General features: G+C 42.4%; 1 protein-coding gene across 1 annotated transcript; it reads left to right on the top strand.

Annotated features, from left to right (window-relative positions):
* CLRN1 (clarin 1) lies at positions 19,638-67,185 on the top strand. Its single transcript, XM_003358614.4, has 3 exons — positions 19,638-24,455; positions 49,012-49,191; positions 64,562-67,185. Exons 1-3 carry the CDS (start codon positions 24,203-24,205, stop codon positions 64,825-64,827), a joined length of 699 nt encoding a protein of 232 aa, XP_003358662.2. The 5' UTR covers positions 19,638-24,202; the 3' UTR covers positions 64,828-67,185.

Genomic DNA, 72,089 nt, shown 5'->3' with positions numbered 1-72,089 from the left:
GTGGACCTTTGTTAATGTATTAGGTGAGATCCTATGTCCCTTACATGGATAATCCTACTACGTACTCAGGATTTGCCGCAGAACTAACCAAATTGAAGCTTTAGGGCCTTTTACCTGCACAGACATCTTTGAAGGTCCTCAGAGGGATCCTAATGATTTTATAGTCATATTTTTAGGAAATTTGTAAGTGGAAGATATGTTCACCTTAATTAATTACAATGATTGCCTCTTTCTACTCAGAATCCCTAGGCATTTCCATAGTGTAGTGGTTATCACACTCACCTATCACTCAGAATCCCCTACCACTGTGTTTCCCCTTTTGTCAGGGGGCATTAAGTATCTATGGGAATTTTTGGAATCTGACTAATGCAAAGTTAAATTGGGATTACACTTAATTTGGGTGGGATGGAACATTTTTTGTTTTTAATCATTCCACTCTAGGGATGGCTTCTAGGAATGTTCCTTCAGTCCAGCTAATGATTCATCATGAACCAAAGTTTAGGGCCAGGGATCATGGCCTGAGATGAACATGACCTACAGCACCTGAGAGTGGATATGTGGGTGTGGAGGAGAAGCAAGATTTGAAAGAGACAGAGTCAGAAGCTAGTCTCTGGAAAATTCTTCCAGACATCAGATATGAATTCTCATTGAGGCCAGATTAAATGGACAGTATCTCTTGGCAAGCATATACTATATGATTCATTGCATACAAATTATAACATCATTGTAATTTCCCTCCCATTTTTGATAGGAATCATGTGAAATAATAGAATTCCTGTGCTTGCGCACATAAACCAGTATCATAACTGATTACACGTAAGTTATTACAAATTCTCTATCTTACTGTGTATTTTGTAAGTCACATAAGTAAAACTAGAGAAATATATATATATATTCTAAAATAATGTAACAATAGGTAATATTTACAGAGCCTCTATGATGTGTCTGGAACTGTATTAGACACTTTCCAAGATTAGAGGTGAGACGTGAGTACTTTTCCAGGAAGCATGATTAAAGAAGGACTTTCTAGAATAAAGCCCCAGGGACTGGACCTCAGTGGCCAGGCCCCGGGCTATAGACACACATAGAGGTCCTAAGGATCAGCAAGGCCAAAGTGTGGTACAGAAAGAGCTATAAATTAAAACATGAGACCCTTTAAAATATTGTACAGTGGATAAGCGTATTTTGAGAATTCAGTTAGTATATGAAATATTTGCATGTCTGTTCTAAATTTTTTTTTTTTTGCTTTTTAGGGCCTCACCCTTGGCATATGGAAGTTCCCAGGCTAGGGGGTCTAATCGGAGCTGTAGCTGCCAGCCTTTACCACAGCCACAGCAACGAGAGATCCGAGCCGCATCTGGGAGCTACACCACAGCTCACACCGTATCCCTGACCCACTGAGAGAGGCCAGGGATTGAACCCATATCCTCATGGATAATAGTTGGATTGGTTTCCACTGCACCACAATAGGAACTCCTCTAAAAAGTATTTTAAACACACATAGAATACTCAATAGTCATCAAGATCAAACGAAATCAGCCACCATCCCTTGTAAAATAATTACATGTAGTAAATACTAATAAATATTTGTAGGTATATAGATATAGAAATAGATATATGAAAAATACATGTGTAAATAACACTAATACGTGCAGACCCTAAGGAGACACTTGGGCTGGGACAATGAGCACTTCAGCAGAAATTAGTGGAATATATCACAGGATAGAGGTTTGAAATTACAATGAAGTTGATGTTTTTTTAATTTTAAACTGAATTTTTTTAGATCTCTGAGTTTGAGAACTAAGATGCATATCCGCTATCTAAGTTTAACTCTGAAAACTGAATCAAAGGAATTATATAGCTTAGCCTCACCTCCTTTAGGATCTGGGTTAACTGACAAAAAGAACATTGGCTTTGAGCCAAAAACAAGGCTTCAAATCCCAGTTCTGTTTATTAGCCAAGTGACCTTGGAAAATGTATCAAATCCCCCTGAGTCTCAGTTTCCTTCACAGTAAAATGGGCGCCCTTGTGGGAATTTGCTGCGGTAGTGCCTTTAGAACACCTAGCTTGCTACTAGGTAACAGGCACTCAATATTGGTTCCCTTTTAAAAAGAAAGAAAATCTAAACACATTTTCTGAAGGAAAGTGTTGCAGAAGCACCAATTACATAGTCCTGTTCCAACACCTAGCTAGTATGTTTTATGAAGAAACCCAAGTGTAATTAAAAAGAAAAAAAAATTTGACTCACCCAACGTTTTCCCCCTGCTTTTCTAAAACTGGAAACCAAGGAGGTAACGTGTATGCATCTGTGCACCCACACCCTTCTGAAGATGAAATTTACATAAAAGCCTTCTCCGTCTGTTTATCCAGGCCTCCTTGGCTTTGAGGCAGATATATCTGCTTCAATTAGAACCTAATCCTGCTCACCTCATACTAAAACCAGTGAGAAAGAAAAACAATAGTCCATTTAATTAAATTATGCTAAAGCCGGAATTCAATCCATTGGTGTATTAAGAAGGAAGATTTTGAATATTGATTACTGTTCCCTGTGTAAGAACTCCCATACTGCTCCAGATTCTCTCCCTCATAAAGAATGATGTTCCCCACCACCACCCACTACCCTGGAAGTTTTTATTTTATATAAAAAATTAAATAGGTCCAGTTCTAGACAAAAAAAAGAAGAATATGGTTTTCCTTCTCCCTTCTTTTACTGTCTGTTTCTGGTTTCTGGGACCTTCTGTCCTTACCCAACAATGCGATGCCAGGTAGCCACTGACCTCCCAGCACCCATTTTCATTCCTTGGGCAGCACCCTGGGCTATTAGGGTCTCTTTCCTCTGGGCCTGCCCTCTTTGTTCTGCCAACTATCTTTAAAGGGGGGCTTGGCTCTGCCTGGGATCAACTCTGAGCTACACTATGCATCGCCCATTTTTGTCTGCCTAGAAGTTACACAAAGGGTTGTGTATAGGAGTTCCCTTGGTGGCTCAGTGGGTAACAAACCTGACTAGGATCCATGAGGATGTGGGTTCGATCCCTGGCCTTGCTCAGTGGGTTAAGGATCTGACGTTGCTATGAGCTGTGGTGTAGGTTACAGATACGGCTCAGATCTGGTGTTGCTGTGGCTATGATGTAAGCCAGCAACTGCAGCTCCAATTCCACACCTAGCCTGGGAACCTCCATATGCCAGGGGTGCAGCCCTAAAAAGAAAAAAAAGAGGGGGGTTGTGTATAGAAATCTGAGTTAACTGATGACCTGGTTCTCATCTATTCGGGATGATTTTGGGCCCCATTTAGAATCTGTTCCTCGACTCAGCTCTGAATTAGGTGTACAATAAACTTCTAACTCCTACCCCATACCACTCTGTGTGAAGGGGCAAGAGCCTGTCCCTTGCAGTAACTGGCTTAAGGAGAAAGAATTAGGTAAACAGACTGGATTCAGGAGTAGGGATTAGGGCAGTTACTCGCAAACCTGATTGTACTATGGAATGACTTAGGGAGCTTTTAAATATATTGAAGTCCTAGCCCCATTTCACCTGATTTAATTGATCTGGTTGGGACTTAGGTTGGGTATTTTATTTTTATGTATTAAAAAACATAAAATTTCCCTTAAAACCATTTTTAAGTGTAGAAGTTCAGCAATGTTAGGTATATTCACATGACATTGTTATTAGAGAGACACCAGTTCTTTTTCGTCCTGCAAATCTGAACACTATACTCATTAACCAACAACTCCTCTTTCTCCCCTCCCTCCAGACCCTGGTCCCCACCATACTACTTCCTGTCTCTATGAATTTGACTACTTTAGATACAGAATTTAAGTGGAATCATGTAGACATTTTGTGACTGGCATATTTCACTTAATATAACATCCCTAAGTTTCATGCATGTTTTCGCATGGTTTCCTTTTTTCTTTCTTAAGCCCAAATAATATCTCGTTGTATGTTTATAAAACATCTTATCAATTCATCTTTTTGTCTTTTTTTTTTTTTTCCTTCTTAGGGTCACACCTGCAGCATATAGAAGTTCCCAGGCTAGGAGCAGAATCAGAGCTGTAGCTGCCAGGCTACGTCACAGCTACAGCAACACAGGATTCAAGCCACATCTGCAACCTACACCGCAGTTCACAGCAATGCTGGATCCTTAACCCACTAAGCAAGGCCAGGGATTAAACCTGCATCTTCAGAGTCACTATGTTGGATTCTTAACCTGGTGAGCCACAATGGGAATTCACCATTCATCTTTTCACGGACATTTGGTTTGCTTCCACCCCTTGGCTACTGTGAATAATGCCGCTTGTGAACGTGGGCATGCAAAAATCTCTTCAAGACCCTGATTTGGATTATTTTGGATATATATCCATAAGTGGGATTGCTAGATCATACTATAGTTCTTTTTTTTTTTCTTTTCGTCTTTTGACCTTTTAGGGCCACACCCGCGGCATATGGAGGTTCCATATGGACCCTAGAGGTCCAATTGGAGCTGTAGCTGCCTGCCTAAGCCAGAGCCACAGCAACACCAGATCCGAGCTGCATCCGAGACCTACACCACAGCTCACGGCAACGCCGGATCCTTATCCACTGAGCGAGGCCAGGGATCAAACCCACAACCTCATGGTTCCTAGTCAGATTCGTTTCTGCTGCGCCATGATGGGAACTCCCTATGGTTCTACTTTTAATTTTGAGAAACTTCCATGTTGCTCTCCATGGCAGCTGCATCATTTTACATTCCCATCAATAGTGTACAAAGATCCTAATTTCTTCATATCCTTGCTAATATTTGCTATTTTGGGGAATTTTGTTTGTTTTATAATAACCATCCTGATGGGTGTGAGGAATGATGATGATATCTCATTGTGATTTTCATTTGAATTTCTCAGATTAGTGATATTGAACATTTTTCATATGCCTATTGGCCATTTGTATATCATTTTTAGAGAACTATCTATTCAAATTCTTTAGGAAATTTTTAATAAGATTATTTGATTTTTCTGTCATTTTTGACTTATATGAGTCCTTTATATATTATGGATATTAATCCATGATCAAATACATGATTTTCAAATATTTTCTTCCATTCCCTAGATTGCTTTTTCACTCTGTTGATTTTTTTTCTTCTTTTTTTTTTTTTTTGGTCTTTTGTCTTTTGCCTTTTTAGGGCCACACCCTAAAAAGGTGTGGAGGTTCCCAGACTAGGGGTCTAATTGGAGCTGTAGCTGCTGGCCTACACCACAGCCACAGCAAAGCCAGATCCGAATCGCGTCTGTGACCTACACCGCAGCTCACAGCAACGTGGGATCCTTAACCCACTGAGCAAGGTGAGGGTTTGTTAACCACTGAGCCATGAAGGGAACTCCTTTTCCACTCTGTTGATTGTGTCCTTTGATGTATGAAAATTTTCAGTCTGAAGTATTCCCATTTGTCTATTTTTGCTTTTGCTCTCTGTGCTTTTGATGTCATATCCAAAAAGCTATTGACAAATTCAAAGTCCTTAAGGTTTTCCCCTATGTTTTCTTCTAGGAGTTTTACAGTTTTAGTTCTTACATTTAGGCCTCTACTCTATTTAGAGTTGAATTTTGTATGTGGTACTCTTCCCATCCTTCCCCTCCATTCCTTAGGCTCCTAGCACTAATCTATTCTGCCCATCAATACTGCTCTCAGGGAAAGATTTAATTAATTCATTCACACTAAGGCTTACATGACTCATATGTTTCTCTTGTTAGAATATCTACATTTCAAAAGAGGACAAAATATCCCAATAATGAATACAATTTCTAGTGATGGAATTTTTTAATATGAGAGTAGCTACTTATATAAATTGCCTTGGTTCACTGTACTGTCTTTGTAGCCTAACTCATTGCAGACAAATGAATTGTCTATGCCTATATAGATCCATGTGGATCATACAACACAATGATGTAGTACTTTATTTATTTTTTGCCTTTTTTGTCCTTTGTAGGGTCGTATCCACGGCATATGGAGGTTCCTAGGCTAGGGGTCCAATTGGAGTTGTTGCTGCCAGCCTACGCCAGAGCCACAACAACGCCCCATCGGAGCCGTGTCTGCAACCTACACTAGAGTTCATGGCAACGCCAGATCGTTAACCCACTGAGCAAGGCCAGGGATCAAACCCGCAACCTCATGGTTCCTAGTCGGATTCATTTCCGCTGCACTATGACAGGTACTCCAATATAGCGCTTTATTAATCATTATAGAATACAGCAATTTATAGTAGGCTCATAGTGTACTTTCCTCTTAGGCAGAAAAGTACAAAGTGCCCTCAAAATCATCAAGGAAACATCACCATCATCAGTACTTACTGAACACTTATTACATGTTCTGTATGCTAGACTTCATTCTAAGGACTTTACGTATGTTACCTGATCTAGTCCTCACCGACACTCTATAAGGTAACTACATTATGAATCACATATTGTGGCTGAGGAAATTAAGGTGCAGAGACTTAAGCAATGTGTTCAAAGTAGGGCAGTTGCTATTTGAAGAAAACACCAAACTATTGAGACACCAGGGTGGAGCTGGCCTCCTCCAGGACTCCTGTGAGGCCCCCAGGATTTACAACCTGGAATCTAATGAAATTGAGAATTTAAAAAATTATTATTTTAGAGTCACAGAATTCGAGAGTGTCCAACATGCCTTGAAAAATTGAAGAAAAACAAGATCCCACCCAAAAATCAGAAATAAAACTAGACGCAAAACTGGTACTTCTAGTCTGTGTTCTTTGCATTCACCCCTTCACTCATGGTCATTCAGTATAAACTTTCCATAGAAAATGTTCATTTACTGTATATGGAAAATGTTGGGGATACCAAAATATAAACATACAGGCACAATAAATAAATAAGCTCTTTGCTTGCAAAGAGACAATAGTGTTGGGGGAAAAGTCTGAAATCATTGCCATGAAGTTTGATGATGCACTGATCAGCCACCTAGGGAGCAGGAGCCAGATCTGACTGGAGGTGCCAGGAAAACTTCACAGGGAAAAAAGAGCAGAAGCTTTCAAAGGAGGCTAAGGCAGGGAAGGGCCATCCAGGAGAGGAAGCTACATAGGCCAGGAGACAGGCTGGGAGATAGCAGAAGTGTCTGGGGAGGTGCAGGGACCTTGTTGCTGTTAATAAGGCTGAAAAGATGGGCAGACAGGTGGTGAGAATTCTTATGCCAGGCTGAGGATTAACTTTTTTGTGGGATCATGGGTATTCTTGGTCACATTTGCAATGGGAAACAGATCAAAACTTTAAGTCTGGGATTAATATATATATATACTACTATATATAAAATAGGTAAACAATAAGGACCTACTGTATAACACAGAGAACTATACTCAATATTTTGTAATAACCTATAATGGAAAAGAATCTTAAAAAAATCATATATATACACACATATATGTATGTATATATGAGTCACTTTGGTATGCACTTGAAATTAACGCATTGTAAATTCAATACAAATCTGTGGAGAAGGGGTTAGAGCTGGGTAGGTGTAGTGGATAGGGGATTTCAAGGATGGAAGTGACCTGGCTAGATGTGCTCTTGGGGTAGGGGCAGGATGGGAATGCTTCTGAATAGCTGGAAGGAGAATGGATGGATTTACTGGGGGTCAGGTTGAGAGGCCATTGCATTATTCAGATGAGAGCACATGAGCTCTCATGAGGGCTGCAAAGATGGGGGTAGGGGTGCATTGAGTAATATTTAGGAAGTAAACTCACAGGGCTTGGTTACTGAGCATATCGGGTATAGGGAGTAAAAGGGAAAAAGTCAAGTCTGTATCTCTGGTTTCTGAGCTGGGAGATGGAGTAGAGAGTAAGGCCTCTCACTTCTTTTTTTGCACTCATGCATGCAAGCTGTAAAAAATTCAACCATGCAGACCCGGAAAAAGTAACAAGTAATAGTTCCCTTCTCCTTTCCTGTTTCACCTCCAGTGCCACCCTCCAAGGCCACTGTTAATGCTATCTTTGTGTATTCCTTCAGCTGTTTTTCTACACCCATGCTGAACTGTTAATTTTTTAAATACAAAGAATGATTCTGCTACAAAGACATCTTGCTAAACTGTTGAAGTTTCTAGAGAGAATGTCTGCAATCAACTCTGCCTATCACGGAGTTGGGCAAAGTTTCAGGAAGGGGGACAGTTTCAGCGATGATACTTCTTCTGGGAACCATATCACTGGGAGTTCATTTGGGCTAGTCATAGATTCACCACTTTTTACAGCACAGTCATTCAGAGGACCAAAAAATTGCCACACAATGTCCAAGTACAATGCACCAGTAATGAAACTGATAAACCTTATTTATCTACAATTCTCCTATAATATATCTCCAAAGTTAAATATAAAAATATAATTCTCTTTAGTATTCAGTGCCCTGGAAATGCCAACAGGATTGTTTGTATGTACATCAGCTTTCAATTGGAGAATTAGCTTTGGAAATTTTTCTTTCCCTGTGACCTAGATAATATTACTTCTACAAATTAAAAATAAGGAAAATGTCATAGGGATGTGAAGAGAAGATTTTGATGGCATACGCAACTGCAGTTGAATGGGATCTCACAAATACACACACAATACATTAAAGTTGCTCAAGTTTTCAGATGAAAAACAAAACCTACCTTTTTATGGAGCCAGAATAAATCATACTGAACACACTAAATTGTGCATGTTCCTACAGGGAATTCACTGGTTGGGAGCTGCTACCAAGAACTGAAATGGAATAAAATAGCCCCATTTAAGAACTCTAAATCTTTCTAAAGTTACATTTCAGAGAGAACCTATAACAAAATTACATTAGAATGGTAACTGAGCATACCAGAAGGTTGGGCAAGAAAAAATTTAATTCTCAATTTGTCTAAAATTTAAGTCTTATGTTTAATATTTTTAACTTGGTATAAAAATAGAAACTAATAGGTAGCAAGTGTTAATTCTTGGTTCATTGGTTTTCTTAAAATGTGCTTATTATTGTAATTGTTTCCAGTGAGGCATCTCCCCGGTTCAGAAAGTAATTATAAAATGAACAATAATTATTGTAATAAAGAATAGATAACATCCATTGAGCATTTGTTATGTGCCAGGTACTATTTTGAGATGTTTACATCATTCCATTCATCCTTACAATCCATTATATTCCCCCATTTGAGACATATAACCAATCCTGACTTCTAGTATTGTGTATTATGGACTAAAGGGCTGCTTAATCAGGGAGTCGTTTGGGGGTGACAAAACATTCAATGGTTTCAAAAATATTTGTGCAAGGAAATCCTGTCCAAATGAGATGTTTGAAGCAGCTTCATGGCTGAGAGTAAATTACCCAGGTTGGTTACAGCAATAAAGTGGAACTTAAGCTCTTGGTTCCAACCCCGGCAGACAGAGAGTCCAAACTCAGAAACATTACCCTTTGACATCTTAGAATAGAGGTTGCCAGGTTAGGGCATCCAACATGGATGCAGAGGAGAACTGTTTCCAGTTTTCAAATTAGGGAGAGGTTGTGTATGCCCTGGGGAGGTGCAGTGGGTAGCTGTGGATATGTGCCATGACAAAGGCACCCACATCATCAATGAGCTCTCACCCAGAGTTATGAAAAGTTGAATTTGTTGCTGTCAAAACAATCAGACAGACCAAACAACAAAAACAATCACATATATATGTTCCCGTTAGAATGCTCACAAAGACATTTTGTTAAATGAAAAAGCCAGATGTAGAAGAGTCTGCAGCATGGTATATTATCATTTGTTAGAAAGCAGGTGATGAGAGAGAATATATTTACATCTCTGCTAAGATGGTCAGTGAATATAATAGGAAAATTTCACAAGAAATTGCCTCAAGAGAGAGAGCCAGGGAGATTGAAGGTCAGGGATAGAAGGAGACTTAGTTTTCACCTGTTTACCATTTTTAAATTTTGTAAACCATGTATATACATTACTACTTCAGTTAGGTAGACAAATAATAGATGAGTGGATAAATAAGATATCGATGATCAGCAAAATTACTTGCCCCTTCATATCCATTTCTCCTTCATATCAGTTTCCCACTCTTCTCCACCCTGCCTGATACCCTGAGAGGCTGATCTTTGGTTTCCAATTAGGTTTGGCCAATGGAAGCACCAGTAGCAGATCAGAGGAGAGGAAAGGAGTGACGGGTCATCCTGCTCCCTGTGGAGTCATAGTGGACTCCAGAAGTTGACAGAAGGGCACAGTTGCTGTCAGGTGTCCCTCTCCACACAGCCTTCTCTATCCATAGATTCTGAGAACTGTGCCCTCTCCAGTCCCCTTCACTTCTCATAGCGACTACATCACCCCTTGTGATTTCCCTAACTCTGCCCACACCCTTATAAATTGTTCCTTTATTAAACTCTCCTGACTCGCTCATATTTGAGTGAGTCAAAGGTTCTGCTGGGACCCAAAGAGACAGATAAACGGAAAAATTGTAGACTAGAGAGATAGATAATAAGTAAATAGATAAATAGATGTGATAGAAGGAAGGGAGGGAGGAAGGAGGGGAGGGAGGGAAGAAGAAATGAGGGGAGGAAGGCAGGGAGACAGGTAGTCAGGAAAGAAGGAAGGGAGGGAGGGGGGGAATGATTCTCTTCCTGGGGGTAGACTCCCATTAACTAAGGTCACAAAAGACTGAAGAATAAATCAGAACATAGTTTCCTTATTTAAAGCTAAAACTAGAACTTCCAAAGGGACTGGTCACTCATCTGCTCTGTATAGCATCTTCTTCCCAGCAGAGGAATCCATGGTTAAAGCCAGATTACCCTCCCCCTCACCCCCCAGGAGCAGACAACATGCGTCAGAGCAGTGGCCGTTCACTGAGTCTCAAGTTTAAAGAGATAAGCTGTCATCATCTTTTTGTGCCTAACTCTGTTGCAGGAATGTCTTTGTATCAGGAACCCAACGTATCAGGTTTAAAGGCCAAAAACCTCCCTCTCCCAGCAGCTGAAGGCACGTCACTAACATTTTTTCTCTGATATTCTCTTTAATATTTTCTCTACTGATTTTCCTGATTGACTCATTTTCTCTTTAGACATGCTAATACCACTTATTCTGCAAAGATTTTAGACAGGCTCTGATGTCAGATTTTGCTTGTTCTTCTTACTTCTGATTTGGAGAAACGTTTTGCCTCTAAGGTTCAAGTTGCATACAAATGCACCCATTTATTCAGTTAGTGCTGTTTATTGTTGGTCCTACCTGTGTCAGGAGATATGTGCTCCATGCCCTGGAGACACAATGGAGAACAAGAAATGTTTCCTGTCCTTGTGGAACTCTCCTTCTAGTGGGAGAAACAGACAACAGTCAAGTGTGACCAATAAATAAATCAGACAATACAATTTTAGGTGGTAATATGAAAAAAACAAAAAAAAACAGAGCAATAGGATAGAGTGGCTGGTCAAGGGATGCTGTTTAGGTAGGGTGATCCAGGAAGGACCCTCTGAGAAGGTGATGTTTGGGCTAAGATCAGCATGGCAAGACAGGACCAGCACAGGGAAGAGCAAAGTCCCTGGGGCCCACACAAGCACTGAGTGTCCCAGGCCCAGAAAGCAGACAGGTGTTGAGCCCAAGGGAGAGAGTGATAAGAAGAGATGTTATGGGGTAGATGGGCTGGATCCCAGAGGAGCCTGGAAATCACAGTAGAGTCTAGATTATATCACAAGTGCAACGGGAAGTCACCAGAAAACATCCATCAGGACTGTGATGGAACCTGATTTACATTTAGTTGCACAAGGAAGAGAAGTTAGGATGTAACAGCAAGAGCTCAGGCAAGAGCCAATGGTGGTAAAGGCTGGGGTGACAGCAGGGGAGACAGCAACACATGGCAGGATCAGGATACATCTTGGAAGTAGAGGTGGAAGAACACACTGATAGATTGAGTGTTTCAGAGTAGAAGGTGGTGGCAAAAATCAAGAAAAGCTCTGGGTTCTGGCCAGAACTGAGGAGATACAGGGATACCATTAATAAGATGGGAAAGGATGGGGACTGGGGAGGAGGGAAGAGGAGTTCTGTTTTGGTTTGTTAAATGAATTTTCCAGTCACTATCATCTGATCATTTATCTTTCAGACTCGGCTCACATTCTTATTCTTGGAATTCTTGTTCCCTCCTATCATCATCACCCCCCAACTACTTCTCTGTAATACAAGGAACCAGAAAAAGCAAATAACTGGATTTTTTTCTTTCTTTTTTTTTTAAAAAAAATGATTTTTGTTTTCTCCATTATAGTTGGTTTATAGTGTTCTGTCAGTTTTCTACTGTGAAGCAAAGTGACCCAGCCCCCCATATATACACATTCTTTTTATCACATTATCCTCCATCATGCTCCATCACAAGTGAATAAATATAGTTCCCAGTGCTATACAGCAGGATCTCATTGCTTATTCACTCCAAACACAATAGTTTGCATCTATTAACCTCAGATACCCAGCCCATCCCACTCCCTCCCTGGATTTTTTTTTTTCTTTCCTTCCATTTCTATGAGGAAAAAAAAAAAAACGCATGACAAATGAACACAAAATACAACTTGCAGGATGTCATAGGGTCGATACTATTTCAGCATAATCTTCTGTACCATCTATACCCTCTGCTCTGCCTGATGGGAGCTGATGGTCCAAGTGGCCATGATGATGATCCTAGGATCCTGCAGGGTATTGGCATACTTCTGAATCATCACAGAAAGATGAGCGTATGTGCAGCATCAAGTTAGTGTTAGGTAGACACTGCCTTACCCATATGATGCTCTCAGCAGGATCCCAGAATGAACTAAAATGCTTCACAGAGATGATTTAATCTAGCAATTTTTCAAACAAGTGGAGGGTGACTCCCTCAAGAATTTCAGATGTGTGAGGAGTTCTTGCTGTGGAACATGGGTTGAGGATCCGGCGTTGTCTCTGAGGTAGCTCGGGATCCCCAGCCCAGGAACTTCCATATGCCCTGGGCGTGGCTGAAAAAGAAGGGAAGACACCAAAAAGAATTTCAGATGTGTGAGAGATTTCAAAATGTCTCATCACCCCTAAAGATACTAAAATGACCCCTTGAGAGGTTACCTTCTCCCTTGGCTGCTTCCCTTAACCTACTAGAAACCATCATCTGTGATGAAAGCTCTCCCCACTGACAGTGGATCTTACCTGCTTCCACATAGGCAGAAAAAAGGTTGAGGACTATCGGGGTCAAATTTACTCATGTGAGACAGGAAAAAAATAAAAGCCAAAAAGGAAAGTTACTTGTCCATGGTCACTGGATAAGTTAGTGTGAAAACCTCTAGTTCAACCCAGATCTCCTGACCATGCAGATTCTTCTAAATATATTTAATGTTTATAGAATACATTTTGAAAGAAGTATTTCCTGAAGTATAACTCTTTCAGAAGCAATAATTCCAGTTAAATAAAATACTGAATTGACTAGTATATTCCGTTTTTCTATTCTAAGAAAGAGGTTAATTCATGTTTATATGGAGAGCTATATGGTGAGTGGTGATATTTCGAGATATTTTAATTTTTTTTCCCTTTAGGGTATAATTTCAATATAGCTGAATTCTTGCTTTTTGGTTGTACAGTTCTAGAAATTTTGACAAATGTTTTCAGGCATGTAACTCTACTATAATCATCACCCAAAATTCCCTCCTGCCCATCAATAGCCAATATCCCCCACGCTCCCGCTCCTGACAATCACTGATATAATTTTTATCCCAGTAGTTTTGCCTTTTCCATATGTTATATAAGTGAAATCATACAATTGAGTCTGACTTCTTTCATTTGGTAAAAAGTAATTGATATTCATCTATTTCCTTGTATAGATCTTTATCCATTCACAGTTGGACATTTGGGTTGTTTCCCTTTGGGGGGAATTATGAATTAAACCATGATAAACATTTAATACAGGTTTTTATGTGGCCATATATTTCACTTCTCTTTGGTAAATGCCTGGAGTAGATTACTGGGGCATATGAAAATGTGCGTTTAATTTTTTAAGGAGCTGCTTCACTTTTCCCAAAAATGTCTGTGCCATTTTGCCTTCTTAGCAACATGCATTAGAGTTTTGTTTGCTCTGCATTGTTGCCAGGACTTGGTATTGTCAGTTGTTTTGTTTTTTAATTTAATTTTAGCCATTTTAACAAGAGGATTATGGTATTTCATTATGCTTTTATTTTGACTAATGATATTGAGCATCAAAGGGCTTACTTGCCACTCAAATCTCTTCTTTGATGAAGTATCTGTTAAAATATTTTGCCCACTTTTTTTTCCTTAGGATGTTTGTTTTCTTATCATTGAGTTCTTTATACAATTTGTATACAAGTCGTTTATCAGATACATAATTTTCATACATTTCTCTCGGTCTATGAGTTATCTTTTCATTTTTTAGAATGTCTTTCAAAGAGTAGACGTTTTTACCAACTTTTTAATTTTATGGTTTATACTCATTTGTCTAAGAAATCTTTACCTAACAAAGATTTTCTTCTAAAAGTTTTATATTTTGGAGTTCCCATTCGTGGCTCAGTGGTTAATGAACCCAAATGATATCCATGAGGATGCAGGTTCGATCCCTGGCCTCACTCAGTGGGTTAAGGATCTGGCAGTTCCATGAGCTGTGGTGTAGGTTGGGTCCCGCGTTGCTGTGGCTCTGGCTTAGGCTGGAGGCTGCAGCTCCCTCTGATGGGACCCCTAGCCTGGGAACCTCCACATGACATGGATGCAGCCCTAAAAAGAAAAAAAAAAAAGCTTTATATTTTAGGCTTTACGTTTAGATCTATAATACATTTCTAATTAATTTTTAATAGAATATGGTTCTCCTTTTAAAATTTCTTTAAATATTCTTTTTCATAATGAGAAAACATTTCTTGTGTCATCAACTTGAAAAAGTCATTGGTAGCCTAGCTTTCATGCCAATAGAAGTGAAGGTGGTTTTCCTTCATAAAGATCCCAGGTCCACTGAATTTACATCTATTCTCCATGTGCCCGGTGACTCAAAGCCCAGGCATTTTACATCATTTAAAGGCACAAGGTCATGTCTTATCTGACTTGCTGATGATTTTCAGCACATGACAAGTCAAAGAGTTCTGGCTCCTAGATATGGTAATTCCACAGGCTGTTTCCAGTCCAGCTTGGGTTTCCACACACTCACCACCCCTTTATCCATCTGTGGGTGCTCATCTTGAAAAGACCCTTTAAAGATAAGGCATTCATAGCCTTCTAGGTTGCTTCATCTACAATCTGCCATTATTTATTTTTTCAAATAGGGACTATGGACAGAGAAGTCAGAAAATTAATAAAGATCTTATATTCATTTAATTATGAATTTCCTGAAAAGGAATCTTTTTTTTTTTTTTTCCAGAGGCGTACCTGTGGCATATGGAGGTTCCCAGGCTAGGAACTGAATTGGAGCTACAGCTGCCATCCTATGCCACAGCCACAGCAATGCCAGATCCAAGTTGCATATGCAACCTGCACCACAGCTCATGGCAACACGGATCCTTAACCCACTGAGAGAGGCCAGGGATTGAACCTGCCACCTCATGGTTCCTAGTCAGATTCGTTTCCACTGCACCACGACGGGTACTCCTGGAAAGGAGCTCTTAACCTAGGTATTTGTCTTGGCCACCAGGTTTAAAGTGTTGTTTTGGGGGTTTTTTGATTTGTTTTTTTTTGGGGGGGGTTGGCTGCACTCACAACACATGGAAGTTTCTGGGTCAAGGATCAAACTTGAGCACAGCAGTGCCAATGAACCACAGCTGTGACAATGCTGAATCCTTAACCACTAGGCCACCAGGGAACTCCCTAAAGTGTTTAGTTTTTTGGGTTTGTTTGTTTTTTTCTTTTTAGGGCCGCACCCATGGTATATGGAAGTTCCCAGGCTGGGGTCGAATTCCGCCATAGCCACAGCAATGCTGGATTTTGAGCAAGGCCAGGGATCCAACCCACATCCTCATGGGTACTAGGCAGGTTTGCTATCCCTGAGCCACAACAAGAACACCCAAAGTGTTTAGTTTTAACAGTGTCATGTCCCAGTGACTATCCTATATTTACCATCCAAGAGAACAGTATTGTTTTGCAAAGGTGAATAAATATGCCCTTTAAGATCTCACAGATGGACAAAATATTTTTCTAATTAAGTCAAGGAAGAAAGGGATGGGGAGGCGGGGAAAAAAATGGTTATGGTAGAAGGAAAAATAATTGAACGATTAATTCATGTGGGATCCACCCTGAGGGTAGGCAGAAAGCATCAGATCTGAGTAGGGTATGTCTTGCTGCTTGCAGATTAGCTGAGGGACGTGGTAGTCTGGGAAGGCGAAGAAGAGGGAGGGACCCAGTATTCAAGAGAAGATGTAGAGGGAGACCGAGCTTGAGCTAGGGCTGAGAGTGGAAGTCACATCCCAGATCACCTTACCTAAGGGCACTGGTTTTTGTGGTTGTTAGCCATTTCTAAAATTTAAATATAGTTAATTGAAATAGAGTTAATTTACAATATTGTGTTAGTTTTAGGTGTACAGCAAAGTGATTTGGTTGTACATATATGTACATACATACACACACAAACGTATATATTTTTGGGATTCTTTTCCAAAGGTTATTACAAGATACTGAGTACAGTTTCCTGTGCTATTCAGTAGGTTTTTGTTCTTTATCTATTTTATATACAGTAGTGTGTATACGTTAAACTCCGAATTTATCTCTCCCTCAGCCCTTTGGGAACCCAAAGTCTGTGAGTCTGTTTCTGTTTTGTAAATAAGTTCATTAGTATCATTTTTTTTTTTTTTTAGATTTCACATTTCAGTGATATCACATAGTGTTTGTCTTTCTCTGTCTAACCCTAACTGCACTGCTGTCCAGGCCGTCTCAGGAACAGCTGGTGAGAACCCCCCCTCACTGTGAACGGCAGCCAGCACATGGCCAGCTGTAGACTCACAGCGGGGTTGCCTGTTTGTGCCTCAGGACTCAGTTCAGGCCCCCCGCCCCACTTTTGTTCCTCTCTTTGAAGTCAATCCTAGGAAGGTCAGAAGCTCAGGACTCTTTGGGTTCCTCCAGGATTGGAGGGTGGGGCCCTGGACACCCATGGGAGCAGTGAGAGCATGAAAAGGAAGTGCTTGTGCCTGATGAAGGAGGGGTCAGACAAGACCGGCCTGAGTGGAAGCTCCCATGAGCTAGGACAGGGTGGGACACAGGGGCCCTGTGACTGGCACTGATACACATGTGCTCACAAACCACACGTGGGGTCCAAGGCAGATACCATACACCCTTCACTGGGGGGACCCAGTCAGTGTCGCTGGGCACAACGCGCCGAGACCAGTTGGCGGGAAGAGCTAAAGGCAGGGCCTCCCAGGGGCTTTCTTCAGAAAGCAAACAAACAGGTAAAAGACTCAGAAAACTTTGGATACAGAGACCTACAGTGCACTTCTGGGAAATAGCAGGGTGATAGCTGATAAAAAAGTGGAGCAATCAGCTCTAGCAGTAGGGGGCACTTCCAGGCCTTCTCTGTGGGGTGAGACTGCTTCCTTCTCTTTCTGCAGAGTGGCTCCAAGGTGTTGACCTTGTGCCTCTCAACAGCACTTCTAAATTTCCAGGAAATGGATTCTGAGTGGTCCAGATGTCTATTTTTAATCAACACAGGCGAGAAAGGGTGGGTGACTTAGTACAAATGTATTGGCCTCAGAGCTGATATCTGTAGTTACTGAAGGGATTTCTCAAAGAAAGGGCTGAGGGCTCAGCTGACACCCCAAAGCTGTATGTGTTACACTGTAGTAGCACCTGCCATACTCATTTCACACGTTGGCTCCTGTTGAGTTCATTGTCTGGCTAATTGTCTTTTCTTGTGAAGCCCTGCCAAACCAGACGTCCCCAGCAATTACCTTTTCAAACCTGAAGACATCTCTTTGCTTTGGTCCCATCCTTAGAAAGTATTAAGACAATCTCGAGTGTCCAATGGTCATCTGTTATTTTTAGCTGTCTCTGCCCACAGTTAATGCTCAATCAAGGTTTGATATGAAGCTAACATTTTGGATGAGAGATAATCTAGGGTTTTATGCAAGTCACTGATAAAAATGGGTGAGTAAATTAGTCTAAAGAGCTTTCTAGCTAGCATAGCTCCGGAAGTTAACACTCCTTATTTCTAGAGATTGGACAAGCTATATCCACCTAATTGTACTATTATTCACCTCTCCACCTCAGGAATATTTTAGGAAACTTTGTGATCTACCTGGCTGAAAATTAAGCTATGCTAACTACCTGGCACATCTTAACAGAGAAGGGACAGGGAATCTAATAATTGTCCCAGTGGGTCTGAAAAAAAAAATGAGTTGCTACCTGAAGAGCACTTAAAATATAGCAGAAACAGAGTAAGCCCCTCCATGTAACATTTTTGTAAATATTGCTACTATTATTTTGATGCAAATCATCAAAGAAGTTGTCAGTATTTTAAGTGACACACACCCACACAAAGGAAAACATTTATACAATAATAATCGTTGGTAATGACAGACTCAAACTACTCCAAAGTTTACCATCTCAACATATCCAGGTTATAGCAACAAGGCAAATTTTACTATTTCCCTGTATTGGGAATCTGGTTCATCTATTCTTATTAAAGGGGCATTTCAGATGGTGCCTTCCTTCTGTAATAGCTCGGGCATCCTGCTGGGTTGAGGTTTAAGTATCAACGAAGCCTTGTAATGAGACAGCAACAAGAAATCCAGAAAAATCGGGGGTGTCACCCACCTTATTTGTTGCGGGCAAAGGTCTTTCTTCACTTCCAACTCTCTCTCTCTGTGGCTACTCTGGATGAGACACCCAACTCCTGTACTTAACTCTAAATGTCCCTGCAATTGTTGCCAACCCTGAAAAGCCCCACACTAAATTCTTCATCCCAGCCCAAATCCATGGAGGCTTCATCTGTATTCCAAGACAACTTTGTTTTCTTTTTCTTCCCTTCCCTCAACCCTTCTAATCCTCTAGTTCAAGCAATTAGCTCTACAAATATTAGCTGCAATCAAGGTCTAGCACATGCGGTAATTTTCCCCCTAATAAATCAATCAATTCTTTCTGTGGAGTGGTTCCCCGCCCCCCTTACAGTCATTAGAGAATGACAGTGCTACTTCAGGATCACCAGCAACTTGAATTAGTCAAGGAATGTCAATCAAATTTGCCAGATTTTGCTTTAAAAATTAGAAAAATGGCATAGATTCACAAAGGCCTCTTAGAATAGGACGCTTGATAAACCCTTGTTGAATCTCTCTTAGAGACGCTTTAGAGTATAATGATCCATTGGGAAGAAAACTGAAATCACTATTCCTAGTGACAAATCAGACAAAACCCATAAATTCTCACTAAATAACCTAAAATTAATAACTGGAATAATCAACCATCTAGTGTTTCTCGGCAATGCAATGTTCTATAATACCTAACAGGTTAGCACAGCAAAGGAAAAATGAGAAATAACCTAGCAAATGGACCCATTTTATTAATAATTTGCTTTTTCTTCTTAGTGCCACAACTGCCACGTATGGAAGTTCCTGGGCTAGGGGTAGAATCAGAGCTGCAGCTGCCGGCCTGCAGCAACTCCAGATGGGCAACCTATGCTGCAGCTAGCACATCTTTAACCCACTGAGCAAGGCCAGGAATTGAGCCCATGTCCTCACATACACTGTGTTGGGTTCTTAACCCATTGAAGTACACTGGGAACTCCTAGCAAATGGACAAATTTAAATTCTATAATTTGCCAAAAAAAAAAGTTTTAGTTAAAGGATTAATTTGGTCAATGCTTGTCACTGTACTTCTCAGAGCTGACTTTAGTATAGGGGTTGGGGGCCCTTAGGGAATAAGAAGTGAGGGGGGTGTTCTCTTGTGGTGCAGCAGGTTAGGGATTGGTCATTGTCACTGCAGTGGCTTGGGTCGTTGCGGTGGTGCAGGTTTGGTCTCTAGCCTGGGAACTTCCACATGCCATAGGTGCAATCAAGAAAAAAAACAGAAGTAAGGAGGCCCAGTGACAAAGCTCTTGGATCCCCACCTCTATCAGTATAAAAGCTCAATTTTTATCTCTTTTTACACCCAAGAGTTCAGTCAAGGAAGTGATTTCTCTGGCTGAAAATAATTTGAGAATTACCTATACATATAGCCAAGACCACTCGTTTCATAAATGACTAAGACAAATGCCAATTCTTAATTTAGTGATGGGCCTGGAGGCAGACCTTGGAGCACATCTTTCTTCCCAGTGCTCTTACTCTCAGGGAACAAGTCAGGTGAGGATTTTTTTTTTTTTTTTTTTTGAGTGACCATAAGGAGAAACCAATGAAGCCGAAATTAGTGTGAGACGAGATGTAAATGATGTACTGGAAATAAAAACATCATCTACCATTGTACTCCTTTCTTGATACTGTTTCTAGTCATACTGAGGAATAATTTCATCATCCAGCACAAGAAAGCGGTCATGGGGGGAAGGTGAAAAGGCTTAGCTCCATTTCCTTATGTCACCAAATATATTGCTATTAAGATTGAGAGAAGTAAAGCTTTCAGTAAGATACTTGGTGAAAACTTGCTGACATTAATGACTCAAAATCTCAGAGAGACTGCAAGGAAAATGGTGTCATCACTGTCATTCAAGACACTTAAGATGAAATTTCAAAAGAAGGCTGTCAGGCATAATGACTGCCAGGTTCTATTATATCATCCTCAGAGGGTGGATCACACATACTACTATGCAGCCTGTGGGTGGCTGATATCGAAGTTTGAAAGGGAGCTAGCTGCACAGAGAGGAGCGCAGGTGGGCGTAGGACCCATGGGGGCTCTTCACAACCAGGAGACTCACCAGTGACAATCACACAGTGACTTGGGGTAAAGCTATGATCCACAGCCTGGTCTTTCCTCTTGCTTGGATGTGCTGAAACTTGACCTCATCAAGACAGCTCAACAAGATCATGCTCTTAGTTACAGAGAACAGACTTGTGGTAGCCAAGGTTGGCAGAGGAGTGGGTGAAGAAAGAGTGGGAGTTCGGGATCAGCAGATACAGACTAGTGTCTATAGGATGGACAAACAATAAGATCCTACTGCATAGCATAGGGAGCTATTTTTAACACCTGTGATAAACCATAATGGAGAAGAACATGAAAAAGAATATCTATAACTGCTGTACAGCAGAAATTAACACATTGTAAATCTACACTTCAATAAAATTAAAAAGAAAGAAAGATCATGCTCTTGGTACTGAACAAAACTCAGGACAGTCTAAGCTACAAATGGTAGTGCCAGCTGACTAACTGGTCATGAGAACCTTCCTCTCCAGTAACCAGAGGACCATCCCTGATGCATTCCAGCACAGAGAGACCTGCAAATCCCAGGCCATCATCAGAAGGCAGCTGTACAGAATGGGGTCCACGCCCTTGTTCCCAACCTTGACTGTACATTGCAATCACCTGGGGGCGATTCTACACTGAGGCCATACACAGAAATCAAATAAATCTAAATCTCAGGATTGGGACCCACACATCAGCATTTTTAAAAATCGCAAGTGATTCCAATGAGCAGCTGAGAACAACTGGGTTAGGGCAAAGAGGTCATTCAGGCCACAGTGAGGCTTTAGGCTTCATTGTTTCCACACAGAGATCCATGGTGGGCATGTCATAGACCAGCAGATTTTTTTTTTTAACTTGAAACAGATATAGGTTTGCCAATTATATAAGTTGCCAAGCAAGGACATTAAAAATTTAACTACCATTATTTCATTAAAGAAAGGAAGTCTTACAAAAATTAGGAAGGATCCAATTTCAGAATAAAAGATGAACTCGCTGTGTTGTATTTATTTTTCTCAGGTTTCTACAGATCAGGGAAAACTTCACTATAGACTGATGCAAACTTAAAGCTGATGTGATCCCCTTGCTGTCCACACCCCCAGTCAGAGCTTTGCTTCTTGGACAGCTTTATGTACATTTGGCTGGGTTTGTTCATTAAACCAATGTCCTATGCTAACTACCCCTCTGCTACTACGTCTTTTCTTTTCTCTAGAGGTATTAATTGTATTGATTAAGTTGTAGGTAACTTCTGCTTCCAGGCTTGGACATGTTCTGTCTCCTCCAATTACAGAATATGCTGACTGAATAAGCTCTCTGTAGACATTTTAATGTTTCCAGAATGGGTGTGGCATGTGTACCCCCACATAACCACTTCCTGGGGACAATAGATCCCCCCTTGTTTTGCTAATGGACAATGTTGGCAATCACTCTAAATTCAGTGGCGAATTCATTGGGAAGCCAAGTAACCTGTGATGAGTCGTTTGTTCTATGTGCCAAGTTCCACAAAATAAAAAGACTCACTTATGTCGTAACTAATTTTGAATGCCTCTTTGGACTCCTGCATGTGCCCTGTCCTTCTGTAGCCTTGGTTTTACACCTCCCCTCCTGCCCTGAAGGGACAGTGACCTCTTGAATTGGGTCTGTATTTTGTTGTCTATCTTCAATAAGACAGCCTCTGGCAATGACTAAAAGAAGGCAGCTTTTAGATTAAACCTCAAAAGTTCTCCTCAGAGTGCTTTTAACCTAGAGACTCATTTATGCCAATAATGGTGTAGAATCTTCACTTATTAACTTTTTCTAAGATGGATCAAGAGACTAGAAACTAGCAGAAACACATGATTTGACCAACTGTGAAAGTTCTGTTTGCAAATGTCTATGTTTCCTGAGCACCCACAACCAATGTAAAACTAAAGATGAGCCACTGGGCCCTGTTGCTCCCAGCCCGCCCTAACCCAAACTGAAGAGCGTGTCATCTCTCCAAGGTCAAGGGCTGCGACAACTGGCACATAAACTTCAGAATTACAAGACCTGGATTTGAATCCAGTTCTCCTATGCTTGTGGGCAAGTTGTTTGCTCATTCTGAGCCTCAGTTGCCTTATCTACGAAATGGGGATATCACCACGATCTGCTTCATTATCACCTATATGTTAATTGTGAGAATTAATTTCGGTAAAACACTTAGAAAAGTATCAGACATACCAATTTCTTACTAAAAGTTCACCTTGTAGCTCAGAGTCCAGCACAATAACGTGGTATAGACGTTCAGCAAATGCGCACACACACACACACACACACACACACACGTGCATGAGCGCCTGCTATACTTGCAAAAAGAGAAATGTCACTGGAAATGCAGAGTTAAAAAGCTGTCACTGAATTCTGAACTTCAGTTTTCAGATCTTGACAATTTAACCAAATGCACTTTGCTGCTTAATCTTGTTCCTGCCTTTCTCTCTTGTCTCTCTGACCCATTACCTCTGCTGGGATCCTCGCTTTTCAGTGATGAATTCTTAGAGCCTTCCATCTGACCACAATCCATTATTACCATGATAATGCCTTTGTCTTCGTTACAGATTCTGGTATTTCTCAGATCCAGAACCACAATCCCTTGCCATTGCCCCAAAGTAGCCAGATGTTTTAAGGGAAATTTAGATATTTGCACCTGCATCTCCATATTTTTTGTGTGCCAGCAAAAAACTGAATCAAATTCTCTATCAACACACTGGTTCCAAATCATGGATCTGAGATAAAAGGTGTTAGGATCCCCAGTGGTTGGAATATGGAACTTCATATCCATGCAGACCCCATTTCAGTCCAATATTTTGTCCTGTGACAATGAATATTTTTCAGAATCAATTAATTGCATATATGTTAATTGCATACATATAATTGCATATGTATAGTCAATTAATAGTCTTCCTACCTCTGCCAAAACTCCTCTTATCTCCCCACCCAAAACAAAAACACATCAATAAATGCACTTCTCAAGTTGCTGAAAATTTACCATAGAAGCCAAGCCTATTTCTGAAAGTTTCAACTCACCCAATCAGACAAAAGGCAGAGGAAAGGGGAGGCATTTATCAAGTTACACGGAGGACTTCATCTGTTACCTTAGACTCTGTTACCAAGGGACAGAAGAGGAGATACTTGAAGGCAGTTAGAAAGTTTTATTTTACAGATTCTTAGTCCAAAGATTTCCAATTAGAAGCAGCAGCCGAAAAGGAGAAAAAAGCAAGTAAGCGTGATGAAGCTGCCTGCATCCTGGCATTCTGACCTTTAACCTGGTGAGAAACACCGTCACTGGTGAAACTGCCTATACAGCTGGGATCTGTCCTTTCAGCTTCCACAATAAATGCAGTCAAAGGGGCAGTCACTTCTCATCGGTCACAAAGGGTCTTGTTTTTGAAGCTCACCCTCACAGAAGCCATTTTTCATCATGCCAAACCAACAGAAGAAAGTCATTTTTTGCATGGCTGGGGTGTTAAGCTTCTTGTGTGCCCTCGGAGTTGTGACAGCCCTGGGGACCCCTCTGTGGATCAAAGCCACCTTCTTCTGCAAAACTGGGGCTCTTCTCGTCAACGCTTCAGGACAGGAGCTGGACAAGTTCATGGGCGAGATGCAGTACGGGCTTTTCCATGGAGAAGGCGTGAGGCAGTGCGGGTTGGGAGCCAGGCCTTTTCGGTTTTCATGTAAGTAACAATTGCATTTGAATAATTTAACACTTTAGGTATGCTCCTTCAAGTGTCGCAAGAAATTATTGAGAGACTTGCCCTATCTATTGCAGGACTTTTTAAACAGGTATGAACCCTTTGAAATACCTAAGACTCTTTTGAGCAGTTTCTTCTTCCTGGCTTTTTTCATTTTGTTTTTATTTTATTAGTTATTCCATTCATGCTATTTTTCTTATGACAACGTATAGTGAATGAGTTGCTATGGAGTTAAACCTTTTGAATAAACAATTAAAATTCTTTAATATTAATATTTATGTAAGAAATTATAGGATCTTTTTTTAAAAAGAAGGGAACTTAGAGAGAAAGGTAAGCTTTAAGAGATGATCTTTGTTCTGTTCTTTAAAAAAAAGAACCAACGTCATATAAACTCAAACTGCTTATCCTCCTTGTGCATAACTTTGTTTCCTGTCTATACCTCTATTTTCCCTGCTAGTACCTTTGCTGTTGATAATTTTTTTATTTTATGCTTAACCAATTTGGATCATTTGACTAGGAAATTTAACATGATATGCTGTGCTCCCTGGGACAGAATTAGATACCTATTTAGGGTAGAAAATTTGTCACCGATTGACCTTCAAAGCATGTAGAGAATATGAGACAGATTTCCCTGTCGTGATATTTGTGAAATGGAAGTGTTACCTACAATATTTATAACCTGTTTATCTTAAGTAGAGAATTTTTAAAAATTACCATGTGAATAGGCAACTCATTAAATGAAAATTAATAAGAAGTCATTTGTTATATCTCTCCCAGCACACATTCAGAAATTATTATTATTTCAAAAGGGCTGGTTTGGAACAATCTTATGAAGATACAGCCAGTAAATTACTGCATAAATCACTCTTCAGGAAAGGAGGTTACCAATTGAGGCATTTAAAATGAATTATTATTTTTCCCGGCTATTTTTTTTTTCTCTAGCATAGGTAGAAGGCTAAATTAATTGAATTTATTATTAACATATGCAGTATCTAATTAAATTTCAGTGCTGGCCTATTTATATTTCTGCAATATTCCTTATAATTCCTTAGCAGTCATTGGACACCAACCTTCAACTCACATAGGTTATTAAGTGATATGAATTTGCATAGGGCTCCAGAAAATCCCTAAGAATTAGTCCTCAGCTTTTCAAGAAATTATCATCCACTAGATTTGATGAAGTGGATACCCACCCTTTTCACTGAATGGCTTGGGTTCATTAATGTAATGGGGCTGTTAGAGTTGCTTAGCTTCCCTTAGAGGTTCCGGGGCGGGGGTGGGGGTGGGGGGGGTGGAACAAAGCAGAATGTCACATGATTTGCAACTGTATTAAAAAAACGAAAAAGGAAAAAAGATGAGTGAAATGATTTAACCATGAGTCATTGGCAGCTCAAGTGTAAGTCAAGCTCTTCACAAATGAATTTAGACAAAAGCGAGGAGCCCACAGGGGATTTTCTGGAGCCTTTGCATTCTCTACAGTGAGAAACTATAGATTGACTTCACTCATACCGTAGGACAAGCCTCAAAACAATAATATGTTTTCTAAATACTTGCTACACAGTAAGCACTACAGCTATTTCGTCTCATTTAATCCTCACAAGCCCATATTCCTCTGCAGTTCAATGCAGGATTTTTTTTTTTAATGGCTGTGTCTTACACAGGTCCTGTCCATAATGAAGTTGTTGGAATCAGGTAGCCTTTAGCTTTCCTTAAAGACTCAGAGCTGGTGGGGCTTAAATAGCCTTGCCAACCTCACAGAATTGCATTAGTCCCTGTGATACTCTGAACAATGTCCTCAGCCTAGTGAAGGAAATCTTGCACTGGAGAGTGCAAATTTAGTTGGAGATTTATTCTGAATGAATTAGGCTTTGACAGTGTCCTTATTCTAAATGAATTTTTGCTTGGTTCTGCTGTTCAAGTTTATGTGTGTTATTTTTATGTGCACTGTCTTTGTCACTTTTAAAACCCAGATATACGGTATAGCATGGGGATGAAGAATGGACCAGAAAAATAGTTAGGCGATACTGTCATGTTTGTTCCTATTAAATGTTCCCTATTGACCACTCTATCTCTTTTAATTATAACAAAAATCTTCCCTGCCAGCGTGCACAATTATGCTGGGAAAACTTCTGCCTCGTTTACTCTGGCTAGTTCTCATCCACTTATGGGTCAGCGGTTCATCTTCCAGGGGTCACTAACATTCCTACCTAGCACACAATTTCATTCATTATAATGAAGAACTGTTTTCCTTTCAAGGCAATACAACTAGTCGGCTTAATTTCTCCTGATATGTCACCTGTAAAATTTTAATGATGATGTTTAAACTCTAAATGTAGCCATCAAGACAAAAAGCGCCGGTATTGAGCTCAGGGTGCGTGGGTGGGTTTCTGTTTTACTGTTTTACTGCAGAGCACCATCAAAATATGAAACCCAAGAATCATATGGTATCAATCATTTCCAGATATGCTGAGCTCTTCATTGCCAAGGCAGTTCAATGAGCTGGGGAAAACATATGGATTTTTTTTTTTTTTTTGAAATGTGAAGAATAAAATTTAACCAATCACATAGCACAGCTTGCCACTTGAGTCATACTTTTTAAAGCATTTTAATTTGAACCTTATGATTGAAAATTTGTAAAAAGCTTAGCAGAGATTTGGCTTACTTCATATTTTAGAAAAGCAGTTTCTTGACCAAATGAGACATGTGGCCCAGTTGCAGAGGGAAGGTCAAAACTACTCCGGTGAGCAAGCAGGTGGCTTCTCAAACATATATTTGGGATAGAATAGTTGGGATTCAGAGTCTCTGAGACCATCACTGAGAGTTGGCGTTCTGTCACCATGGTCTCCTGCAAGTGATTCCCGTCTCCTGCTGACCACACCTGCCGCACCCTCCTATACACCTCACATCCCTCCCATCTCCCTGCCTACAGAACTGCAAGTTCTCCCTCCCCAGCAGAACCACACGCCTTCGAAGTACCTCCTTCTGGTAACACTGCTTGTCTCTCCCTCTTTCCTCAGCACACCACCTGTGTGGAAGCAGGCATGTGGGGTGGGAGGGACACCTACTAAGTTCAGGAAATACTACCTGGTGGGAGGGAGAGGGGAAGGAAGTCACTTGTACTATTTCACCCAGCAGGCAGGGCCCTTCCAGCCTTTTAGCTGGGGTGGGGGGTTGTATGTGGGGGCCCTATTGTCTAGTCTCACTCACTCATTAAAACAGTCCATCTAAGAGTTCTTGTGGTGTTAGGAATCCATAGCTCAGGTTGCTGTGGTGGCACCATTTGATCCCCAACTCAGCACAGTGGGTTAGACTCTGGTGCTACTGTGGTGTAGGTCACAGCTGCAGCTCAGATTCAATCCCTAGCCTGGGAACTTCCATTAGCCATGGGTGCAGACATAAAAATAAGATAAATAACAACAACAACAACAACAAACAGTCCAGCTAATAGATATGTTGGGAATTAGTGAGATAAAAGATAGTAATATTTAGGAAGCACTGGTATGAAGGGAAAAACCAATCTCTCAGCTAAATAATTGTTTCTTCCTCTATCCTTTCAGGACCTTGATGTTCACTCTACTATTTCTAACCACCTTATATTATCAGTATTTGAGAATGTATGTATTTCTCTGCAAGGAGATCCTGAGCCCCAAGAAGGCAAGGGTAGTTCTTTCTTGGTGCAGCAGGTTAAGGATCCAGTGTTTTCGGTGCTGTGCTGTGGGTCATGGCTGTGACTCGGGTTCAGTCCCTGGCCAGGGTACTTCCACATGTCATTGACATGTCCAAAAAAAAAAAAAAAGTTAGGGGTCATGTATTACGCATTCTTGCACTCCCTCAAACCAGGACCTAACACTCTGCATGTCACAAAGGGGGACTTAATAAATAATTGGTAAACTGACACTATTGAGGTTGAGCAATTTGGGATGGTGGCAGGGCTCTGACACTTAATGGGGATTAGAGCTTCCGCAAACTATGTCACTTCATTGGTTTTCAGTTCTTGCATCTACAAAATGGGAGGTGAAACTAGGTGATTTCTAACATCTCTTTCAGTTCAAACACCATGATCCATATAATGAGGGGATGACTGCTCTAGGCAAGGTCCTTCCAGCTTTAAATTTGCATGACCCTTCCAGTTTCAATTGCTGGAAGCTTCCACTGACAGACTGTAGCCTCCATCATTAGAGGTGGTGCGTTCTATGTGCCTTTGCTCTTTGGTTCTCAAAGCCCCTGATTTTTAAAGTGTTCTGAAGTACCTACCATTTATTGGGATCCAGATGAATTTCATTATCAAAGTGAATGCTTTGCTTTTTCCCTGTTATAACCTTTTACTTTTTGTGTAGAAAAATTGCAGGTTAAAGAAGGGGAAATGAAAAACAGGGTTCTTTGGAATTCTAGGGAGCCAGGTTAGCGGGTCCCAGAGAACAGGAATGGCCATAAACACCCAAACAATGAAGAGGGAATTCTTAAGAAAATAAAAAAGGAGAAAACCGAAAGACAGGGAGATACTGCCCTACTTTCTTCCATTTTTTCCCTCTATTTTTCCTAGAAACTCTTCTCCCATCCTCACTAAAAACTCCCCCTTTCTGAATTTGATTTCACAAACTGGTAACGGCAGGAACTGAGGAATGGCTAGTGTATTTAACACTCCAAGGATATTCTCTACCCAAAGGCAGAACTTAAGCAAAAATTATCCTTGAATTAGTGAGAGAGATGGGAAAGGTCTTTTGAGAAAAGGAACTTCTGGTTCTCCTTCGCTATTCCAGGACAACAATAACGTTTATTTCTCTGTCCCTAACAACTATCTTCAATATCCTTACTAGCAAAAAAACAAAAAACAAACAAAAAAAAACCCCCAAAACAACAACCTATAAAATCAGCCTCGTTTGACAATTATAATTTTGCATATATATCTATGTACACACAACACACACACACACACACATACACCCCTTCTCTGTAAATTACCTTCCACCCTAACAGCTAGTGGTCATTGACCTGGGCTTACCTGAGACATGAAGTAGAGGCTGAGGGGTTGGTTTTGAAGCTCAGCGTAGCAGGTCCTCAGTTGAACTTAACTCTGGTGTGTGAACTTTACCTGTTGGAGGATGACTCTTAAATTGTTCTCACAATTTGCTGTTCTGCTTTCTCTTTTATTTTTTTTTTTTATTTTTTTTGTCTTTTGTCTTTTTGTTGTTGTTGTTATTTCTTGGGCCGCTCCCGCGGCATATGGAGGTTCCCAGGCTAGGGGTTGAATCGGAGCTGTAGCCACCGGCCTACGCCAGAGCCACAGCAACACGGGATCCGAGCTGCATCTGCAACCTACACCACAGCTCACGGCAACGCCGGATCGTTAACCCACTGAGCAAGGGCAAGGACCGAACTGGCAACCTCATGGTTCCTAGTCGGATTCGTTCACCACTGCGCCACGACGGGAACTCCAGCTTTCTCTTTTAATCTCTGAGGGTGATTCCTCTTCCTTAAGGACATTCAGACAATCCAAAAAAAAAAAAAGATACTAATTCCAGTTGCCCATGTATTGGGTGTCTCACAGGTGCCTGGTATTTTGCCTATATTATCTCCAACTCTTACATGGGAAGGCTTATGATAATACTTCTCTTAAACAAATAAACTGGAAATTCAGAGAGGTCACAAAAAATTTCCAAAATCACAGACCTAGCAATTAGCAGACCTAGGATTAAAATTCAGATGCATGTGATAGATCTGCTCATCCCTCTGACACAGCCTGTCTCCTTACAATATGCAAAACTGATGCAAAGAGATGAGGGAAATATACTGCCTCAGTTTCACCATCTATTTCTTTTCTTTCTTTCTTTCTCTCTTTCTTTCTCTCTTTCTTTCTCTCTCTCTTTCTCTCTTTCTTTCTTTCTTTCTCTCTTTCTTTCTCTCTCTCTTTCTTTCTTTCTCTCTTTCTTTCTTTCTTTCTTTCTTTCTTTCTTTCTTTCTTTCTTTCTTTCTTTCTCCCTTCCTTCCTTCCTTCCTTCCTTCCTTCCTTTTTCTTTCTTTGCTTGCCTGCCTTCCTTCATTTTTCTTTCTTTGCCACACTGCAGCATATGGAAGTTTCCTGGCAGGGATTGAATGTGAGCAGCAGCTGCAACCTACACCACAGCTGTACCAACACTGGATCTTTAACCCAGTGTACCACAGTGGGAAATCCTCACCATTTATTTAAAATATTATGCTGGGTTGGTGAGAATGTAGAGAAAAGGGAACATTTGTGCACTGCCGATGGGACTGTAAATTGGTGCAGCCACTATGGAAAACAGTACAGAGGCTCCTCAAAAAATTAAAAATAGAACTGCCACACAATCCAGCAATTCCACACCTGGATACTTATCCAAAGAAAGCAGAAACACTCATTCAAAAGGATATGAACATCACAATGTTCACAGCAGCCTTATTTACAATAGCCAACATATAGAAACAGTCTAAGTGTCTATCAACAGATTAACAGAAAAGATATGTTTTATATCTTTTTATATAATTTACATTTTATATATACATATATATATACACACACACACAATGGAATATTACTCAGCTATAAAAGAGGTATAAAATCTTGCCATTTGTAATAATGTGGATGGACTTGGAGGGTGTTATACTTAGTGAAATATCAAGTCACACAAAGAAAGACAAATGCTATATGTTTTCAATTATACCTGGAATCTAAAATACAAAAGCAACAAACAAATATAACAAAACAGAAACAGACTCACAGATACAGAGAACAAATTAGCAATTACCAGAGAGGAGAGGGGCAGGAGAGGCAAAATAGGTGAAGGGGATTAAGAGGTATAAACTACTAGCTATAAGATAGTTATGAGGATGTAATGTATAGTGCAGGGAATATAGTCAATATTTTATAATAACTTTGTATGGAGTGTAATCTATAAACATATCGAATTACTATGTTGTATATCTGAAACTAATATAATATTGTAAATCAACTACACTTCAGTTTTTTTAAAAAAAGCTCAAAGATGAAAAACAATTATGGTGGAATTTCACAAGAGTGACTTCTCATATAACAATGCTATGAGAAGAACTTGGCTCTAAGACTTGAATTCATTCATTGCCTCTTCATTTCACATTCCAGTGGCCCTGTTTCAGCCCCAGTCTTTGACCTTTGGAAAGTAAAATAGTCAAGCCAAACCTGTTTAATAATCCATGTTAAGCTGGTCACTTGCTTACGACTAATCTTTGGGTTATGTAATTATATTACCTTGATGTTGATAGTGTATGTTGAAGGCAAAGATATCTGATTGCACATGTGATGAGCTGATTAAAATCTCTGCCAGCCAAAACCTGCAGGGTATCACCTTCCAAGTTAGTTACTTGGACTACAACAATTATTTCACAATGGCAATGACCACAGTGGTAGCCTCCTCCCTGAGGTGACTTGAACAGTTTCAAATAGAGGCAGAGACAAAAAAAAGGGGTGAGGAGGTAGGCAAGTATACAGCATTTGATTCATTTTGAAACCTGGTATTTTTATCAGGAATCAATGGGATAGAATTAGAGTGTAAATTAAAATCTCTCCTTTTCAAGAAATGAAAAACAAAAGCTCATCTTTATCTCTGAACTATATCAGAGATTTCATAAAGCTAAAGGCATATTTTAAAAAAACTCATTTAAATGAAACAATGACAAATTTGCCTTTCATCTAGTCATGGAGCTAAACACCCAGACAGGTTGTGCTGTGATACCCTTTTATTACAGGTATGATAGCCCTAACGAACAGCGAACTGTACCTGGCAGACTAATTTATGCAGGATTTGTATTTCGCTCCCTCTCAGCATGTTGTAACTGTGGCGAAGCTGTTCTCAGGAGTTATTACCCCAACATAATCATACCCTGTGGATTCGGAGCAGTTAAATGGGTTCTGTTATCAGAGGCACATATGCACCAAAGCAGCTGCCGTCCCTCAGCCACTGTGCGTGATTAAGGCTCACTGACGGGGCTGCTTGTGATAGGCTGGAGTCAGGTAGATACAGTTCAGCCGAGAGAAATTCAGGCAAGGTACTGAGGAAATTGTATTTTAAACGGTTCTATCGTATCATCAAGTCTCCTCGTTGTAAGTGCCAGGGTCATGGATTTCATTCTCTCTGACCACGTAGCCCTCAGAAGCCTGGCTCGATACCTGGGTGTGAAATCAGGGGTGATATTAAAGGAGCTGATGCATTGAGCTTATGTCAGGGAATGTCTTCTTACTGGATTTTCATAATGACTGGCTGCAGATGGGCTGAGGGGAAAGTCAAATCAAGAGCATTTCTGTGAGAAGAAAGAAATCTTCCCCCCTTATTCCCTTTCAAGAAAATGAATAGCTGAGCACCAAGGGGCCAAATACAACTTTTTTTTGAAACACATCTTTTATGTGAAGGACAAGTTGAGAAGAAAAACAAGACCTCTGAAGCTACTACCGTGGCTTTAATCTAAGAAGTGGCAGCCCCATTGCTGACATCATTATAGAGGCTGCCTTCATTCTGAGAGCTTCACAGATGGTGTTACCTGCATTTTACATCTGGCCAGATGAAGATGAATAGGGCTGATGAGACCTAAACCATTAGATCAGTGGTCTGTTACCCTGGCTGTGCTTTAGAAGCACCCAGGGAGTCTTTAAAACTACTGATGCCAAGGCTCCATCCCAGACCAATTGAATCCAGCTCTCTGGAGGCAAGGCCTGAGCACTGGGATGGCGTGGAAGCTCCCCAAGTGATTCTACTGTGTAGCCAAGTTGAGAACTGCTGAGGTGGATGATGGCCCAGATAGGTGAGGCCAAGTGTCCGAAGCCCTCAGTGTTGGGGATGGGCAAGGTCACCAGGAGAAAGGCAAGGGAGAAGCAGTATTTAGCATTGTTCCCACATAGTTGAGAGGTTTTCTGGTCAAACTCAAGGTGCAATCCTTGCTTTCCATTCCTTTAGCTGTGCATTTCTGTGAAGGGTCTCACACTTTGTCCAAAGGCTTTGGAGGGAAGGAGAGATTTGATGAAATGGTGTGCAGACAGAAATGGAGCATCCATGGCTCCCAGCCCCATCGGCCTTCCCTCTCTCCAAATCTGCCTCCCAGTTTCAGGTCTGCTCTTCCCCTAGCCAGAGTAAAGGAGCCAGCTCTGCCCCAGGGAGGGAGGCCCTCAGCTGTCCAGCCCTGCCTGTGACTGCGTGGGTGAGGGTACCTAATCCAGCAGAATTGGGTGGATGATCTAAACCACATTCTCCAGTGCTTTATCAGAAATAAAGCTGATAGGAGTTCCTTGGTGGCCCAGTGGGTTAAGGATCCAGCGTTGTCACTGCTGTGGCTCTGTTTACAGCTTGGGGAAGGTTTGCTCCTTGGCCTGGGAACTTCCGCATGTCATAGGCATGGCCAAAAACAAAAATAAAACAAACAAAAGAAGAAAGAAAACTTACATTTTGACCTCCATTTGCCTCTCTCCTGTGGAAGGGCTCTGCTCCTTCCAAGAGACTCTCAGGGGCTCTCTCTAGAGGTATGCCATCAGCCCAAACATCATCTTAGACAAGTCATTACAGAGAACGTGAGAGAAATTGCACAAGGGAAATAGAAGCGAGAATGGGAACATTATATCAGACACTGTGGAGAGTGTGTGACAGGTAGCAAATAAGTGATTAACTACAAATCCAGAGTTCCTGGGTTATGTACAGCAAATGTTACCCTCCTGGGTACCAAAAAAAAAAACACCTGGCTACAAAATGGAAAGCTCACCTGAATTCCATGTAATCTAAGGACTCATGGGAGAATCCTAGGTCCCAACATACAGATATGTGCCCTGACCACCTGTGGCCCAAATAACTCACATTCACCCCCCACCCCCCGTGATGGATCCTGAGACTTGAAAATGCTGGCACACTCATAGCACTGAGTTCTTAAATCCCCAACTCTTGGTGGAAATACAAATCTCCTGCCGGTCTCATCATGGTAGCAAAATACATTTAAGTGATTGCTTAAAATTTACAAAGAGCTTCCACATAATGATCTCACTGTGCCCCTCAAAAGTTCTGTGACTTATTTCTATTTCCACTCACATTTACAGAATAAGGGTGCTGAGGTCTCAGAAGCCCACATGAGCAGTACATGGCAGCTAGATTAATCCCAAACTTTCCGTATTCAAAAGCTACACTTTCCCCAACCTGCAATGTTGTCTTTTAGTTAATGCCTGGCTATTTCCTCTCTTCCTACTGGCTCCCTGACCTTCTTGCTTCGGTGGTGCTTGCTGCTCTAAGCACCTAATACTCTTGGTTAATGCTGCAACACAGGTTTAGGCTGGATTTACTGATTCCTGTTTTTAAGAACTGTAGGTTGAAAGATACCACTGTTAGACTGGAATCAGTAAGGGATAAAAGGAGAACGAAGTTGCAGGGTAAAATATAACAAAAGAACCCAAGAGATAGAAATAAAATAAATTTTAAGGCAGCTGAAATGAAAGGCATACATTTAGAGAGATCAAATAAAATATGGATTAATGGCAAGTAATAAAAGAATATATTTAGCAGTTAGTAAAAACGGTTTTTTTAATCTTATTCTTATTACCCTCCAATGATCTATTGAAAACAGCATGACTTCACATGTAAGACACAAATTCTTTGTAAGTTAAAATACATATGTCCTCATCCCCCCAAAAAAATACTGTTGGTGCTTGTGTGCCCAAGTATGCTTCCAGACTTTCTGGATACAAAAGGAATGAGAGGGGGGACCTGTTTACAAACAGCCAAGAATCTAGCGATAGTGTTTTCAAATAACTGACCACTTGTAAAAACTAGGCAGGTATATCAGTCAAGATGGGCTCAGTTACGTTTTAATAACATAGAAGTCCAAACCTTCTAGGTTTAAATTAACAAAGATTGATTTCTTGCTCACAGCACTTATTCATCAGAGATTAGCTGGAGGTCCGTTCCAGGACACAGCCACCATCTGGAATGTCACCAGCTGTGAAAGAGCCATGGAGGCTCTCACACCAGCAACTAAATCCTCTGACCCAGAACCGACAGACGCCACTTCCACTTCCACTTTATTGGCCAAGGTTGTTACACAGTCACATCTGCCTTCAAAGCAGCCAAAGCGAGCGTGCCATCCCATCATTCCCCAGAACGGGGAAGAACTACAGCTGGTGGGATAGTACTCATTACTAACACCATGATCGTTTCGTTTTTGTTCAGAAAGCTCCAAGAAGGAGAATCACCCTCAGTCAGGGCAAGGCAGAGGGGACACAGGGAAAGTAAGGACTAGATTTCCCTAGATGTCATTGAAGAAGCTATTCTGAGCAAAGGAACAGCATGAACAAAAACATGAAGAGCTGACTGTGGTGAGAGTGCAGAGGATGTGTGAGAGACAGGAGGGTGAGGAGGAAGCTAGGCTGGAGAGGAAGCAGGGGAGCAGAGGGTTAGGGACTTTGCCATACGGAGGCAGTTACTTTTATCTTGTGGGCAATGGGATATCATTTAAGGATGCTAAGCAGGTATGTGTCAGGACAGAAGATGGACTAGAAAGAGACCAAAAGGGGGCAGGGATAGACAGAAGGCTCCTCCAATATTTGGAGGTCCAAACCAAAGCATTGTCAGAAGGCTGCAAAGAGAGGGAATATTTCCAGAATAATCAGAAGCAAAAATCAATAGAACCTGGTTACAGAGGGTGAACCCCAGATTTCTGCTGGATGGATGGTTGTGATAATTCACTGAGATATATACAGAAAGAGAGTGTTTAGAAAGAAGATGAAATTATTTTTGGTCATGTTTAATGAGGTTCACTTACGGGCCATGAACAAGAGAGGGCCATCAGTCACTCAGATGAGGAGGTCATGAACGAGACCAGGGGCAGGGGCAGAGAGGTGGGAATCGCCAGATTAGAGGTGGCAGCTGGGCTACACTGAAGATGAGGTTTCCCAGAAAGGGAAATCGAATGAGAAGGCAAATAAAGATGTGTTCTAGAAAACACCAATATTTTGGAGTAGAGAAGGAGGGACTTGCAAAGGAGATTAGGAGGGGATGGTCAGTGAGCTGGAAGGGCAGCGGAGGGGGAGGCGTGGGAGAGGCAACCTTCAGCAAGGGAGTAACAGGCAACAGTCCTGACCCCACAGAGGCATTATGTGAGAGACGCTGAAAACAGCCCTTTGAACCTCACTCCAGAAGGTCAAGGGACCTTTGCTAAAGCAGTCTCGATGGGGTGGTGGTCGGTAAAGGAGGTGCTTGGGGGAGCTGAGGAGGGAAAAAGCAGTCAGGACGCAGAGAAAGACTGAGATCAGGGAGTAGCTAGAAGGGCTCTAAGGCTGGTGTGTGTGTGTGTGTGTGTGTGTGTGTGTGTGTGTGTGTGTGTACAATGGTAGGAATATGAGTATGATTCTATGCTGAGGGGATCTAGCAGTAGGGAGGGAAAGGCTGAAGATGGAGAGGAGAGGTAGGTAATTAATGGATTTAGAAAGGACCCTGTGAAGGTGGGAAAGGGTCTGAGAGCCCAGGAAGAAGGCCAAGCCTTGGACAGGAGAAACAAAAATTCGTCACTAAGGGAAGTTTGGGCATGGACCAAAAAGAAGGGTGGCACTGGGGGACTGGAAACTTGGGGGGGATTTCTCTAATAGCCTCTGCTTTCTCTGCGAGATGGAAGAGTTGGTTCACTGGATATTTTCAAGCCTTTTGTAAGCTGGGCACATGAGACTAAGGGCAAGGGAGTGCCGGTGTGATGGGTGCTTAAGAGTGGGGGAGGTGTCCCTCTTCTGCGGAGGGACAGAAGAGGGAAAGACTGGAAAAGGCTTTGCAGAAATGGAGGAACCACAGATCAGAGACACAAGAAAAGTGGGGTCTAGAGGCAAGACACACAGCCCAAGGAATACAGCCTCCCACCAAATGGTGGCAGGAAGGTACATTTCTTACAGAGAGTATCCTGTGACTGCATTTTCACCTCCAGTCATTAACTTATGACGTATTTCACCCTGTTTCATGATAGGGTGAAGGGATGAGGATACGACTGCCTTTCTCTGGGCCCTGGGTGAGCCATGCAATGTGGGTTTTCTTCTCCCTTCTCCCTCCTGTGACTTGGGTGCCTTCTCTTCTGTTAGGAGAGTCAGCCCAATAACTAGCTTTCTTCTAGCCCTGTTTCTGAGTCACTACCTTGTGAGAGACCTCTGCTTTCTACACCCCAGGGAGGAGAAATTGAGTTTAGAACCAGGAGTTTAACACATATGTTATAGAATATAACCCACCACCTTAAGGTTACTTTGTATCTTTACATATATGGATAGTATTCTTCCAGGAAGCACTCTGGCCCAAGTAATTCCTTTCCTGGGAATTCATCTAAAAAGGCAATTCCTGCTCATCACCCACCCCCATAATAAGGTATGTGCTTGAAAATGTTCGAGGATGCATTAGCTATAATACTGAAATAATGGAAGACAAGTTAATGGACAGCAGTGTGTCAGTGTGATGGAAAATCCATGTAGTTATCCAAACGGTAGTTTTGAAGACAATCTGTATGACATGGCAAGTGCTTATATTCTGAGTAAAAAGTACAGAATGTGACCTCGAAACTTCATTATGATTATAATAATATATGAAATAAATATTACTATTATTTTTTACTTTTTTGGCTTTTTTGTCTTTTTAGGGCCACACCTGCAGCATATGGAGGTTCCCAGGTTAGGGGTCCAATTGGAGCTGTAGCCACCTGCCTACACCAGAGCCACAGCAATGCCAGATCCAAGCCGAGCAATGCTGGATCCTTAACCAACTGAGCAAGGCCAGAGATCGAACCAGCATCTTCATGTCGTTAACTGCTGTGCCACGACAGGAACTCCCGAAATAAATATTATGATGGACAAAGATTGAAAAGGAACAAAATAAAGGAAAAGCTTACTTTCCTTTTTATGTTGGTGGGATTGTGGGTGAAATTTGCATCTTCATTTCCATTTCACTGTCACAATATTGCTCATTTATAAGAAAGATCCTCCATAAACAGTTGGAACTTTGGACAAACTAACAGAAACATGGAGAAAGCAAGCTGCCCTTCCCCCATCCTCCTGCCTGTTAACAAAAAAAGAGCTGCATCATGTTCAAGTTTGAGATGGATTCTTTCACAAATCCCGGACTTTAAACCTTGTTATTAAACATCCGTCAGTTTCCATCTAACATGTTGACAATCCCCCAAGTATGTTGGATTAAAATTTTTCTTTTAATAAAGAGATTTGAAATTCCATTCCAGTTGCCAACCAGGTCTTTCAGCTTGAAAGAAAGCAGGAGGAAGGAAGGAAGGAAGGAAGGAAGGAAGGAAGGAAGGAAGGAAGGAAGGAAGGAAAGAAGGAAGGAAGGAAGGAAGGAAAGAAGGAAGGAAGGAAGGAAGGGAAAACACCAAAACCCCACACTGGCTCCTATCATCCCTTTGGCAACTATTCTATTTTCTCTCCATATTGCCCCAGATTCTCTCCAAACACTCTTTCAATTCAGTTTCTATTACTGCCAACTCCAGAAACAGCTTATATCAAGGTCAACAGTGACTGCCTGACTCAAAGGACAAATTCTGGTTCTCAAAGAGAAACTCCCATCACACTTAACACTGTGTTCCTCTTCTTCTTCTCTCTTGGCCCTAGGTTGCTAATTGGACTGTCCCCTCCTTTTATTCCTTCCCTCCTCACTGATGCAGCACTAACTGCCTTCAATCTGAATTACTGGCTTGCAAACCTGCCAACCAGACTCCTTCCCTGCCTCCTACTCCAAGCAAAACATATTCATCCAACACATGTGTCCAACATCTACATCATGTATTCTCTCCAGCAGCGGTAACCCCTGAAGGAGGTAAAAATTAGTTCATCGGGGGCAAGAAAAACACCCTTATTCTTTTAAAAGTATATATTCTATATGTATAAAGTACCTATGAAATACAATACAAAAATCAAAATACAATATATCTGTGATATTAAAATTTTGTGGGTGTGGAGTTGCTGTCGTGGCACAGTAGAAATGAATCCAACTAGTATCCATGAGGATGTGGGTTCGATCCCTGACCTCGCTCAGTGGGTCGGGGATCTGTCATTGCCATGAACTAGGTCGCATATGCGGCTTGGATCCCGCATTGCTGTGGCTGTGGCTGTGGCATAGGCTGGCAGCTGTAGTTCCAATTCAACCCCTCCCCTGGGAACTTCCATATACTGTGGGTGTGGTCCTAAAAAGAAAAAAAAAAATTCTTGGGTGGAGGATGATTAGAAGGAATGTCTAAAAAGACTCCCGGATGAGAAGCAACAATGACAAAAAGGCTGAGAAATACTGTTCTACACTGTGCCAGCATTCTTAGGTGCTAGGAGTATAGAGTGGATGAAACAGACCCATGCACTTGCCCTCATGTCATGGGGGAAATGAACAAATAAAAATATACAATTTAACAGTCGGTGATAATTGCTGTAGACAAAAATAAAAGCAAGGAAAGGGGTTTGTAGTTTGGGGAATGGGTAACAGGGCAGGGGATTGCAACAATAAAGAAGGCCTCCCTGAGAAAGTGGCATTTAAATAAAGATGCAGAGCTGAAGGAACAAGCCATGAGGATATCTAGGGGAATATAGAGGCAGAAGGAACAGGAAATACAAAGGCCCTGAGGTAGGAGTGTTCTTGACATGCTTGAGGTATAGTAAGTAAGGAGGCCACTGGCTGGAACATACCAAGCAAGAAAACAGGTAATAGATGAGATCAGAGGTCTAACAAGGAGTCCAATCATGTACAGCCTAGCAGGTCATGACATGGTTTATACTCTGGGTGAGATTAGAATCCTCGGGAAGGGCTGGAACAGGAGACTGATATAACCCAGTGCATTTTGAAAATATCTCATTGTCTGCTGGGCTGAGAACAGATTGCAGGATGGAGGGGTGAAAGCAGGGAGACCAGTTAGGAAGCCCTTGCAGTCATCCAAGTGAGAGATAACAGTGGCTTAGACCAGGCAGCACAGTGGAGATGGGAAAACAGGTCAGACTCTGAAGGTAGTGCCAGGAGGTTTTCCTGGTGGGTTAAACATAAAATGTGAGAGTAAGAGAAGAATCAAGGATGATGCCCAGGAAGAATGGAACTGCCAGCAACTGAGATGAAGAAGGCTAAAGGAAGCGAGGGTGAGAAAAAGACAAGGGCTCGGTTTGGGACACCCAGAGATGCTTATTCATCATGGCGGTCAAGATGCTCAACAGGTGATTGGAGGGCATGGCAGTGTGGGATCCAGGGAGAAGTCGGCTGGAAATACCTGCTTGAGAGTACTTCCAGTCAAGGCCATGATACTGCCAAAGCACCAGGGGAGTGTGTGAAGAGGGAGAAGAGAAGAGGTCAAAGAGCTGAGTCATTCCTGGAGATGAGGATGAACCAAGAAAGTAAATCAAGATGGTAGCCAGTGAGGGAGCAAAACCAGGAGAATGCAGTGTCTGGAAGCCAGGGGAGGAAAGCGTTTCCAGGAGGGAGTGAGCCACTGTAGCAAAGGCAGACAAGATAAGATGAATGAGGATAAAGATAGACCATTAGGTTTGGCAGCTTAAGCTCTTTGGTGCCCTGGGAAATGTAGTATTAGTGCAGTGGGTTCAAGAGGGGAAATGGAGAGAAGAACGAGATGCTGAGAGTGTAAGGCAACTCCCTGAGAGCTTTTGCTATGGGGAAACAGAGAAAGAGGGTAACAGATAGAGGAGGACTTGAGATTGTTTTTTTAAGATAAAAAGATGATAGCATGTTTCTGTGCCAATGGGACTGATCCAGTAGAGGGGGAAATTGATGATGTGGCAGAGAGAGGAGATGGTTCCTTGGCAGTATCCTTGAGGAGGTGACCAGGGATGGATCACAAACAGTGGTGGAACTGGCCTTAGATGGGGTGCACTGCAGCGAACCTCTGCTGAGCATCTACCATGCACTAGGTTCTCCACACTCCAATGTCACTGAGTCCTCACAGGCTGGAGAGAAAGGTAAGATTAGCCTTATTTTTCAGATAAGGAAATCAAGGTTTAGGGAGTTCACAGAGTTAGAAAAGTACCTGCAGCATGAACTCTCTTTGGCTAAATTCAAATGCCTGGTCCTTTCCCAGGCTGTCCCATGGAACACCCTCATTTTACAGAGAGAAAGAGGGTCCCATTAACCTACTCAGGGCCCCACAGGGATCAGAACCTGGGTGCCTCGCTCCCTCCAGGTACCCTCCAACCAAGCTCTTCCTTCCTCCAGGTCCTTGATCACCTTTGCTCCAGCTACTGCTCACATCGGGACCACCCTACTCTAGACCTTGTTTCTCCTGCCCTCTTTTTGGCTTTTAGCGAGGGTTATTGAGGTATAACTGCATATAGTACAGCTCATCCTTTGTAGGCATACAGGTACATGAATTTTGACAATGCGGAAAGGAATGTAAATACCACCACAATCAAGACGTAGAACACTTCCATCACCCACTCCCCCTCAATTTTCCTTGTGCTCCGTTGTGGTCAGTCTTTCCCCCACCCTACTCCAAACCCTGGGCAACCACAGGTCTGTTTTCTGTACTTAACATTTGGGTTTATTCCAGAATGTCATATATATAAGATCATACAATATGTAGCCTTTTGAATTTGATTACTTGCAGTTAGCACAATACATTTCAGATCCATCCATGCTACTGTGTGTGCCAATAGTCCGTTCTTTTGTATTACTAAGTGATATTTTAGTTTATGGACAGGCCATGGCTTGTTTGTCTATTTACCAGCTGATGGATATGTAAGAGGTTTCTAGTTTTTAGCAAATATGAATAAAGCCACCGTAAACATTTACATACAGATTTTTTTGTGTGGACATATGTATTAATTCTCTTAGGCACATACATAGGAATGGGACTGCTGGATCATGTTAAGTCTATAGTCAGCTTTTTCAGTACTGAGCAGTTGGATATTTATAAGCAAGAAAAAAAAATAGCCTTAGCCATATACAAAAAATAAAATGGATGAGAAACTTAAATGTAAACCTAAAACTAAAAACTTTCTGGAAGAAAAACATAGGGGAAATTATTTGTGACCTTGCATTAGGCAAAGACTTAGATTTGATGTCCAAAACATGATACATAAAAGAAAAAAAAGATAAACTGGAATTCATAAAAATAAGGATGGTTCTTCAAAAGACACTGATAAGAAAATGAAAAGACAAGCCACTAACTCAGAAAATATTTGTGAATTACTTATCTGACAAAGGGCTTGTATCTAGCATGCATGAAGATTTCTTAGAACTCAGTAATAATAGTAATAAACAATTTAATAAAAATGCACAAAAGATATGACAGACACTTCACAAAAAAAATATATATGGAAGGCAAATAACCTCACAAAAGGATGCTCAACATCATTAGTCATTTGGCAAATGCAAATTAAAACTGTGAGATAAACTACACTTCTATTAAGTGACTCCAATTTTTAAAAACCTGCCAAGTGCTAGCAAGAATGCAGAACAACTAGAACTCTCACATGTTGCTGGTGGGAAGGTGAAACGGTACAGCCACTTTTGAAAACACTTGGCAGTTTCTTATAAAGTCACACATACAGGAGCTGTGAGTAGAGAATGGACTGACTACAAAGGGGGAAATAGGAAGCTTTGGGAACTGTGGAAATGTTCTCTAACTTGATTGTGGTGGTTGATACATGAGTATAACATTTGGCAAAACCCAGAGAACTGTACACTAAAAAGAATTTTTTACTGTGTTAAAATTTTACTTTAGTTCTAAATATAGTGGTGGGGGGAGTAAAAACAAAGGCAGCAAGGCCACTATGCAAATTACCTAACTTCTCTGTGCCTTTGGCTTTTTATTTTTTTGATTTTTTTTTTTTTTTTTTTTTTTTGGTCTTTTAGGGCTGCACCTGTGGCATATGGAGGTTCCTAGACTAGGGGTCAAATTGTAGCTGTAGCTGTCGGCCTACTCCACAGCCACAGCAATGCCGGATCCCTATCCCACTGAGCAAGGCCAGGGATCAAACCGTCAAACTCATGGTTCCTAGTTGGATTCATTTCTGCTGCATCACAACGGGAACTCCACCTTTGGCTTTTTAAAAAAATCTATATACTCAGGATAAAACAGTACTTTCCTTACATTGTCATAAAAATTAAACGTGTTGACTTATGCAATATACCTAAAGTACATGGCATGTAGCAAATGCCATATAATTACTGGCTGTTATTTTTATTTGTGTTATTATTACTTGCATATTGCTCTTTGAAGTAGTCTAGTAATAAAACGATGGAGAGAAAAGAAGGGTAGGTAGGGGCTTGGGGGTAGGGGTTGAGGGATAAGGAGACCTAGACACCCTGACTGGTAGACAGAATGGAGGAAATCAGTGAAAAGGGAGTGAAAGAGATAGAGGATAATGCCAAATGCACAGTCCAGCCCTGTGCTACTAACATGGCATCAGCTGCCCGTTTTTTATATATATATAAAAAAACTCCCTTTCACTTGTCAACAGCTAATCAAGTAATTTCTGGAGGCCAGAAGTGATTTTCTGGATTAATGACAGCCCCTCCACAGATCAAAATGTTCACATCCTTTTTCTGTGTTCTAATCCTATACCTCAAATATTGGAAAGACCAAACAAATAGACCTCCTAGATGTGCACTATACAATATCATTAAAGTGACACTTCCCAATATTTATGTGAATAATCTGCTCTAAACTTTTGCAAGGGAAATGTCATATTAGTGTTGGCTGGAAAATGGAAGGTTGTTATCAGAGCTCTGATTGGTCATTACAGATGAGGGGAATTTTTATCAAACAAAGAAACCAGGTAAAGTATAAGCAGGCAGGGATTAGTGCCCTACTGGGTGACTTTCTCACAAGAATGGGAATTTTAAAAGCCTTCATAAGAATTAATATGCTCCACATGACAATTTATTTTAGCTTCTGGCTTTTCTTTCCAGGAGGCAAATCAGTGCAACTTCTGATATTGTTTCAATTTGGTAACAACCCTCAATTTTCAGACGGGCTTCACCTCGCTGCCCTATCAGACACAAAGAGGGGCTCACCTCTTCTACAGGTGGAGAGGTGGGAGGAAGCAGAGTTTCTGCACAAGCCAACAGCTAACCAAATGCAAGAATAGCCAGTTGGATTGATTGAGCTGTTGGAAGCTCTGGAGGGTAGGTGGTTGTAGACCACCAGCTGGTTCACTCTACACCCCAGAATACCAGGCAGCATGGACCAGTGCAGTCACTAACAACAGAGGCTCAGCACCTGTGTGCTTTAACACCCAGTTTGCCTCTACACCATCTTCCAAACAAAGCAGAGGCATTTTCTTATTTTATTTTTATCCATCCATCCATCCATCCAGGCATCCAACTTCTAATTGATAAAAGACTTTTCAAAACACAACCACAATACCATTAATGAAACCAACAAAATCAGTAATAGTTATGTAATATCATCTAAAATTTAGTCTGTGTTCAGTTTTCCTGGGTTATCTCACAAATGTCTTTTATAAAGATTTGTTCAAATCTCAAATTACTTCCATACATTGCATCTGGTTAGTATGTCTCTTTTTTAATCTGGAGCAGTCACAGGAGTTTTTTTGTTTTTTTGTTTTTTTTGTTTTTTTTGTCTTCACTTATCCTTTCAACTTTTTTTTTTTTAAGTATTCATATATTAACTGAGTAGATAATGCTTGCAGAATGGTCAAAAAAATTTTTTTCCAAACTGTAATAAAATGTACATAATGAAATATCTCTCAATCTCCCTCCCCTGAAGCAATGTTACCAGTTTCATGTGTAATCTTCTAGAAATAGTCTCTGCCTAGACAAGCATGCCTGTCCCCAAGGCTGCTGCAGCCTGGCAAATAAGAGGAAGGACACAAGTTCAAATCTCTTCTCTGCCACTTACTAAGTATAAATCTTGGGTCTGTTACATCACCTCTGAACCCATTTTTCTCTCTGGTAAATAGAAATGTCTCATGGGATTATTGGGAGAATTAAATCACATAAATAGGGAGCTTAAATGATTACTTGTTATTATATACATTCTCCTTTGGCTTTTCCCCAAATGATAAAATGATGACATTTTCTCTTTGGTGTGAGTTTTTCCATCTATTTTGATAATTCTAAACCTGTTCTTAAAGATTCACTTCATTGTTTGAAATCATTGACTTATATTCAATTGTATGGATGCCATACTGATAGACAGGTAAGTTATTTCCAACCTTTTGTTTTTACCAAAAAGAAAACAAAAACAAACAAACAAAACCACTGCCATGAATATCCTTGTAATATTTTATTGAATTCATGTGCAAAAATATCCATTGGACAAACTATCTATAAATAAGGTGCTGAGCCAAAAGCTATGTGCATTTTAATGCTTTATAGGCAGTGCCAACTGCCCCAAGGATGCTGACCAATTTACACTCCCAAGAAAAGTATACAAAGCTCTCCATTTCCCTGCACCTTAGCTAACACAGGATACAGCTAAATGTTTTAATCTTTGTACATATGGTTTGTGGAAAATGGTATCACGTAGATTTAGTGTGAGGCAAAGGAAAGGTACTGCAAGTAAACCTCAGTGGTTGAATGAGCTGCCCGTGACTCCTGAGTGAGGCCCCTGAGTGAACACCAGTAGCCTAACCGATAGCACTAAGCATATTTTATGCATTTATGTAGTTATTTATGTCTAGCAGTGGTGAAGGGTTTGTTCTAAACCAAGGCAACTCCCTCATCTGTTCCCTTTCTGACCTGTGGTCAGGAATTCAGCATTGCAGCCATGAGACATGTACTTGAACGGCAGACCACTTCTTCCTTGAAACATTTTCTTCCCTGGGCTTCCCTGATACCCAATCCATGGATTTGCTCCTAACTCACAAGTTCTCTTTCTCTTCTGGGCCTCTCTCTCCTATGACTACAGCTTCTCCACAAGCGATAGCCAATCCACTGGCTTTAAATACCAGAGCCAGGACGAGAATGAGGTCTTTGAGGTACCCAGGGCATAAATTTTAAGGAGACATTCATTCTTGGGCTCCTGCAAGTACAGAGGGGATCCTGGAGCATAGCTGTCTCCTTCAGTTTCCCTCTTTGCCTTAGGCACCTTGATTTCCTCACTTGAGTTTCACCTCCTTAAATACCTCCACCTTCTCCCTGGACCTCTAGACACATAAATCCTATTCGTCATCTCCACTTGGATCTCTACTTTTGCATGAGGCTGTGCCCATGGCATGGGGAAGTTCCCAGGCCAGAGATAGAAGGCGTGCCACAGCCGTGACCCAAGCCACAGCAGTGACAGAACCAGACCCTTTAACTGCTAGGCCACCAGGGAACCCCTCTACTTGGATATTTTAAATGCAGCTCAAACTGAAACTATCTAAAACAGAACTCTTTCATCACCTTCCACTCCCATGCTGAAACCTGCTCTTTCTACTTGTCTGCTTAATAGCATCTCCATGTATTCAGTTATTCTAGGAGTTATCCTTGATGGCTTTCTTTCAACAAGTTCTATCTTCCATCTCCAAAATACATTCCAGACCTAACAATCTCTTACCACCTCTTCTGCTATACCTTAGGCCAGACCTCCATCTCTTCCGACTATAAAATACTCACCCCAACCCCCCACCAATATCCCCACTTCCACACTTGCCCTCCTCCTCCCCCTCCCTCATACTCATTACTCAGCAGCCAGAGTGATCTTTTTACATCATGAAGGAGATTGCATCACTCTCCTACTTAAAACCTTCCAGTGGCTTCCAAATGAATTGAGTACAAAAGCAGACCCTTTATCATGGTCTCAGACCAGGATCTAGCAGGTGCAGCAATCTGATCCCACCCTAGCAAACCCACTTCCTCCTTATTCACTGGGAACTGGCTCACTCCTGCCCCAGCTGTGCTCCTTTTTTCCTGGAATGATCTTTCCCAGGTCTTTAGACAGCCACTTCCTTCCCAACATTTAGGTGTCAGCCCAGATGTCACTTTCCTGACCGCTCTGTCCACTCATCCAATCACTCAAATTCCTGGCTTATTTTTTCCATCGCATTATCACTATCTGAAAGTGTCTTATTTCCAGTTCATAATAATAGCCCCTCAAAGCTCAGGGGCTTAAAACAAAAATTTACCAGTTCAGTTGGATAGTGCTTGATTGGGTCTCTCCCTGATGCAGTTAGATAGCAGCTGGCATTGGAGTCTCACCTGGAGGATTTTCTGGGCTGGACATCTAAGATTCTTCCCTCCTGTGTCTGGTGCCCCTGTGCTCTTCCATGTGGCCCCTTTCTCCAGCAGAGGACTGGACCTCCCGCACCACGGCTCAGCCTCCACGAGAAAAGAAGTGGAAATGGCTGGTCCTCTTAGAGGCCAGACCTGAAAGTGGCATGATATATTTCTGCTGCCATATTCAAATGGTCAAAGCAGTCATAGGCCATCCCAGATTCAAGCAGATGGAGGAATAAGTTCTACCTCTTAAAGGGGAAGTGACACATATGTAAAAGGAGGCAAGAAATTAATGGTGGCCATCTTTAGCAATAAAGTATGATATCCATTCATTTACCTGTTATTTGTCTTTTTCCCTTTCTTTTCTTTTTTTCTTTTTTGGCTTCCTGGGTCAGAGATCAGATCTGAGCCACAGCTGTGACCTACACTGCAGCCAGGCCGGGGATTGAATCTGTGCCCTGGAGCTGCAGAAACAATGCCTACCCAGTGCACCACAGCTGGAGGTCCCTGTTATTTGTCTATCAACTCCCATTAGGTTGTTAACTCCACAAGACAACAGGGACTTGATCTGTCTTACTTTATGGCTCGATTCCCAGCACCTAAAACAGTATCTGGCGCACAGCAAGTACTTAATAAATAAAGTTCAGGAAACTAAAATGGACTGAAGTAAACTTCTCCAGATTGGTTTTGCCAGGTCTGCTGATACTAAGCATACTGATGCCTCACCAGATAAGAGAAATCCTACATTTATAAAGCATTTCATTTCCTCCGCGAATAAGAAAAACTTGCCCTGAACACAAAAGTCTAGAAATAGATTTGGCATGTTTTCTAAATGGAAAATATTTCTTGTATCGCCAGCAACAATTTTCCCACAGTTTGTGCTACATCAAAATATTAAAGTTGACTGAAAACACCCAATTCTTTAATCTTGGTATGGACTGGAAACAATTTGTGTGTGTGTGTGTGTGTGAAAGGAAATATAAAAACCTCCTGATGTTTGAACCCCCACCAGGTGTCTCCAAACTGAAAATGTCATCAGAAGTTAAGACATATATAAAATGACTGCTGAGAAATATAATTAAAAGTTTGGTCATCGAAATGTATATATAGTTTTTGGTTATAAAGCCAGCACTTGTTTATTTAAGTAATTATATATGACCGAGGACAAAAAAAAAGTTCCTTCAAGTTTTCCCCTTTGCCAGTTTTTTACTGGTAAGTTTTATTAGATAATCTTATATTTACACTCCTCTGTAAATCCTTCATAAGTTAGTAAGTGCGAATGTATTCATCAGAAGGATTTTGGTGGTTGTGGAAGTTAAAAAAAGGATTTAATTTTTAAAATTACACTTGCAGTCGCTAACTGATGAAATTTTTTCTAATCTTTGTTTTATCTTCAGTTTTCCCAGATTTGCTCAAAGCAATCCCAGTGAGTATCCACGTCAATGTCATTCTCTTCTCCACAATCCTTATCGTTTTAACGCTGGTGGGGACAGCCTTCTTCATGTACAATGCTTTCGGCAAGCCCTTTGAGACACTGCACGGTCCACTGGGGTTGTATCTTTTGAGCTTCATTTCAGGTGAGTTCAAAATTTCACCTCTGAAGGCAAATGGGCTTTTCAATGAAAAAGACAGGTCTACACAAATGCAATGTGATAGTACATACACACGGATGTTCATTGTAGCATTATTTATGAGAATAAAAGGTGAAGAAAATATAATTATCCAACACTAGGGAATCTAATAAATACATTATGGTAGTCTATTCAAGTGAATATGATGCTGGCATTAAACTATATTTTTGTAGAAGATGTAATCAAAAGGATAAATGCCTATATCAAAAAGTTAAGGGAAAAGAACCACATAAGATTTTAAAAACATAAGCCCAATTTGATTTTATATAGAGAGAATATACTTATATAGTAAATGGAATCTCCATATATATAGCATCCATATAGCTTCATAAATACATATATATATAATATTATATATATATATAGAGAGAGAGTATTCTGTTGGTAGTAGTTATCTCTGAGTAGTAAAATCATGGGTGGTTTTCATTTTTTCTCATACTTTTTAATATTTCAAAATGTCAATAATGTGTACTTACTTATTCATAATCAGAAAAATAAATAGAAACCATCAAAAAAGAGTAAAGGGCCGCGTTTACTCACGTGAGTTGCCATATTCAGGCCTGTAGGGACGTCGTATAGCCTAAGTAGGTGTATCAGGGCAAGGAAAATTCTAAACCCAGAAATGAGTTCATCAATAAGCATGTCCTACTCAATAACCAGGGTTGATGGAAAAGAATATAAAACACAGCCAGTGCCATAGGGTGCTTAGGGTATATTTACAAGGAGGAAAAAGAGACAGATAAGGAAATCGAAAGTGTCTACATAACTCATACGCAGCCGTTCTTCTGGGGGAGGACTCTGATTTCACCCCACTCCAAACTTGCAAAAAGACTCAATGCTTTGCCATATCCCCAGGAAGCAGATAATTTTATTAGTGATTTCATGGAGAGACGAGGGAGAATACAACTCACACTAGCAAATAGTGGGTTGAAGATCCATATTTGACTCTTTCCTTCTCCTCTGCAGCTGCCCTTTGGCTGCCAGCCTCTAGTCACCAGACCTCAAACCCATCTTTTGACACCACTCCCTTCTCCCTGCACCATTCAACTCCAGCCACAAATTTGCATAGCTCCCTCTAAAACAAAGCCTTGTAGTTAACAGGTGTTTATTCATCTTAGAAGGCAGTATAAACTAGCACGCATTATTACTTGAGCACACTTGGTTACCAGGCTGGGTTCTTGAACTCCTCATCAGGAGAAATTGATAAGGGGCCAAATGAGATATTCAGGCAAGGCTTTATTGGGACTATAGCACCAGGGAACGAGAACAAGTAACAGGTGTCCTTGCTCACTCCAGGAGGTGGGGGAGCTGGTTCCTTAAGTGGGACGAGTGACGTCAGGCAGAAGGGCTGGCTTACGTGGTCTGTTCACCTCCTTGGTGATGCTGTGTGCAGGAATCATGCACAGTACCCTGCTTTTGTTCCCCCCACCTTAGAGGTGGCAGTTGGGTTTTGGTCTTTCCATATCTTATTGTTCATAATTTGTCCCAATAGTGCGTGTGTGCAGTGAGTTTTAGTTATTTATAGTTTCTTTGTATTTATTCTGTTGATCTAAAAGATGTTTGTCCAGGCACGAGCACTACAGCAAATGGTCCCAGGTCCCAGGTCAACCTGTCTCAACTTCTTGGGGCTGAAACCCCATCTACATCTTGCTAATCAAATTATTTCCTGAACCAAAGTAGTTCTCTCGCTAGTAGGGGTTCTGCTAATATTTCCTATGTATCTTTCACAAATAAATAATACAGTTTTCAACTGCGCAAAATGATTAGCCTATGAGGGCAGTGTCTAAGGCTTTCTCATCTTTCTATCTCTAGCAAAGGCATCCAGCCTGGGGCTCTGCACCCAGTAAACAATTCAGTACATGTTTGGTGACTTGAAAAAGCAAGCCTAGAAGGAGATGTTGACTGGTCACTTAAACGGCACAGGTTAGAGGAATCAGAATTCGAATGGGATGGGAGTTCCTGTAGTAGCTCAGCAGTTAACAAATCTGACTAGCATCCATAAGGACACAGGTTTGATCCCTGGCCTTGCTCAGTGGGTTAAGGATTCAGCGTTGCTGTGAGCTGTGGTGTAGGTTGCAGATGCCGCTCAGATCCTGAGTTGCTATGCCTGTGGTGTAGGCCGGCAGCTGCAACTCCAATTAGACCCCTAATTTGGGAACCTCCATATGCCATGGGTGTGGCCCTAAAAAAGCACAAACAAACAAAAACACTGGAATGGAATGGAATTAGCTGAGTAAGTTCCTCAAAGCAGTGATGTGAGCCAGAGAGAGATAGGATGGAATAACATAACATAAAAGGAGTCTGAGGGCTTTGTGATCAGGGCAGAGGAGTAAGAGCATGGGTACTGGGTAGAGACAAAGAGAGTGATTCGGTCTCATGGAAAGCTTAGAAGTGGGTATTGGGATTACTTCATTCCCACTCAACATACCAAATGAAACTGGTGGATCTGGGTGGTGTGCTGTTTTAGTGAAGGCCTTTGAATCAACCAGGGGTCAACTGGACAACAGGATATACACTATTTTAACAGAGGGGATACAATGGTTGGCAGTGGTGCTTAAGGTGGGTTCCCCAGACCAGCAGCATCCGCATCACCTGTGATCTTGATAGAAAAGCAAATTCTGCGGCCTCCCCCAGTCCTCCTGAGTCAGATACTCTGGAGTAGGGCCCAGAAATCTGAGTTTTACCAAGCCCTCCAGGTGATTCTGCTGCAAGCTCAGGTTTGAAAACAAGGGCTGCAGGGAGTTGATTGAAAAGGTGTTGGTGGGAATGTAAATTGGTACAACCACTATGGAAAACAGTATGGAGGTACCTCAGAAAACTAAATATAGAACTACCACATGACCAAGCAATCCCACTCCTGGGCATATATCCAGACAAAACTTTCATTGAAAAAGATAAATGCAGCCCTATGTTCATTGAAGCACTATTTAAAATAGCCAAAACATGGAAATAACCTATATATCCATTGACAGATGAATGGATTAAGAAGATGTGGTACCTATACACAATGGAATACTACTCAGCCATGAAAAAGAACAAAATAATGCCATGTGCTGTAACATGGATGGAACTAGAGATTCTCATACTAAGTGAAGTCAGAAAGAGAAAGACAAATACCATATAATATCACTAACATGTGGACTCTAAAATATAGCACAGGAGTTCCCATCATGGCGGAGTGGAAACGAATCCGACTAGGAAACATGAGGTTGTGGGTTCAATCCCTGGCCTTGCTCAGTGGGTTAAGGATCCGGCGTTGCTGTGAGCTGTGGTGTAGGTCACAGACATGGCTCGGATCCCACGATGCTGTGGCTCTGACGTAGGCAGGTGGCTACTGCTTCGATTAGACCCCTAGCCTGGGAACTTCCATGTGCTGCGGCAGCCCTAGAAAAGGCAAAAAGACTATATATATATATATATATATATATATATATATATATATATATATATCACAGATGAACCTATCTACAGAAACAGACTCACAGACTTGGAGAAGAGACTTGTGGTTGCCCAGGGGGAGGGGGAGGGAATGGAATGGACTGGGAGTTTGGGGTTAATAGATGCAAACTATTACATTTAGAATGGCTAAGCAATGAGGCCCTACTGTATAGCACAGAGAACCATACCTAATCTCTTGGGATAGACCATGATGGATGATAAAATGAGAAAAAGAATGTTATGTATGTGTATGACTGGGTCACTTTGCTGTACAGCAGAAATTGATAGAATACTGTCAATCAACTATAATAAAAAATATTTTTAAAAAGAGGGGAAATGCCTTAAAAAAAAAAAAAAAGGTGCTGGAGGACTTAAAGAAATGAGAAGGAGACCCAGAGGTAACTTAGAGATGGCAGTATCAGAAGGCAGCAGCCATCTCTAGGGACAGAGAAGCAGGGAGGAGTGGAGGGTTACCAGAATCTAGAGGCTTGAGGAGAGCCTCAGACCTATGAGGAGGTGGCAATGTACCTTGAGGAGATGGAGCTGTCATGTGAAACCAATAGGCAGATCTGGGAATCTGGAGAGGGCTTGGGAGCTCCCCAGCTGCTGCTATGGGGAGAGGTGCTACCCTGTGGCAAGGCCAGCTGGACCCTCCTCCTCTGCCCCAGCATCCTCCCTACTGGGAGAGCCTGACAGGAGAAAGCTGACAGGGCAGTACTAGAGCATGGGGAGTCTGGACCCAGCATCACAAAGCAGAGAAAAGAAAAGCTGGTTTGATGCCGAGACACAACAGCTTATTAACTGGCACAGCCATCTCATCACATTCTGGCTTCTGAATGAAACTGAGAACAGCCCATTTGGAAGACAAACTATTTGACAGTTGTAACGGACAACCAAACTAACAGTATTTGAAAAGCAGGATGACTCAGACAATGCAGAATTTAATCCAAGTCCCAGATCATATCTTGGACTTTGGCCAAGTCTAATGCAAAGAAAATCTGAGCACAGAAATATATGCAGGAACACACAGGCCCTGCTTACACTGTATCGTAGTTATCCTTGAACTTGTTGCAAAAGCAGGTGCTCAATAAAGGTTTGTGGATGAGGGAAGGAAGAGAAGGGGAGAAAGGAAAGACAGAGCCAGCTCCAGATCTGGGTCTCGCAGAGGATAAAGGCCTAGTGTTCCAAGAGCATCTGTTTTTTTTTTTTTTTTTTTTTTTAAGCTCCCAATTCTTATTTTTAAATACCAAAATTTTCAGCAATTTTTAAAAAACTGTGCATGACAACAAAACATTTTTGAAGGTTGGATGAATTGACAGTCTGTGACCTCTAGGGGTAACAGGTCACTCTTGACTCACAAACTACCTCAATCTACATAGAGTAACCAGAAGCCCCTGGAGGTCTGGAAATGTTTACCTAAAGTTGTGATAGTCACAGAGATGCCAGCTCTAAACCTTACTTGTGGAAAGGTGGGGGATTCATAGCCCTTTTCACAAACACACAGAAAGTGAGCCAGTGAATCAGGCATTCAGAGCTGGATCCTGTATTATGGGGTCTCTTAGGAGTTGTGGGGGTCACATTCCATTAGAGCCATTAGAGATGCCCCAGGGCAGCTCCCCTCCCCTGACTTTCCTCCCTGGTGTCTCTGCCCAGGGGCCCTTTCTCAGTCAGGAGAGAAAAACCCCCTCTGTTTTCCTTCTCCTCCTGCTCACTTGGATTCCCCCCAAAGCCCCCCTTTCTTTGCACTGATGTCATTCCAGGGCCATGTCTTCAGCTGTCTACCTCCCTGCTGGATGGGGACCCAGCTTGGCCTCCTGAGGTATGAAGGTGGGGGTAGGGGAAGGGCAAAGAGGTCTTCCTGCTTGTTTGCCTGGGACCTTCCACCCTCCCCAGAAACAATGCTGTGAGCATCTCCGTGTTTCCTAAAGTGCTACCCGCCAGACCCTGGAGGGAGAAAAGGACTAGGCCAAAAAGGGCTTCGGTTACCACAGTTTGCTGGTCCTTACAGCCCAATACCCTGTTGCCCTCCTGGACCAGAAGTGCCTTTCACTTCTCATGGCCTGCACTTTGACCCTCATTCCTCAGCCTTCTTCACGTAACTTTTCTGCCCACTGGCATTGTTCCATGAAACCCACCCAAGTCAGTTAATTTGCCCTTTCTCATCTTGTCAATTATAAACTATGTATGAGAAATCTTTCCTGAGTTAGGACTTTAGTAATATCTTAACGGTCTCCCATAGTTCATTTTGGGCAGTGATTCTCTTCCCAGACTATACGTTAGTATCATCAGAAGAAAAGCTATAAACATACCAATGCCAGGTCCCACACCGCACTAATTTAATTGGAGTCTCTGGGGGTGGAGCCTGGGCACTGGTATTTTTTTAAGGCCTCTCAGGTAATTCTAATGTGTGCCCAGTGTCGAGAACCACTGGTACAGATGCACGCTCTCCATTTGTTTGACAAACCCTAACTGAGTGCCACCAGGTGCCAGACCTTATGAGAGGCACTGGTGACACCACATCCATCAGGCACACAGGCCTGCCTTCAGGAAGCCTACAATCTAGTGCAAGAGTCAACAGAAGTCCATGTAGGTAATTAAAGAGCATAATAATTACAACAAGGGTGATAAACAGCCTGCTGTGATAGAGAATGAAGAAGCGGGGAGGTCAGGTCTTAATATAGTGATCGGTGAAGGCTACTCCAAGTAGCTGAGTTCTGAAGATACAAAGAAGCTGGGGACCTTCAGAGAACTTCCCAAGGAAAGGAGCAGGCACACAAGAGGACACTAAGGAAAAAGTGGGTGCTTGCTGTGGGCACCAAAAGAAGACTTGTATTCCTAGAGGGGAGGCAGTGAGGGAGAAATGCCCCCCTCCCCCAAAATTAGAGAGATCAGTTGATGTCATATCTCAAAAGCCATGGTAAGTCTTTTTGAAATGATTCTAATTGCAATGAGAAGCTTCTGAAAGGCCTTAAGAAGCTGTCTGATTGCTAACTTACCTTTTAAGAAATGTCTGGTGAAAGGCTAGGCTGTTGGAGATAGAGAGAGATGAATGGATTCAAAAAAAACATTTTGAAAGTAGATCCAAAATGATTTTCAGGTAACTTAAGCAATTAGTAGAGAGTGGTGGCATTAACCACGATGAATAAAACAGGGGAGGAAGAGGTTTAGCCTTTAGGGCAAAAAAAAGAGGTGAGCTAGCATTAGAAATCAAGGGTTCTATTTAGGGGATATGTCAAGTTTGTGATCCTATGAGATGTGCACGAGGAGATGTCAAGTAGACAGTCAGATATATGAGTCTGGAGCTCAGAGAGGAGGTCTAGACAAAAGACATAAATTAAGGAGTTGTCAGGATATAGATATTATTCAAAGCAATGAAAATGGATGAGATCATCTAGGAAGAGAATGCAGATGGAGAAAAACTGGCCTAGGACCAACCCCTGAAGAATACCGTTTTGGGATGGAAGAGGAGAAGGAGCTAGCAAAGGACACTGATTAGGCATGTCCAGGAGGAAGAAAGGAAATCAGCAGATGTGGTGTCCCAGAGGCTACAACAGGGGGATGTTTTCAAGAGTACTGGTCAACCATGAACTTTGTGAAAAGGAGGTCACCTGTGGGAGTAAATGACAGGGAAGGGAGGATGGTAGGGAAAGGCAGAATGGAAAACAGGGGGACAAAACATCCCTCAGTGTTTATAAGACAGTAGGAGAGAGAGTGAGGTACTCAAATTAAGGAGGCAGAGAAAGAGAGAGAGCCAAAATAGAAAGAGCTGGGGATAGAAGCCACTAGACCTAGAGTTTCAAAAGGAGCACTGATATATGAGTGTATGCCTTTTATACATTCCATTTGAGACACTTCCCAATTGATGGTAGAGATTCTTACTCAGACATGCGTGTAAGAGAGCAGGTTACATGGACGACTGCCACGGATCCATGGTAGAACATTACAGATAGTTCAGTGAATATTCTCTGAGGATGCTATGAAATGTATTGGCTCATGCCTTTTGAAAGTGATGAAAACCACCAGCATATGGACTTACTGCAAATTGTATGTATTATATCTTTTCTTATATATAGCATCATGTTTGAGTTATATCAAGCAAGGCAAACAAACAGACAAACAAAAAAGACTGCCTTTCTTTAAAAAGGGAATGCTCCTAATATGGATGCAATTAATTATGATAATTATGACTATGGCAAGGGACATAAATAAGCACAGTCATATGTAAAATGTGAAGACAGGAAAATAAAGAGCAGTACAGAAATAGAAGAATGCTTACATCTATCAGTTTCAATATTAATAATATCCTGGCCTCTAGTAATAAATCTAGGGCATATTATTCTGCACTGGGAGTGAAAAACCATCTGTGCCTTATTTCCACTTCAATCCTTATGGAGGAGCTGTTGTTCAGAGTCTGAGAAAGAGATCCAGAGATATCTAGGCATCAAAGCCACAGAGCCTGAGGAAGGACAGGATTGGTGGCAGGAAAAGTCAGCAACAAAGTACTCACTAGTTTCTCATCATAAACTTTAGAAAGAAGGCCACAGAAGGAAGAGAAGTCAGATCAGCCAGCCCATGATGGCAATGAGCAAGGAATTTTGTTTTGATATGCAGGGCAGCATCAGAAAGGGCAGAACCATAGTGACCGGATTGCACTTCCAGGTCACACATGGCAAGGATGCAGTTAGAAGGACGGTTTAACTCATTTTTCACAGGGCCCAGCTGCACCTGATCTTGTGTAAGGAGATGCTCAGTCTTGTCCCATCACAACTGCAAAGAGAATGGCACATGTGTCCTCCCTTCATCTCATTTAGGGTCAAAACCCAAGTCCTTGCTATGACCGCCAGAACAACACCTGCTGGGTCCACTCCAGAAACCCACATACATGCCTCACCCCTTAGGCCTCTTTGCCCACCTCTCTTCTCTCTGCTCAAACCACCTGCTTCCTTTGCACTCTTTGTTCCCTCAGCTGGGAAGGCACTTTCCCTCAAATAGCTATTTCTTCATTCCCTGACTTCTTCAAGAGGCACCAAAATGTCATCTTTTCTCTGAGGCCTCCCCAACCATCCCCCTACCCTGCTTTATTTTATTCCCCTTGGTACATATCACACTCTGATAAACTATAGAGTATACTTATTTTGTTGCCTCTCCCTCCCCTGTCTCCACTACCAAGAGCTCCATGACGATAGGGATTTTTGTCTGCTTTGTTCAGTGCTGTATCTCCAGTGCCTGGAATAGCACAGTAAGCCCTGGATAAGTATTTGTTGAGTAAGTGATTAAAACAGAAGCAGCTCTCTATATTTTCTAGACAGAGGACTTTCTCCTTTGCTGATAATCAATTCAAATTAGAAAAAGGTAGCATTTTAAAAAGACCATTTCTTCTTTGCATGAATCGCCCTTCTCACCTAATGTGACATGTGCTAAACTTAAGTTAGATGTGGGCTCTTAAATTCTCTGTTAAAGAAGATGATGGGGAAAAGTTTAAGCCAACCAGTGTCATAACTTCATTTGCTCCTGCTCTTTGGAAACACGTGACCAAATTGCTCTACGATACAACCTCAAATTCTGTTCTTAAGTATTAGCTTGTTTTCCTGTCCTTGAAAAACCATTTCCTGTCCTTTAAAAACCATTGGTTTTTAAAGCAATTTGGAACTAGAGCAGCTTCCTTGTGGGGAAGAAACCATTGCTGGAGACTTTACCACTAACTTTATAACTAACTTTCTAGTGAGATTACATACGTTTGCAGAAAATTAGCAATTACACCTGAAAAGTTGTGGCTTTCCCACCCCCATTTATCATCTCTCAAGATGCCTTAAAGAAGGAAAGTGTCAGAGTCCCCATCGTGGCTCAGCGGGTTACGAACACCATTGGTATCCATGAGGATGAGAGTTTGATCCCTGGCCTCACTCAGTGGGTTAAGGATGCATCGTTGCCAGCAGCTGTGGGGAGGTCACAGATATGGCTTGGATCCTGTGTTGCTGTGGCTGTGGCGTACGCCTACAGCTGCAGCTCCATTTGACTGCTAGCCTGGGATTTTCTATATGCCATGGGCACGGCTCTAAAAAACATGAAAGAAGGAAATTTTCAATTTATTATTCTGTGGGGAAAATAGAATGCCTCTAAGAGCTGTCATTGTATGAGAGGAAAACTTTGCCCTCTTCTAGGTTCTTTGGTTGGCCTCATGATGAAATTGACATAAGACATTAACAGCAGAAAAATAAATTTAATTTTGTATCTATAGGAGCTCGCAAAATATGAGACTCAAAGAATTGACCAAGCAAGCCAGCTTTTACAATTATCAGACAAAGAAACAAGACATTTGTGAAAAAATGGACAAGACCAATTGGTTTGGGCTTGGGGCAGCAAATTAGTGAAGAAGTATAAGAAGTATCAAGGTTTATTTAATACAGCTATCTTGGCCCTGAATTCCCTGTCTCTACTGATAAGCCTGCTTCTACCCTCCAGGTGCAGGAGGGGCTCCTCAGGTGGGAAATTTATTTCCTGCTTTGAGGGAGACAGGGGATGGTTAGAGTGTCCTTCTTGCGCTAGCTGTTTCTTAAGTAACTTTAATTCAAAATAATTGTTATGTTGAAGTGGTATATTTGGGGTAGAAAATTCTGCTCCCCCTCATCCTCTCTAAGAAAGTTTAAAGATGACATGTTAGCTTTTTGGAAACCTTGGCCATTAATTTAAATGGAATTGCAATTCTAATTTACTATACTTCCCATATGCTATCTTAGTGATAATAGGAGAATATTCCAGAAGATTTTTTTTTTTCACCTTTGAGGACATGTTTCTACTGGAACCCAGAGTAACCTGGACTCCCATGGATTCTGGTAGGCTAATGCCACACATAAAAAGCATCCTCGGGGAGTTCCCATTGTGGCTCAGTGGGTTAAGCACCCAACATTGTCTCTGTGAGGATGCGGGTTTGATCCTTGGCCTTAGTCAGTTGGTTAAGGATTCGGCCTTGCCACAAGATGAGGCATAGGTCACAGATGTGGCTTAAATCAGCATGGCTGTGATGTCAGTCTTCAGCTGTAGCTCCAATTCAACCCCTGGTCTAGAAACTTACATATGCCACAGGTATGCTGGAAAAAAAAAGCACCATTGGGGTCAGCAAGGGATAAAGAAGCAGTTTTCTTGTTGGTTGTGACCCTCATTCCCTGTACGGTAAGTACTGGAGGGCAGAGATGCCCAACTCTGCAGTCGTACACAGCTGCCAGAGGAGAGCCCACAGTCCAGTGTCTGGCACATTACAAATGTTGTTAAAGGACTGATAATTCATGGTGTGACAGCGCTATAACTCAGCTATCCTACTCAGTCAGAAATTAACTCAGTAATCAAAGTCATTAAAAGGAGAAGAAAAAAAAATCTCTTATAGTACCAGCCAGATTTGGAAGGGAGGGGAGTGGTGAATCAAACACGTGAAAGGAAAATAGCTAGATTTAGAGGAAGACGTGCCAGCAAAACATCGGTCCTATGCCTGGTTATATTGCAAATTTGAGCTAGAGCAAGGCTTAGCAGGTTTTCCTAAACCTGACATACTCTAACCTTTCTTGTGAGCTGGAGCAGCACTGGTCAGATAGACAGACATGCAAGGAATCTGTCCAAATGGCCCCAACTGCTTTGGGGCTCTTGATGGACATGGGGAACTGCGCAAAGAAGGAAGGGCTCATGCAAGCCGGATCCTAACAGCTGTGAGGCCTGGGGCAAGAGCCTGAATGAAAGCCCACATTCCTGTGCCTAAACATTTCAGAGCTACAAGCTAATATGCTAGTCAACGAAACATGTTATATCCTTCTCTTTTGACAAATATCTCTCCATAACACCTGGCAAAGCCAGATTCAAATTTCAAAATTTTTTTTGTCTTTTTAGGGCTGCACCTGTGGCATATGGAGGTTCCCAGGCTAGGGGTTCAATTGGAGCTGTAGCTGCCAGCCACAGCAACGCCAGATCCAAGCCACCTCTGTGACCTACAACACAGCTCACAGCAATGCCGGATCCTTAACCCACTGAGCAAGGGTCGGGATCGAACATGCATCCTCATGGATACTAAGTTGGGATCATTAACTGCTTATCCATAAAGGGAACTCCCTCAAATTTCAAATTCTTGAGCCCTGGGGATTCTGCACCTGAATGTAGTGATGGGAGGAGAGCTGGGCCTGTCTGTCCACTTCTCTTCCCATACCTGGTTCCATCAACACTGTAAAAGGCCTTGAGCACCCACGTGGGGACACTCTACTGCATACCTGAGTTCTGACCATGCTCCCCCAGACAGCTGTTCCTTGGCCACCCTCAGGGCTGTGCAGCACCAGCCACAAAATCCACTCCTGGGTAGACAGACCAAGGGAAGAGATGCCCGTACTGGCCCAGGGCGTGTGCTCAGCACTGTTTGGGAGGAAATTCCTGGGTCCTTGAGTACAGTCTAGAATGTGGGTCAGGGACTCCAGATGGACCTATTCCATTGACTTCAAAGATTCCTCCTGTCCCCCCACCATGGGGAAGGGCATCACAGGAGAGAGAGCAGGACCCTCTAAATGTGGGACCCATAACAGGTGCCTCCTTGCTGGAGTCCAAGGGCCGTACCTGAAATGTGCTGAGCCCTGTTCTTGCCATCACTCACATTCCTCACATTCCTCACAAGCTGCCCTCCATGTCCCCCACATCCAGCCCACAGAGAGAAATTTTCCTGGGTATCCTTTGGTCCATAAGCCAGAAAGAGTTATCAGTGGTCCCACATTTCTTTCATTTTTTTTAATTAAAAAAAAAAAATCTTTCTTGTTATGGCTGCACCTGTGGCATATGGAAGTTCCCAGGCTAGGGGTCCAATCGGAGCTGCAGCTGTCGGTCTACACCACAGCCACAGCAATGCCAGACTTGCAAGCTCGAGGCTGCAACGCTGGATCCTTAACCACTGAGTGAGGCCAGGGATCGAACCCGAATCCTCATGGATACCAGTTGGGTTCTAAACCCACTGAGCCACAACGGGCAACTCCCCCCAGATCTCTTGTAGAGTCAGGGACAGAGAAAAGCAAAAATATCCTAAATGCACACTGCATTGTTTCCCTTCACATCTCTTAGCAGTTGCTGAGGGGTTGGCAGAGACTCAGGACAGGCTTCCCCACTCTGACTCTGAAATGACCAAGCTGACCTCATGGACAACCCCAGAATCTAGAGTGGAATCACAGACCACCCTCTCAAAGACTAGATGGTACACTGCTTTGGGCGCTTGTGCGTTTGAAGTACTGCCTCTAGCAAAGGGCTATTGTCTTAAGATACCGAAGCAACTTTTACTTTAAGAATGGGAAATGCAGTCTCACTGTGAGGCTGTCTCCTTAACAAAGTAGTACCTTTAAAATATTTAACAGCTTGAAAAAGGAAACCGAGCTTGAATTTTCCTTTCAAGCACCAAGGAAATACACTGTTTCGCTACTGTCTGAAATTCACCATCTCCTCACACAAAGAAGGTTCTTATGGTAAAAGCAATGGTATTTTCTCCACAATTTTCAGATAAAAGATAAAGAGAAAACAGCACCGCAGCCTTTTTTGTTGGATCTAACAATAAAAGAATAATATGGGGTTGCCCAGGGAGAGCTCTGGTCTTAAGCTCAGAATACAAAAATAGGCTGAACATTTTATAAAGGAATAGTCTCCGAGGCTGGTGAGAAGTGAAATTTCAAGAAAATTATATCATTTAATTATTTGGGGCTGTATGGTGATGAGAAGCAAGATGGTGGGGGCCATCCTCGGTGACATTCTCATAGAAGAAATAACAGAAGAAATGAAATTTCGCCTTTCCTGCTCACCCCAACCCCTACTCCACCAACCCAAAGGGAAAGGAATGGGGGCATCATTTGCATGGGAGCACCTGATGTCTGGAACATTCTCCCTACACAGTCTAGGCCTCCCTTTCCTAACTTTTCCTAGAGGCTTCCAAAGAACCTTCTATAATGCTAGCTGCTCTCTCAGAAAATAGCCATCTGCACCTCCCTTACTATCACACTCACTGTGGCTGCTTTATAATTGTTTTATCTGAGTTCCCTGCCAGAATTATACTCTCTGTTAGAGCAGAAACCATATGCATTTTCTTAAATGTTAAAATCTCCACCACTATGCCCATGCTTGGCCCATTATAAGTCTAATTGAGTAAATGAATGAGTGAATTAATGAATGGAAACTTAAGCCGCTACGTTGCTGCTCCCAGGGTATTTGAATTAACTGTAATTGAAGGCAAAAGCACTTACCCCTCCACAAGGAGTCATAAACCTAATGGGAGAGCCTGTGGAGGAACGAGGCACTGTAATATGATCTTCGGGGTGACCGGTGTGATGGAATCAGGGTTTTCTTGCTGTGTGGTGGTGGTGGGGGGGGTAAGGGATGATGGTAAGGATTTGCTAAATGAAAAGAATACATAAAAACCGGAGGATGAGCTACCAGTTAGGAAGCATTTATATGTGCCAATTCTGATACCAAATGTTAATCTTGAATCATCTTTACTATCCACATTTTATAGACAAGGAAATGAAGAGCTGGAGATCAAATATTGACTACCTTCACATAGCAAGTGGAGGAATCAGGGTTTGAACCCAAATTTGTTTGACCACCATCAGAAAACCATCTCAGAAGTCTCCTATTAATTAGCACCCCATTGTGGCGGCCTGGGCTGCAGCAGTAGCTATAGGAACCCCTGGAGCCCTGGCCCTCCATGGTGCCCCTCCCCCTCTTGCCACCTGCTTCTGCCTCCTGTGGCAACCACCCATCTGGGGGGCTCCCATTCTCCATCCTTGGAGAAGAGGACCTATCAGAATTTCCAGGCACCACTCTGTTTGATGTGCCCGCCTCCCATAGAGACCTCACCCAGACCATGGTTGCCCAGTTAAGATTAGATCAGGTCACCAGCAAGTGAGAAATGAGGGGGAAATATTCATAATGAGTAAAACACAACAGATATTTATTATACTCTCACATAAAAACCTAGAGGTTGAAATCCAAGGCTGGTCTGCTGGCTCCTGGTGTTTGACATCCAAAATTCCTCTTTTCTTGTTTTTCTATAATATGTGGCTTCCATTCTAAGGCCACCTTGTCCAAAATGTCTGCTGGCGCTCCAGCCATTGCATCCATCTTTTCAGCTACAGGAAGGAGGGTGAGGCAAAGAAAGTGCAGGTCTCTAATACTCCATTCTTCAGGGAAACCTTCCTGGCCCTACATCTCAGCCCCTGTCAGCCAACGAATGTAGCCTTTGTTCAAGGCAGCCATGTCCCTGGGGAAAAAAATCCTGAGTTCTGTAATAAACAAGAATAGACACTCTCGGCCTCAACACCTTATCCATGGCTGCCTTTGCTCAGAGACACCTCTGGGCAGCTCTGGCCAGGTGGGAACTGGAGGAGGTGGGAGGGGCCCTGTAACCCTTCTGAAGGAAGTCCTCGGCCCTTTCATAAGGGGGCTGGGTGACTGCCATTTCTCCTGCATGACCTGTGAAGTTTGGAGAAATGTACTCTCCTGAAGCCACATCATAGCAGCAGCTGCTTTGTAGCCTGATTCCACCACTGTGCTTTTAAGGTGCCAAACAAGTCAGCCTTCTCCTCCTGCAAAGTGGAACATCTCCCAGTGGTTGTAGGATTGGCTTGATTCTACCCTTCACCCCTGCCCCCACCACAGACACACATAAGCCTTCTCACTCAGAGCCATAACCCAGGCACTACCACCCATTGGTTGGAGAATGAGGCTCATGATTACAAATTTGAAGTCTATTTTTGTAGAAGAATGCAAATGAGGATGACGGGGAAAGGCTTTCTTTAGTTTGCATGTAAATCCTCTTCCCTGTCCCTTACAATCAGGAAATATTTGTCCCACACATTGTTTGTTCCTTCTGTTGCAGGCTCCTGTGGCTGTCTTGTCATGATATTGTTTGCTTCTGAAGTGAAAATACACCACCTCTCAGAAAAGATCGCAAATTATAAAGAAGGGACGTATGCCTACAAAACGCAAAGTGAAAAATACACCACCTCATTCTGGGTGGTATTCATTTGCTTTTTTGTTCATTTTTTGAATGGGCTTCTAATACGACTTGCTGGATTTCAGTTCCCTTTTGCAAAATCTAAAGACACACAGACAACTAATGTAGCTGCAGATCTAATGTACTGAAACACATACATTTTGGTAGTTTTCACCGTAAGGGGGTGGACTGGCTTTGGTCATTTGGATATGGTTAATTCTGTCCATCCTTTTAGACACACAAATGAAAGCACCAAATCCTCGGTGATAATGTTACAAACTGTATACTAAGGATACAGGCTGGAAAGTAAGAGGAGCAGAAAGAAAAATTTGGAAAGTTATTTAACCTGGTGGGAAAATGCTTCACCTGGGTTGTCAAGACAGTTGACTAGAATGGACAAATTGCTACTCCACATCCACACCAGAGTGCAAAAATGCCCGCTCCATCAGGGAGGAATCGAAAGGCATGGGGAATATATTTTACTACAAACAAACACTATTTCTGATATAGCCATACATTTGTTGCCACAGGCACCAGCAAACAGACTTGAAACTGCTTTCCTAAAATGATACTGCATTAAATGAGCATTGACAAAAATATATCAACACGCTTTTTTAAAAAGTCATTTAAAGTACAATCTTACTATCCAGACCCGTTGATGAAAATTTGTAAAACTCTAAAAGGAAAAAAGAAGAAACACAGTACTTTCAACAGACATGATTGCTGGGACTTCTGAGGAATCGTGAAAAATGATCCTTCCCAGTAAATTTGATACAAAATGATTCGGTGGGGCTGTTGCCTCTAACTTTAGTGCCTTCAAGCACTAATTCCCAATTATGATAATTATATGACATTCTGGGATTACGATAGTATCACTGTGTCATCTTGATTTTTGGTCTGTCACAGAGCATGACCCAGGGTGATTTTTTTTCCCCCAAATTACCCATGAAATTGTTCTGCAGCTGACCAAACAAAGGCCACACTGAGCCTGGAACTGACCCCTCCTCTGTCCTCCACCCGCTGCCCGCCAAAAAAACACTCAGGAAGAGGCAGAGAAAGACAAAGAACAAACCACCAGGCCCCTCATCACAGCTGCTTGGTCACTCAGCCCCTATCCAAGAAGTTTTGAAAGTGCTCATTTAAAAAACAAACAAACAAACAACCAACCTACTTCTTCTTTTTTGGAATAATTGACAAGATACAAACAACTGTTTGTATACCCAAAAAACAGCTTGCTCTGATGGTGATCTGCAGCCCAGAGGCTGACATCAGATCACACACTGCCTTTCCAGATGTTAGCCTCTCTACCTTCATTAGGAAATATACCTGGAGAATTTCTGGAAGCCCACAAGTCAGTCTAGTGATTTAATAAAGAGCTGGTGGAGTTCAGTGCTGGAAGTCTTTGTGAAACAGTTAAACAGGGAAGCATCTCATGGTCCCACCTGCTCCCTCACACTGGAATGGGCAGGAAACACTTTAGGAATGATCAGGCCACCAGGGTAATTGGCTTGAGATCCCAGAAGGCCCCCACAGTCTCATCTGAGTCCTTCCCCTCTGTCTCTGTCTCAGAATTTTGAAAAGCTTCTAACACCAAGCTTTCATCTTTAGAAAACACCTCACTGGTTGTTCTCTGTTCTGTAAACAGAGAAAACTCAGAGCAGCGGCTGAAAATCTGGCCACAGCCTAACAGGCCAACTAACGATGTTCCCTGATGGGAAGCAAAGGCAGGGCTGCTGGTCCCTGCGAACTGGGTCACACACAGAAATAACGAGATACAACCTGGGCCCACGGTGGACAGCACTTAAGCTGCCTCCCCCGCTTCTCTCAGATGAAAAGTTTGTCTCACGTGGACTGCGAGTAACCCTGACAAGACGGATGAGATGGGGCCGTTCTCTGTGCCTCTCTCTCTCTCCCTCTGAGGATCGGAGGCCCCGGGATGACTATCATCTTCATGATCGCGCTGTGTCCCATCTCCTGCCCCAGGTGGCAGCTGCGATCTCACATTCTTATGGGGACGCGGGGCCCCCTGGTGGCTCTGGGGCGGTAAACACAGTGCCACGGTCGGGAGCGCCTTTCCGGTTTCCTTCCGCACTCTCGGCAGGAACCTCAGCGGTCACTCTGCTGCGGGAGAGAAGAGGAGGAATCTGCCAAAGCCGGCTCCTTCGGGGCACAGCCAGCAGTGGACGGGCACTGGAGCAGGAGGAGGCTTCATCACTGACCACGTGCAGACGGGGTGGGGGGCGCTTTCCCTCTGTGCGCACTTTGCATTTTACGAAGGTCTTTTACTCTCAGGGTCCCACCTGCTCCTTCAAAGCAGCTGCCCTCAGGTCACTTTACCAGCATTCAAGGCGGAGCAGTTTGGCTGGCGCCTCACACAATCCTAGGGCAATTCCTATCCTCTCCAGAGACCCGTTTACAGTGGAAAGGGGCTGCTTCTCAAAGCTCTGGTGGAAGGAGGAGGGGTCCACACTGGCAGCACCAGGATACACCAACTAGGATGGGCCCACACCTCCATTAGAACAGATATTGGTCCCAATCATTCGCCTATGGAAATCTGCACAGTTGGTCAGGCAGAGACTCTGGGGGGAGGAGAGCAAGGAGCTTAACCTCCCAATTTTCGTCAACCTTTCCCCTTCCAGCAAGACCCAGTACAGGTAAAAAGGGTGGCTGTTTGAGAAATGTTGCTTTAAGACCAGTCCTGAGCCATTGGTTCTGTCTTTCTAACTGCCTTGCTATTTAGATATTAGGAACCTGTGCTATTTGGGTGCTCAGGGTGTGATCTGGTGGTCTGCTCATTTTCATCCTCCCTCATTGTGGTTCACGGCAGTCATGGCTCAGAGCCAATGGCTGCTTTGGCCAATAAGCCCCCTCCTCTAAGTAATAAGGGACAGAGAACGCTGGTCAGTTTAGAGAAAAGGTACCTTCTCCTTGAAACTAAAGGACACAGAGAAAGACTGGGTAGGCCTGGGGTCCTGGCTTCCAGGATGAAGTCCCCCCTCATGGAAACATCCTGCTGCTGATAAAAATGCTAATGCAAACCCAATAAACTTATACTTTGAGTTACACACTTGGGGATTCCCCGACACCTCCTTAAAAAACCAGATACACTTGCCTTGTCACACCCAGAGCTAGGACTCACTCGCCTGTTTGGAAATTCTAAAGGAGCCCCAGGCCAACTGGATGACCCTGTCAGAAACCTCCCGAAAGTGTTCCTTGCAGGCCCTAGAGGACAGTCTCAATGGTTGAAGAGACCCTGAGGAATAACTGTGGTGTTTGAAAGCCACTCAACAATTACAGGGGGCGCACAATATTGTAAGTCAACTCTACTTCAATAATAAAGAAAGGCACAAATCTTTTTTTTTTTTTTTTTTTTTTTTTTTGTCTTTTTCTAGGGCCACTCCCATGGCACATGGAGGTTCCCAGGTTAGGGGTCAAATCGGAGCTGTAGCTGCCATCCTACAACACAGCCACAGCGATTCAGGATCCGAGCCTCATCTGCAACCTACACCACAGTTCACGGCAACTTGGGATCCTTAACCCACTGAGCAAGGCCAGGGATCGGACCCACAACCTCATGGTTCCTAGTCGGATTCGTTAACCACTGCGCCACGACGGGAACTCCGAAAGGCACAAATCTTAAAGGGTAGTATTTCTTTGCTAGAATCTTGGTTGGAGGGACTTGGACTCAGAAAGAAGAACAGGAGTCACAAGCTGGGTGTGTCCCTTACTCAGTGCAAGTCCCCTCTTTCCCACCATGGGCCATCTAATTCTGGAGGAAAGGGAGAGCCCCTGGTAGTCTTTGTTCCCTTTTTCCTCCAGTCCACTTTGTAAGAGGCAGCATGGAAGAGGTGGCTGAGCCGCTTAAGTAATTCAAGCCCAGGCACCACCAGAAGCATAAGGTCTCAGGACACACAAGCACACCCTGTCAGTACAGCCACCTCAGTTTCCAATTTGCCATGGACTTTACCTAGTGCAAAAAACGATTTCATATCTAATTCACAAGCATGCATTCCATGATGCCATAGCTCACAGATTTGCACTTAAATTGCTATTCTTCCATTTAGCCAAGGAAAACAAAGAGTATGGGTCCACAGGGGGAAGGACAGTGTCTGATGCACATCCCTGCCAGAGGCCCCAAGAGAAGTGGGGTAGACACTGCCACATGGATGCTCCCTGCGCCCTGCTCCCCTGCTGTCACCTTCTCCCCACTGGCCCTCTGCGTCAGGCAATGCTCTGTGCTCCCTACCACGTTCCTTTCGGACACACAGCTAAGCCACATTTCCCAGCTCCTTTGCAGGAGGGGTTCTGGGAGTGAGTCTGGACCAATGGGATATAGGCTGAAGTGACCTGTGCCACTCTCAGGCCTGGCCCTGAAGCCTCTCCTGTGCCATCCTCCAGCCTTCTCTTCCCCTGGTACTGCAGCCTTGGAAGTTATGGGATCCAGGTGGCGAGGCTACAAAACAGAGGCAGGCTTCGTGACCTGCCATGGGGACAAGAGTGGTAAACTTCCTGTAGGAGTTCCCTGGTGGCTTAGCAGTTAAAGATCCAGTGTTTCCACTGCTGTGGTTCAAGTTCAATCCCTGGCCCAGGAACTTCTGTATGCTGTGGGCACAGCCAATCAATCAATCGAACAATAAACTTTCTGTAAAGCCACTGAGTTTGGGTGGTTATTTGTTACTATCATAGCCTCACCAAGAAAGCCCTGTTCTCCAGGGAAGTTCTGTTTCTGCCAGTGAGACACTCTCTAAGTCTCTTGAGATAGATCCTGAGGCCAGGTGCATCAGCTGCCACCACCACTGAGTGGCTGGCTGTGCCATCGCCCTTCTTGAAGCCATGGCCCTCTAGGCACATTACTTGCAACCCACTGCGATGAAGACCAGAGAGTGAATTTTCTGCATAAACATCTACAGAATAAATACTTTTGCTTATGCTTGTATCCTTCAGGATTCTTTCCAAATGATGATTAAAAAACCCTTTATCATTCATTCCAAAAGGATGTGCCTTGCGCTCACAGTAGTTTGGCTGTGCATAAAGCATTGAAGACTGGGGGAAGGATGTGTAAGCAAAATCAGAAAAACTTTTTTTCTTCCTTTCTTCCTTCCTTCCTTCCTTTCTTGCTTTTTAGGGCCACACCCGCAGCACATGGAAGTTCCCGAGCTAGGAGTCCAATCAGAGCTGCAGCTGCCGGCCTACACCACAGCCACAGCAAAGTGGGATCTGAGCCTCATCTACCACCTACACCACAGCTCACAGCAACGCCAGATCCTTAATCCACTGAGCCGGGCCAGGAATCAAACTGGCATCCCCATGGACACTAGTTGGACTCATTTTCACTGAGCCACAATAGGAACTCCCTTTTTTCCTTCCTTTTTTTTTTTTTCTATTTTTGTTTTTTTTTTTAGGGCCTCACCTGCAGCACATGGAAGTCCTGAGGCTAGGTGTCAAATCAGAGCTACAGCTGCCAGCCTATGCCATAGCCATAGCAACTTGGGATCTGTGTCACATCTGTGATCTATACCACAGCTCATGGCAACACCAGATCCTTAACCCACTGAGCGAGGCCAGGAATCATACCTGAGTCCTCGTGGATACTAGTCAGGTTTGTTATTGCTGAGCCACAATGGGAACTCCAGAAAAACATTTTTTTCTTGATCTTTGGTTGAGAGCAGAGAAAAATATCTTTCAAGATTCTCCATCCTTATTTTCTTTTTAAAGCTTCAATTTATTATTAAAGACAGAGCTGTGAAGTTTTGCAATAAAAACCCCAACTCCCTTAGCTCATTTATTTAAATTCCCCTCCAAATCAACAATTATCCTAGTGTTTCACTTTTCACAAAATGTTCTAAGAATGGTATACTTAATTAAATAATGTGAAGTAAAGTTTTTTAATGTGTCTGAAAGAGCCAGGAGAGGTGGGAAGGCTTCCATCAGTGCCCAGGTTTGGGGTGTCACCTGGTTGTGCCTAGGCAGACAGCCACTGTCCTTTCCACAGCACCACCTGCCTCACTTCCCTCTCCTGAGGGGTCAGGACATTTGGAGGAGGGATATTTGGCAGGTAGCCCAAAACAACCAATTCTGCATTGGATTCATTAATCTTCACTCTTAGGGATCTCTCTTAGTGTCATTTATTGCCTTGTAATGACAGTCAACTTCCTTCATAATTTCTTAACCCATTTTATTACTTTCTAAAATCGGAGAGAGAAACACATGGAAACCCAGCTTTGCTTTTTCTCTATGTGTCTCACTCACAGATATCTCAGCTGACTGAGCAGTGACTACTTCCTTTATAAAGGCTGGGGACTCTAGGAGTTCCCATTGTGGCACAGGGGAAATGAGTCTAACTAGTATCCATGAGGATGTGGGTTCGATCCCTGGCTTGCTCAGTGGATTAAGGGTCTGGTGTTGCTGTGAGCCATGGTGTAGGTCACAGACATGGCTCACATCTAGCATTGCTGTGGCTGTGGTGTAGACCAGCAGCTGTGGCTCTGGTTCTATCCCTAGCCTGGGAATTTCCACATGTCATGCACAGGTGCAGCCCTAAAAAGAAAAAAAAAAAAAAGCCAGTACTTTACATGATTTCAAAGGAATAGACAAAGCAGTTTCATTTCTAGATTTGTTCTTTCTCTTCTAATGTGACAGAATGTTTCCATCCTTTCTCTGGCCTCCCTCAATTACCTCACAGCACAGCTATGGCCAAACCCACAGGTATGGAAGGAGCTGGGTGAGCAAAATGGCCTGAGTGGAGATGGTTCCGATTGTGTTTACAAACACACATTTCTCTGCAAGAAGCTCACTTCAAGCCTTCTTATCTCCCTCCTGCCTTGCTTCCAGCCATTCTGTGAATCACATTAAAGTTCTTTATCTCATGAAACACATGCAGGATCAATAGCTACACTTTCTCACGTGTTTAATGTCTTCTGAGGAAAGCTGCAGGGACTACTGACTGCGGGTACACTTGGCCCTCAGTTGTGGCAGGAGATGCAAAATGAATTCCCGGGAACCCTACCATTGGATTCAAGGCGACAGCTCTCTCAGCCTCATCTCATCTGACTGGTGTTTTTCTTATGAGGTAGTCCCATAGCACATCCAAAGCGTCCTATTTTCAGAGGATTCCTAAAGAAATTTCCTTCCAGTCTTGATCCGTTGTTCTTCTTCCAAAGAACCACGGTTCATTGTTTGTTTCAATGATGGTATCACCCCTTGCCCCCCACCTGTACTTTATTCATTGAAAAGCCTAAAGCCACAATTGTGGCATCTAGGATTTCAAGGATACATGTTGTGTCCTAAACACTAGTCTTATCCCTGCCTGGGTTTGGATTTCAATGATTTTTAAAAAATTTTAAACATATTTACCTGTTGCTTCCACTTCTGTTTTGTAATCATTTTATGAATTGTATATTAATTTAGAAGT

Source organism: Sus scrofa, chromosome 13 (genome assembly GCF_000003025.6).
Source record: "Sus scrofa isolate TJ Tabasco breed Duroc chromosome 13, Sscrofa11.1, whole genome shotgun sequence".
Classification (NCBI taxonomy): Eukaryota; Metazoa; Chordata; class Mammalia; order Artiodactyla; family Suidae; genus Sus; species Sus scrofa.
This window is presented reverse-complemented; position numbering and strand designations above follow the sequence as displayed.

Coding starts and splice junctions, on each gene's coding strand:
- CLRN1 (XM_003358614.4), top strand. CDS start 24,203: ATGCCAAACCAACAGAAGAAAGTCATTTTTTGCATGGCTGGGGTGTTA. Junction 24,456..49,011: donor CAGGCCTTTTCGGTTTTCAT/GTAAGTAACAAT, acceptor TTTTATCTTCAG/TTTTCCCAGATTTGCTCAAA. Junction 49,192..64,561: donor TCTTTTGAGCTTCATTTCAG/GTGAGTTCAAAA, acceptor CTTCTGTTGCAG/GCTCCTGTGGCTGTCTTGTC.